Genomic DNA, 71,080 nt, shown 5'->3' on the forward strand with positions numbered 1-71,080 from the left:
CATCGTTTAAAAACATGTCTTTGGATGGGAACATGGGGGGCTAGTACAGTTTTGGGGCCCAGGTCCAGCATACCGGGCGCAGAACTGGACCTGGGCCATTTCTATTTTTTTTACGTCCGACCTGCGGCTTACTTTTACATTTTTGGTATTCACAATAAGGCAGAAATGGAATCGACAACTACAAAACTCATTTTATGACTCTAAATAAACAAACCTGTTAATTAAAACAGTTTAAACTACTGATTAATTAGCCTAAAGCCTTTATACGTATTTGAAACATGCTTTGCACAGAAATGAACTGAAATAACAGAATGTTACCATTACATTATTGGTTCTTGTAGAATAACATGCAAGGCGTTCTATATATTATTACTGCTCGATACTCAATTGTACATAGCAAAGCTACTACATGCTTCTAACAAATGAAACTAATTATCCTTTTACACAACTTAAAATTTCAGAATATATGAAACCAAATGTTACAATTTCAGTTCTTCATCTCATATTCATGCTTCAAATTTTCAGACCTACATCAGCCATGATAAAGTTGTGTACCTGGTAGAAGAACAAAGATATAGTAGAAAAGAAGTCAGCAGTGATAGCAACAGTGCAGCAGCAACACAAGCAGCACTCAGTAACCAAACAAACTCAGCAGGCAGATTCAAGAACCAAAAAGCAAGCCCCAGCAAGAAAATCCAACTGCCTTCAACAATTTTGCACGACATAGGGAACCCATATGAATTATCTGTTCGATGATATTAATCAAATCAAATATGCATCTTATCACACGTATTCAAACATAAACAGAAGAACAATCGACCAAATAAAAAGTCTTACGAAGACGGAGAACAAATTGGAAGAAAATATCAGAAATACCAAACAAACTAATTAAACATGCTGACAAACCCAAACAACATTTAAACAAAAACAGAAAAGAGAAAGGGAACTCACTCTGGAAGCTCAAACACAGACGACCCAGGCCTGAACTGGATTTGCCCATTTGAGGTCGAACAGACTTTAATCGAGGTGTTCTCAACCGAGAACACTTCGATTAAGGTCTATTAGACCCCAATCCTCCATTTAATCTGGCCGGATTCCAGGGTTCTTGTGTTCTAGGGTTCGAACCAGTCTGATTTGGGGCTTGAGGATTTGTGGGAAGATTCGGACCAAACCAAGCTTAGTTTGGTCACGAGTGAGGCCAGGGTGGTGACTGGTGTGAAATTGGGGTGGGTTGGTGTAGGTCAGGGTTGGGCTCGAATCTTCAAATTAAGATTCGAGATGATGGGGGATGATTCGAGGCAAGGGGCTAACAGATCCGTGTTCAGGGTGGTTAGGTGCATCAGGGGTGTTACTTTGGTGGTCACCGGCATCGTTGCCGCTGGGTTCACGGTGAGAGTATATGGGGGCGGCTAGGGTTTGGAACGGGGGTTTGGGTTTGTGTTTGGGACGATGGAAGGGGGTGTTCGGATAGGGGCGTGGGGTAAATGTTTAGGCTTATATACGTAGTGGGCGGTTAGATCCTGGCAGTTGGATGAAGTGAGATCGATGGCCAGGATCTTTCATTTAATGGGGAACGACACCGTTTGGCATTGGTTGGGGGTTGGTTTGAACCGGTTACTGGGTCGGGTTTGGAAACGGGTTGCTGAAAGGGATCTTGGACCGTTGGATTGGACTTGATGGATGGCTCAGATCAAACGTCCTATGCGGCGTCGTTTGGGGGCGTGCCTGGAAGGCCTAGTTTTGGACTGGGTCATTGTGTTGGTTTGGGCCTAATTTCAGTTGAATTTTTGGGCCCAAATCCGATATCTTCTTTCTTACAATTAAACAAAATTCCTAAAACCCAAAATTAAACTACACGAATATTAATTAACACTTAACAACGGTTATCACACGAATTAAAATATTTAATAAAAACGCCATGACAACAAAATAGAATAAAATGTATATTTTTGTGATTTTCGCTTTTGAAAACCAAATAATGGTTAATTAATTCCTAAATGTACCATTTTTCCTAAATGCATGCAACATGTATTTTTGTATTTTTAAACTATAGCAAGGCGAACATTTACGGTCAAAACAATTATCAAAATGTCACACAAACCCTCAAAATTGTACCCGAAGGTAACTTGCTTTATTTCTTTTCCGATTTCTTTTGGAGTAGTTTCCGTTAAGCAAAAATCACGTGCTCACACAAGGTTCCTATCTATAAGTTTTCTGAAGCTTGATCTTGAGTCTTGAATGGTTCTTCATGCAAACTTTAGATTTGAACCTTGACGCTTGTTAGCTGCAGGTGTTAGCTCGTTCTTCTACAGCTTTTGGATCAAGACCAGATATGTAGTGCTTGTGACTTCCACCATGTCTTAAGCAGTTCAAATCTTTCATCAACTTATGCATTTGGATTCACTTCTTGCCTTTTCTTTCTTTATTGTGACTAACTTCTATTGATCACCTCGGATTGTCGACTCGCATTCTTGCCGCGAGATTGTTTGGTTACTGATTTGAATTGCAATCTGAGATGCTTTTCCTTTTCTTTAGGTGGACGCCTGACTGTTAAACTCGAACCATCTTCTCTTGTTACTTGACACTGTTTTCCCTTGGACCTTGAACCATTTTCCCCTGAAACTTGAACTATCTTCCTTCGAAACTACTTTCCCTAGAAACTTGAGTTGTCTCCCCTTGTTCTCCAGGTGGGCGCCTGATTACAACAAAATAGACAAAACAAAGAAATTTTTCTGCCCCAGTTTGCACTAGGAAGATTTGTGAGTTGTTAGCAAAATTGTAAACCACTTGTACTATTGATGCAATGATGAAATTAAACTGAAGAATAGACTAGGAAAACTATAAACTAAGCTTGACTAAAGTAAAAACTGACCCTATTCTCTAGGCAGGCCCCTTGACTGCTAACTCAAAATGTATTCCCTGCTCTCCAGGCGGGCTCCTGACTGCTGAACTTGAAATGTATTCCCTGCTCTCCAGGTGGGCTCCTGACTGCTAAACTTGAATGTATTCCCTGCTCTCTAGGCGGGCTCCTAACTGCTAACTTGAAATGTATTCCCTGCTCTCCAGGCGGGCTCCTGACTGCTAACTTGAAATGTATTCCCTGCTCTCCACGCGGGCTCCTGACAAATATCAATAAGAACTTGAAAGCTAAAACTTGAATTGTACTTCCTTGTTCTCCAGGTGGCTCCTGATTGCTGACTTGAAATGTATTCCCTGCTCTTCAGGAGGGCTTGAAATGTATTCCCTGCTCTTCAGGCGGGCTCCTGACTGGAAATGTATTCCCTGCTCTCCAGGCGGGCTCCTGACGGTTGACTGGAAATGTATTCCCTTGTTCTCCTGGCGGGCTCCTGATTGCTACAAAATAGACAAAAACAAAGAAAATTTTCTGCTCCAGTTTGGTGGTTGGGCTCATATGTGAGTGTTAAACTGAGCAATGTTACAAAATATTCGTAAGAATTTGAAAGTTAAACCCCGTTATCCAGGTGGGTCCTGACAACTCTAAATTAAATGACCATTATAAATCTAAGTTATATCTTCTAAAGGTGTGACTTTCGCTAAATCTTGTTATCTAAGAGGGTCTTAAAGCTACATCCCATTATCCAGGAGGGTCCTGAAAATCAAAAGTCAAGTTTTATCTTAAGAGTGATAATTTCACGGTTGAATTATACTACCCTACAGCAGAATTTACGCTAAATGTTGTTATCTAATCGAAATCTTAAAGCTAAGTCCCATTATTGAGGAGGGGCCTGAAAACTCCTAATTTAATCCTATCTTAAACATACAAACTTTGAAGCCAACTTATATTCCTTTGGGGTACGCTTATGCTGGATTATGCTACTCATGATTGTTTTGAATTTTAAACTAGGTCCCATTTTCCAGGAGGGTCCTGAAAATTTATGGTCAAGCCTGTCTGGCACTTGCCTTTCCTTGCAGAGGGTTTCTCCGACACAAACAAAATTTTCTGCCCCTGTTTCAATCAAAGAAAAATCTTGTCAGTTTAAAATGTGGTGGTTGGTTTGTGGCCTTGACTTTGAGGGCGATTGCTCCTTCACTTCCCATGATAATTGATTTCCACTCGACGACCTTGCTTGTTTATTGATTAACCACTTTCTCTGTCATCCTTATCACAGAAAATACCTCTTCTCCATTCAGACTCAATACCCTCTATCTGTTGCATTGCTCATGAACTGACATTTACCATCCTTTGTGTTTCATCGAAATTACCTTTGATCTGTCCACCTAACACCCTCTATTTGTTGCATCGTGCTCTTGTGTTGACATGAATTCCAAAACACATTAATTGCCATCCACTTAGTGCGCATGTTGTTCCTTCCTGACTTAAATCACTGGACTTGGCCTTGAACTCTATTGTTCCCTCACTCGTCACGATAACTTTGATTTCTGCTTGGAATATCTTGCTTATCACTGGTTAAATGCTTTCTTTGTTGATCTCATCACAGAGAATACCTTTGACCCGTTCACCCAACATCCTCCATCTGTTGCACTGTTCATGAATTGAAATATACCAAACCTTTGTATTTCTCATGGACTCCAAAGCATGTTGATTACTACCAACTCAGTGCACTTGTTGTTCTTTCCTAACTTGTGCCACTTTGATGTGCTGTCCAGATCCCGTTTTATGCAATTGGAAAGCTGGAGGCAAATTTGGAAGTATTTCTCACTTATTCTGACCAAACGGACTCAGGAAGAAGAAGTAAACAAGACAAAAGGAACAGAGTAAAGGACAAAGGAAAGAGATGATTCCTAACAAGAAAACTACAAAGTAGAAACCTATCAGATGTGGATACCAACTCTAATGACCATGACATGCATATGTTGATTAAGTGGCCTAATCTATCAAACAAATCTGATGTTAACCTCTTGTTATACCCCTGAACCGTGAAACTGGACTTCAATGCTCCGATCATCCAATTTGATTCACACCCAAAGAGTTTTCACCATCAAGCCTCTCTCATTCTGTTCTTTCTCTTAACTTACCGTCGCCTTACGGTGTCCGCGAGGGTTTTCACCAATAAGACTCTCTCATTTTTGGATTTCTCTCAGCTCCCGTCGCCCTATGGTGCCCGTGAGGGTTTTCACCAATAAGATTCTCTCATTTTCATTATTTTTTCTGCTTGCCAGAGTGTTGCCCCTGATATGAATTACCTCTCCTTGCTTGACTTGGTATCTCTCGAAGACTGATCGGAAGGTCTTTCTTTGGACCGTAACGTGGGCTTTTGGATAGGGTTAAAAAGAAAGGATATCAAAGGCTCAAAACAATTCACATGGGTTCAAAGTTACAACTTTCGGAATCAGATTTCTTACAACAACCACAACTTCTGCCCTAGTTTCTTGCTTGGGGACTTTTGAATTTTTATTTTGATGAGACCGAACTGTAAGGCTGCCTACGTATCCTTAAAAGGAATCAGGTCGAACGTAGTTCATGTCATAGGAATTACTTTATTTGTTGTGATTTTTCTTTTCTTTTTCTTTCTCTTTCTCTTTTTGCTTTCTTTTTCTCTTTTTGTTGTTTTTCTTCTTCTCTCTTTTTTCTTTTCATTCTTTTCTTTCTCTTTTCATTCTTTTCTTTCTCTTTTTCTCTTTTGTTTCTCTTTTTTTTTTCTTCCTTTACTTATCTTTTGCGCATGCGTTTCTGAACTTCGCTACTGATTCCAAAAGAGGGGTATGAAAGAAAATAAATGAGGCTCAAAGGGATAACGAAGGATAAAGTATTTAGATAGTAGAACAAAATGTCTTCGTCATTCCAATCTTCAAAACATGCCAAGTACAAACAACACAATTAAATAAACCAAGGAAAACATTCGTAATATCTTTTGATTGTACCAGACTTGATAACTATATCCACACATTCGCCTTCTACATCTGTTAAATACAAAGCACCATTGGACAACACTCTTACTCTCATTACCATGAACGACCCCTGTCAATTTGGGCAAACTTGCCTTTAGTTTCAAACTGATGCGGCATGATGCATTTCAACAGGGTTTCTTTATGTTCTATTTGCCCCAGTTTCACACAATTCGGGTTTGAAGTGATCTCAAAATGCCTTTACTTATTTCTCTCAAATGTCCATATCATCTTCAAAATTGTTTCGTTGCTTCGTGACTAAATTGATTTTTAAAACCAGGTCGAGAATTACGCATACATGTCATGTCACTAGAGTTAATCAGGAAAAGAACTATAAAAAGAAAAGAGAAGTAAATGAAAATGACTAGAAATTACAAAAAACTGAAAATTCCATTAGACAGATGGTGAAAGGGTTTGAACAACAAAACAAACAAACTAAACTGGGGACACAAACCTAGAACAAACCTAGACAAAATTAGACGGGCTACTATGACAAAACAAACTAGGCAAAATAAAAGGATAGAAGAGTTTGAGCCACAAGACAATGTCTGGGTTACAACCCTGAAATAACCTTGACAACAGAAATTGACAACAAAATAAACCACCAAAACTCCTCCCTGGCTAACCAAGACAGGAGTGTCTTTCCAATTGCCAAGCTCGGCATCTTAGCCACTGAAGTCCGCATCAACATTACTAGGACCATCACAAACTTCCATCACATTGTTCTTAACAAATTGCTTTTGGGTTCCCTTTGCCGGCTCGTTCTTAAGATCAACCCCTGATAGCGCCGAAAGCTTAGTAGTACATGGACCTCCGAGGCTCCCAGAAGAATTCTCACATTCCTTTTCCGAAAAAACCATACCCACCATATGCGTCTCGTTATGCACATGCGATGGACTTTGGCTAGTGTCTGCTACATCTGGATTTTGCACGACAATGTCGCCTGCATCAATAAGCTTCTGAATCGCATTCTTCAGATTCCAACACTTCTCTATGTCATGCCCCGGGGCATCTGAGTAATAGGCACACCTTTGAGAAAAATCAAACTTCTTTGGAAGAGGGTTTGACATTTTTATCTGGGTCGGATTCAACATGTCCAATTGCTTCAACTTTTGGAACAGACTGGCATATGACACTCCTAATGGAGTGAAAGCCTTTTCTTTTTTCAGCAACCTCTCATTCTTAAATGCTTGATTGGGCCGGAAACCTGATCCAGGAGGTTTTCGGTAGGCTCGTGGGGGTGGATAGGCATTTTGTGGAGCTAGGTACTAGGAAAATGATGTACGATTTTGGGAGTTCCGTGGAGAGAAGTGGCATTGGGGAGGATCATCTGGCGCACAAGGATATCCACGGGGACGATGTCGAAGCTGGAAGTGTTGATCGGGAAAACCCATCGGATCATCTTTTCTGTTTCTCTTTCTTCCACCCAAGCTTAATGGGGTGTTCTGAATGTCTTTCGAATAACTCATGATTTTGCCTGACTTGATTCCCTCTTCCACTAGCTCCTCTATTTTTAACACATCTTTGAAAGGCATTCCCAAGGCCGGGATCAAATGACTGAACTAGGTAGGCCCCTGGTCTTGTAGGAAAAGCTCAACCATTTATTCTTCACCAATCGGGGTATTGACTCGAGCAGCTTGCTTCATCCATCTGAGCCCAAACTCCCTAAATCTTTCCTCCGACTTCTTTTCCATTTTAGATAGGGAGGAGCAGTCTGGGGTAACACCTGATCTGTATTGAAAGTATCGAACAAAATCTTGAGCCATGTCACCCAATGTAAGCCACTTACTAACATCTTGACAATTATGCCATTCCCAGGATGCCCCAGTCAGGCTCTCACTGAAGTACGCCATCAACAAATCATCTTTCTTGCCAACACTTCTCATTTTGTTGCAATAATCCCTCAAATGGGCTACCAGATCCCCACACCCATCATACAAGTTAAACTTTGGCACTTTAAACCTCGCAGGCAGATGAACGTCGGGGGACATAGATAATTCTTTGTAAGACATGCTACCCTGGTCTCCCGTTCCTTGCTTGTTCTTTGAAGACTTTTTTATGCCTTTGAGCCTCCTGGGTATCCCATCTCGCCCTTTTCTTCCTGTGAACTCTTCATTTACAACATGAGATCCATCCCGCAGACCCTGCTTGTATGAGTTAGGAACCTTGTGGGCAACCTCTGAGGGGTAATATTGGGCATCATGAGCTTTGAATGAGTATTCATTGTCGGGGATAGTAGATGTGACAGGAGGGCAATTTTGGGGAGAGGTAATTGAAGGATGAGTGATGGAGCTACTAAGACGGTTGGGAAAGCTATGATAAGCGGGTAGATCTGGAGAGTATGGACGATCATCTGGCACTGTGTTCGGAGCTTGGGTAAGGACGGCATCCAAGAGGATAGGTGGTGGCGGGGGTGGTACCTTCCCAGTCATTCAAGCCTGATACATGTCAGTCATGTGTTGTTTTAACATCTTTACCTCTTCAACCAACCCATTGTCCTGTTCAACCAACTGCTTTCGAGCGTTGGTATCAACCAACTCAGTTCTGTTGTTGTCTGCCATTGCCTTTTAACTTTATGTTGTAGAGAAGAGTTACCACTTTAAAACCGCAAACCAACCACCTTTCTGCTATGAATGTAACAAAATGAAGCCATCACATTAGCGTTAGGGTATTTAACATAAGATAATCTCACTTTATGTGTGATGCACCTAACCACAGTTATCGGTTCTAAAATGACTTCGAGGGTACAAAGGTCAGTTGACATCATCCCAATTTGTTCATTTCAACCTCTCTTTTCTTTGTTTTTCTAGCACTTCCTGGCTTGCCCATTTTCCTTTATTTCACTTTTCTTTTCTCTTTTTTTCTTTTTCTTTTTAATCAACACTCTTTCTTTCTCTCATATCTCACATCCCACAATTTCATCTCTTTTTTCTCTCTTTTTTTTCTTCCTTTTTTCCCTTTTTTTCTTTTAACGGTAAAAAAATGATTCGATCGAACCCTATGTAGGTTGCCTACGTATCATGACTCCGCATGAATCAGATCTTTGCGTAGTTCTGGAAGATTAGAAATAAAGGAAACAAACTGACGTTCTCTGTTTCTTTTTCTTTTTCTTTTCTTTTTACCTTAATGACTACTCTGCTGAGAAAAGAGAAATAAATGAAGCAAATCCTCTCTTTTGTTTTTTGAATTTTCTAAACTTAATGCTCTATAACCTATTTTAAAGTCAAACTTAACGGATTTTTTTTCTTTTCTTTGAAACAAATACTCTATTAAGGAAAAATTTTAGAAGAGAAAGATATTTTTTGATTCCCTTTTTTTAGGAAGAAAATCTAAAGAGTGAACCACAAAAAAATATTTAGAATTTTCATTTGATATTCTGATGCAAAGTTTCGAAACAAGCAATGAAAAAGATAAAACAAAATGTTTTTATATTTTGATTGCCTAAAGAAGAATTTCTAATGATAAACAAATGATAAAGTATGTTTTTTCTATGTACAATATCCTAAAATTCTAATGAAAATAATTTTTTTTTTTCATTTTTCACTAATTTCCCCCAGAAACACCTCAAAAGAAAATCTTTTTGGATTTTGGAATTAATACCTTAAAGAAGGATTTTAAAGAAGTACTAAAAAAAATCTCCCTTTTTTTGAATTTTGGTCCTAATATAGTAGAGGAAACATAAAAACAATTCATTTTAAGTCCTAGATATTAATTGCCTAAAGGAAAAACAATCTCAAAAGAGATTTTTTTTTATTTCTTATAACAATAACGCAAAATTTCTTTTTTTTTTTGGATTTTCGACTTGTAACACATTTCCACATACAAAATAAGAAATACAATAACAAAAGGCTCGACAAACTTAACCTGACTATTACAAACTCTAACATCACCTAAAAGACTAAATACTACTATACAGGATTAGAAAATAAAACAAAAACAATTGACTCAAAAACATGAAATGGCTCCTCGAGCAGCTCCTGAATGCAGTGATCCTGATTGGATGGTCACGGGGAATCTGTCATGCTCAAACTCCGGTAAATAAATCCGCATCTGTATGAGAAAACTGAAACCATCACTATGTGAGACAATAACATTTCCTACTAGACACATGCAAGACATGGTTGTGGCTATTTTCTAAAATTAACCTATGTGGCTAAAAATGGCTAAAAATGCAAAATTTGGCTAAGACCCCGCGAAGCCAAGAACCTAAGATTTACTAGGAAGACCGGACCATATGTGGGTTGCCTACCTATCACGCCCCGAAAGACGAGAATCAGGTATGCGTAGTTCAGGCCGATTGGATATGGGCAAGAATTTAAAAAAAAACGACTAATTTTAAAGAAAATATTTTTTAAAAAAAAATGATGAAACATGTAAACTCTTTTTGAATTTCCTTTTTCCATTTTTTGTATTTTTGAAAAAATGATGAAAAAGTGCAAAATCTTTTTTTTTGAATTTTCAAGCTCTTTTTTTTAATTCTTAACAAAAATGTGACAGAAAATATAATTGGGTCCTACTAGCTTTATTTTCACACTTCACCCTCTTTTTCTTCTTTTTTCATTTGCCCTAAAATATCATTAGTCCGCCAAATGACCTTTTTACCCTTGAAGAAATGCAACATGTAGCACATAGGATGCATCAAGATGGTCTGTTATTTTGGGTACACCTGTCCTAGACGGACCCAACCCCTGTGTTGAGTCCCCTAAGTCAAATGCACGCGATGCAAACAAGCGTTCCTACTAGGGATCCGGCATGAAGTTATATTTTTCTAGGTTTAAATCCTGGGGTTTTGGTCTAGACTTGGGTACCCGAGCGGACAACTGGGGCCGAAGAGGGGGCGACGTACCAGGAGCACTGAAGTCTACCCGGCCTTGTCGCTTGCGCAACCTCGTTATATTTGGTATAATTTCTACAGAAAAAGTGGGCCACGCGAACGTGTGCACAATTTTCAGAAGACTCAAAGAGGTGGCGTAAGAAAACATTTATATACAATTCAAACAATAATAAAGCAGTAAACAAATAACATTTAGCACAAAAGATTCACAGAATACAGTAATATTAACAATAAATGAAGCCAAGTAAAAATCATTAACAAGCTCGAATTCTTGAACCCTGAACCAGAGATTCTGGGTTCGGTCCCCAGCAGAGTCGCCAGAGGTTTCACACCTTCTTTTTACTACACCCAGCAAAGGGTATAAATATAAGGGAGTTTTTCCAATTAAAGGACAGTCGAAACGGGATTTGTTTGTTTAAAAATTCAGAGTCGCCACTTGGGATAATTTATGGTGTCCCAAGTCACCAGTTCGAATCTCGAATCGAGGAAAAGATTGACTCTGTACTACAGTCTGCGAACACAGAAATCTAGGTAAGGAATTCTGTTAACCCGGGAGAAGGTGTTAGGAACTCCCGAGTTCCATGGTTCTAGCACGGTCGCTTTGATCATACTTGGCTTATTAAAATTGTTTAATTACTCATTTTAGAACCTATGTGCTTTTAACTCTTTTAATTAAGAAAACATCTTGAAACAAGTCACGTGTACGTGTACCCGTTTGTTTGACGTGTCAAAAATCATGTCACGCGAACGTGTCCATAATTAATAACGCTTTGTTATTATTAAGAATATTTAGTCGAAGTTGCGCGAACGCATACTCTGGTTTTGTTTTTAGAAAATCGTAACCATGTCACGCGAACGTGTCCACAACCATGATAGTATATTAAACGTGCCAAAAGCAAACTACGAACCATTGTCATTTTTATATCTAGGTTATGAAATTAATACGAGGGCCATGTTTTATTAAATTGTGAATGACTCACCTCAGACTAAAGATGTTGCTAACGGTTAATAAGAAAAGTAGAAATAAAACAAAAAAAATAAATAAAATAAAAGTTCAATTCATGGTCATTTCAACTCAAATTCTTTAAAAATATTAAGTCCAAGTTCCATGGCCCAGAAACGTGTTGCTAGCTAGTAAAACAATAATACAGAAGCAATAAAACCTTTAAAGTCTAATTTCTCTTTCGCGTTTAAACTCAAACCAATTTCTGATTAACCCGCATGTTTCTAAGGCAATTCACTGTTCTTTCCAAAATTATCTTTCCTTTAAAAGCCAAATCCATTTTAGACAATGTGGATCTAAATAATCACTAACCAAACAAATTTATCAATTTCGCATTAAACTCCGCACTGAAATAGCTATAATGCAATTCAAATGGCAATGTTGTTAACACTGATCCAATGACAAAAATAGAGAATGTCACTCAGTCTAAAATAGAAAGCAGGAGGGAGGAATATGTATCAGCTGCAAATGCAGACTCAATAAAGAAAAGTATCGAAACAGCTACACCAATTACACTATGTTCAAATGACCAAAGGAATAAAATTTTGGTCACTTATGCAGCAGCTGTAGCAGAACACACACAGTCTCCAAACAGAGGAAATACTCTGCTTCGAAACAGAGAAAAGGTCAAAAACACACATGAGAAAAAAGGTTCGGCTGTAGATTGCAGTGAAGCCAGGAAGCAATTAGTAATAACAAATTCAGGCGACTCAATGCAATTGGGCAAATATGATGGGAACAGGCATCCAACTACTTGAAATCGAAGCTCTGCCAACAGCAGCCAACAAATTCGGCAATCAACAACGAACAACTCAAAGAACATCTATCGGACCTTTTAACTAAACAGAACCAGTGAATGGACATCGACAAGGAACCAAGGGAAACGGTCGTCGAAACTCAGTCATCGAAGCTCAACCAGAAACTCGAGACTTGCTGGAAAAGGGTGTTAAATGAGTTTTGCGACTCCTCACTGTTTTAGCACCTTTGTTCGTTAGTTCTAGAGCTCGAAGGTTGTCATCGGACTCCCGGCCAGCTCTAGTGATGAAGAAGCTGGTTTGGTCGCTTGGGGAAGGGGTCGCGTCTGGAACTCGTTAGTCCGACGAGTTGGTGGAGCTCATTTTTCTGGCAAGTTTCAGGCAGAGATGGGGTCATTTGACGATTAGCGTTCAGGGGTCGGAGCGATGGCTTTGGCTTGGTTGCTGAAGAAAAAGCAAGAAGGAAGTTGTATGTGTGTGTTTCGGCGAGTTCGCCGCTGGTGGGCGAGAGGAGTTGAAGAAGCTGCAACTGCTCTGTTTTTCTTTGTCCCTCCGGTCGTTAGGTTGGTGAAAGGATTTGGAGAAAAAGAATTCCAGACCGATGGAGGGGGGGTCGTGTTCGAAGGATGAAGACTGGGAGAGGGGCGGGGTGGTTTCGTGAAGAAGACGATCCAAAGGGGAGTGGGATCGTTTCTTTTGGTGTTGATTTCTCCAGAAGAAAATGAAAGGGATCGTCCCTTTTTCAAAAGGTTGAGTAACTTTTTTTCCTCTCCCTTTTTCTTTTCATTGTTCTTCTTCTTTTTATATTGTAGATTGTAGGGTTTTTAGGTTAAGGGGTATGAGCCTAGGAATTATGGGCTTGGAAATTATGGGCTAGGTCCAAAATTAGGCCTAAAAATGGGTTGCTCGAGCCCAAGTTCTATTCTTTCCCTGCAAACGAGATTAAAAATACGGTCCAATTTATTAATTAATCCTACTATTCAAAAAATTATTAAAATAAAACTAACCATTAAAACAAATCTATTTTTGGTATTTTCAAATATCATATTAAAATAAAAATACGATACTATTTTTGTATTTTTTTTTAAGATTAAAAATGGCTACAAAATATTAATGAACCTATTTTTGTAGTTTTTGTTTTCTTGTAATAAAATAAAGTAAAAGAGTCAAAATTACTTAAATATCTATATTGTGCCTAAATTAAATATTTACGAGCTAAAATGTGAAAATTTTTGGGGAGTGTCAAAAATCACATGTCTACAGAACCTTCACTATGTCTTCAACTGATTCACAAAAAGCGGCAATACGAGCACCTTTCTTTACCAACTTGTACGGACCTCTGAATTACATTTGCCATATTATTGCATTTTCCACATATGTGCATCTGTGAGGGCTCACTAAGTGTGAAAAGCCGTTCATGCAAATTCGCTACAGCACCATGATCTATAAGACAGTCACCCTCTATTTCACCAAAATTTAATTCCACCAAAGCGTTTTCTGTTACACACAGGTTGACAAAGTTTAGTACTATAATTTTTTTAGCAACTCCCGTCTTCTTTCATAAAAAAAAATAAGAAAATGTTGGCAAAGACATGCTTACTGGTGTGCAGCTGAAAATTCGTGGGAAGCAAAGATAATGAAGGAGAAGTCCAAAAAACTTCATATGTGACGGAGAGTGGCCACATCAAATACTCGAGCCCCAGGACAATTTTACTAAAAGTTAGATTTATCAACTAGTAAAAAGAGAAAATTGTCCAGAAGCTCGAGTGTTTGATCTGGCCACTCTCCTTCACATATGAAGTATTTAGACTTTTCCTTCATTATCTTTGCTTCCCATGAACTCCCTGCTACACCCAATAAGCATGTCTCTGCCAACATTTCTTGTTTTTCTTTGAATATAAATTTAAAGAAATATGATAGAAGTCTATGGATGACAATGAAAATTTTCAAGTGAAGAGATCATTAATATAGCCAATTAAAGAGTGCACCTAATCAATTTAATATCTATAAATGCTGAAGATATTGTTAACTGTTTTTTGTTCAGAGAAATTGAATGTAACAAGATAAGTAGGTGGCAAAACAAGTAAGAGGTAAATGCTAGTAGTTGGTAAATGCAATAAAAAAAATAGTAAAAAATAAGGCCACAAAAAGTAGGTGATATAGGTGATAAATGACAAAAAGTAGCTAGAAAATGCAAAAAATATAGCCCAATGTGCTGAAGATTTTTAGTGTATTTCTAAAAACTTCAGCCCTTGATAAAGCTGAAGTTTTTGTATTGGATTCAATAGTTTTTGTCATACAGCTTTTTCAAAACACTTCAGCATATTCTACTGAAGTTATTTAGTGTATTTCTAAAAACTTCAGCTCTTGATAAGCTGAAGTTTTTTTGTTGGATTCAATATTTTTTTGTACAGCTTTTTCAAAAAAACTTCAGCTCAATGTGATGAGGTTTTTTAGTGTATTTCTAAAAACATCAACATTTAAAAAGCAGAAGTCATTTACTTCATGCTTAAGTTTTTTCAACAAAAATGTACTTAAAATTCATAATAAAAGACAGAAACATATTTGTATGAACAAAAGTGAAATAAAAAAATACTTAATGTATATTCACAAATTACAAATCATGTGCAACCAATCCTCTAATCAAAATATTCATATACAGTCTCTTCAAAATCTCCATAATCATGTCCTTGTTGTTCTTCTGGAGTTTCATAGCCGCTATCTTTTTTCCACTTTCCATGAGCCCAATGATTGGCAGCCAATTCTCTTCTGAAGGTCAATGACTGACTTTGATATAGCTGCATAAGCTCACCAAATTCTTTTTGAGCTGCCTCGAGTCTTTCTGAAAAATCATTCAAAAACACAACAAAGAAAATAAAATATGTAAAGTTTCAAACTGTAAAAAATATACTTCGATCAAATGTAATAAATTCATGATCTATAGAATACCTTGACGTTTGTCTTCGCTGTGGTTTCCCCATGCTGCATGCCTTTCTCGATATCAGCAATTCCAGCTTCATTCAATTGTGCACCAACGTCGAGGAGCATTGGAGTATTATCTAGAAGGTTTTTCTCAACTCTACCTTCATTTAATTCAGCATCATCAGAGACTTTTTGAGTTGTGTCAACTGAAGCACAACTAGTTTCAACTTCCACTGCATGTTCATAAAGAGGGGGAGTAGATCAACTAATTTTTGTATATATATAACATAGTAAAAATTTATACTTGTAGTGAATATTTCACTACAGGACATTATCAAAAAGATCAGTTAAAACTTCAATTTCTAAGAAGGCTGAAGTTCGACAGTTACAAAAACAAAAACTTCAGCTCTAGAGCTGAAGTTCGACAGCTACAAAAAAAAATCTTGCTGAAGTTTTGTTTCATGTTTTGTGTTTTTTTGTTATATATTTTTATGAACTATTTTAAACTTCACACTTTATACCTGTAGTAACAATTTCCTGCGTATCACCACCTAAAATTTCCTTGCAAATAGTTAGTGCTCCATCAAACAAATTGCCCTGTCCAATATCGCTTTGCAAAGAACAACTCGATGCATGTTTTTCTGTACCAACAACTTGATCATCTGCACCTTGTTGTTGAACATGTTCATCACATTCACCAGCCGCTTCCTTACGTGTAGCATTATCATCTGCGACTTTACGCGATGGATCATGAGCAACATGTTCTTTAACTTGATTATTTGCACATTGCTTGCTTCCAACATTCTCAGTTGCTAACTATTCTTCATCATTTACATCTCTGCTCAATATATCAGCACTGGAACGTTCCTCTTCAACTTGTTTCTGAACATGTTGATCGCCTTCAAAAGACGCTTCCTCACGTGTAACATTTACATTTGCGACCTTATCTGATGCATTAATATCTGATGGAGGTTCGTAACAGTCAATCACCCTATCATATTCTCGATGGTTACTCAAATCAATTGCCATCGTCCATTTCATTTGATTTGTTGACAATCTTAACAACTGTTCAAACTTCTCATCGAAATATTCCTAGAAAAACAATTACTAACAATGATTAATCTGAATAACATCAGCAGAAATAAAAAGACTTCTCTATAAATTAGCTTACCATCACTTTTACAAAAATCGCATCAACAATAGCAGATCGCTCATCCTTTTTAAACTTATCGAAAACTTTGTTCACGATCGTGCTTCTTTCTTTTTCTGCATGCCTTTAAACCTCCGTCGTTAACCTCTAGAATAGATAAACAACAAAAATTCAGATATAGAAGAAAACTTCAGCTCAAAAACATGTTGTACTTTTACAAAAACAAAACCAAAAAACTTCAGATCAAAACTTACAGAACATATTGTCTCAAGTAATTCATTGTCATCAAAGTCAGATGTAGAACGAGTAGAATGACTCTGGGTACGAGATGATTCGCCAATAAAAAGAATTCGATTTGGTTCTTTTGATCGACTCCGACTACGTGGTGATTCACCAATGACAAGAATTCGATTCGCTTCTTTTGATCGACTCAGAGTACGCGGTGATTCACCAGTTGACGGAACTGCATTAACTACCTTTGAACGAATTAAAGGCATTAAATTCAATTCCTCTTCTGTAGGAATTATATCCAATACCCTAAAGTCGTGATATCTCTGTTTAATACAAAAAAGTATATTATGAGGAGAAATAAACTAATACATCAACATATTAACACAAAGACAAAAAAAGTAACTTACTTCATGAGTACTGAACATATAATAAAGTTCAGCAAATTTAGGCTCTCCCACACATACATAACGTAATATCCTGGGAATCTGAGGGGTATCAAGGTACTCATCCTCTCTTATATACCTCTCCCGAACATCTGGGAAGCGCTCATAGAACCAAGCACATAACGGATATGGAAATCCACCAAGTTTATACTCAGTTGTATGTAATTTGTTCTGCTTGTCCAATGCATATTTCAATGAATAAATGAGCTTCTCATAAGCCACATTACCCCAAGAATATTCAGCACAAACCTTATCATCTTCAACAATAGATGCATACTCCTCCATCACACATGACTCAGTATTTTTCCCAAACAAAATAGACTCTACAACAAGAATTTCTATAAGCTTAACAACATCATCATCATCACTCTCGCATACATGTACGTGATTCACAACATTCTTTGGAATTTCATTGCGAGTTATAAAACTTCGAATATCCTTCAAAGTCACACCCTTGGACTTACCAAAATACCGCTTCAGAATATTGCTCTCTCGATTAATTGGTTTTTCAATATTATGTGTTGTGATCCGCAAACCACACATAATGTGAAAGTCTTCAAGAGTGAAGGAAACATCATGACCAAAATCTTGAAACTAATAGAGTCTCGATCATTGGTGAATATTCAAGAAAGACACAAACAATGAACCAACTTCATGCTGCATTGGAAACTCTCCATAGCCATAATGTATTGAAATGTACCATTAGTAAGCTTATCCCGTTGTGTAGGAGTCAAGAAAGTTGCAATTAATTTCTTCAAATCATGGTTCCTCTTCCAGTAACCCTTACAGTTAAACCAATCTCCAAACTCAAAATATCTTTGCCTTGGTCTTGTAGGTGGAGGAGCAGAGACATAAGGACCTGGGGGTATTATAGATTGTCTATGTGCTTTAGGTGTTTTGCCTACTTTAGCTGCATTAGGATCTTTAGGTGCTTTGGGAGCCATCTGTTCAAAAAAAGTAAAAGTTACAAAAAATAACATCAGGACATTATCAAAAAGATCAGTTAAAACTTCAATACCTAAAAAGGCTGAAGTTCGACAGTTATAAAACAAAAACTTCAGCTCTAGAGCTGATGTTCGACAGTTATAAAACAAAAACTCCAGTAACAAACACAAAAACTTCAGCTCCTTAAGCTGGATTTCACCAGTTACAAACACAAAACATTCAGCAAAAAAACATGTTGTAGTTTTGACAAAAAACAAAACACAAATTCTGTTTATCTAAGGTATCATTGAACTATTATAAAACAAATAATACTTCAGCTCTTAAATAGTATCATATATTTAACTCTCAAAATTTTTAAATACTCGTTCAAAAAGCATAAATATAGAATTTTCATCAACAACATAAACACTCATTCAAAAAACCTAAAAACACAATCGTAAAAGTAAAACTAATGCATGACTATCAAAACCAAAACCAGAAATTAAATCGTAAAATAAAACCTAGAAAGTTAATGCAATGTACCTGTGATTAAATCGTAATGTGGGAACAACGACGACTAGCAGTTGAAAAATCAAAACAACAACGAAAACCGTTTGATTTCAGAGAAGAACAAATCAAAAAATGCGGATAACAGGAGTGAGAGACAGAGACAGTAGAGGACTAGTGTATACTTGGAGAGAAAGTAGTCTTTTAATAAAGAAGGGCAAAATAGTCTTTTCAAATGACTTTTAACAAAAAAAACGGGTACGGGTGCAAATAGAAAGACAAAGCGGCTACAGGTTAAAACGGGGCGTCCAAACTCCAAATAGGACGCCCCGTGCAATTTTTACAGGCAGATTGGAATAGGCTCAACTACAATTCAGTCCACAAGCAGCATAGTAAAGAGCTTATTAATACATAAAAGTTAGAGTGAAGCGGCACACAATTTCTGGTAAATTCACTTACAACTTCTCAACTGATTTTTCTCTCTCTTGCTAACTCTCTTTCTCACCTCTAACCTCCTTCTCTTCTTCTTCTTTCAGGTTACTCATGGAGTAATGTCGCTTTCATTGTAGAATTAACATTGTTGTAATCCCAATTCTATTACGATTAATAAATAAATCCCGTTTTTTCTCATTATCTTCTTCTTAATCTCGATTACAAATTCTAGTATATTACATTCACTATGTGAATATATGCGTACATATTACCCTCCCCAGACCCCACTTGTGAGATTATACTGGGTCGTCGTTGTTGTTGTATGTGAATATATGCATGCATGGACTGGTTAATTAAGTAGAATTCCCACCCTATCTTTGTATAAAGGGAATCAATCGTGGATTGTTGTGTATTCTGTTTCCTATATTCTGGGGATATATAGGTCATTTATTATTTGTGGGAACTCAGGAACTCACTCCCATATCAACAGAATTTCCTGAATTAGTAGAACTTAACTCAAGAAATTCTGTTGATACCATAAAAGTTGTACAAAATCCTCCCCTGCGGAGAATCTTAAGAATCTGAAACGCTATATGTTAATAACGAATTACAGGGGTCATTTTACTTTCACCCTACCCGCGAATATTGTGCTGATTTTATCCGTTTGATCGAATAAGGTATTTGGGGAAGAATAGCGTGTATAATTGGTAGGTTAGGATTTTTACTACTTGCCTCCAATGTGTAAATTTTTTAGTTAAGATAAAATACATCGAAAGCGTAGATAATTATAATCGTAATTATTTGCATGAAGCAACTATTTTTAGGGAAAAATAATGCGGCAGGGATAAGGTATAAATATTTTAAATTTAGTATCCAACTCCGAGTATGAGCAGGTTAATTATATATTGATGTTTCATTAATTAAAGCGGCAGAGTTTGGATAATATATGAAACTTTAATCCTTATAACGATAAAATAGAAAGGCAAAAGGGTCATGATACAATCCCAAATAGAGTTTTAAAAGGAAACAAACTCTGTTATATAAGGGGAGAGGGTCATCACGCTCTAGACACTTTCAACAGTCCCCAGTCTCTACGTATACATTACAATTACAACTCAAATAATCCTCTAAGAAGGAAATATATATCCAGAAAATTGAGACAGAGAAAAAGAAAACAAAGAAAATTAAGAGAAGATGACTGGAGAGGAGAAGAAAAAGAGAGGATCAGGATCTGAGGGAAGCAGTAATAAGGATCTGAACGATTGGCTACCAATCACATCATCAAGGAATGCAAAGTGGTATTATTCGGCGTTTCACAATGTCACTGCCATGGTTGGTGCTGGTGTTCTTGGCCTCCCTTATGCCATGTCTCAGTTGGGTTGGTATGTTTCTCTACTACCTCTTCACTATACCAAAATTATATATCTAGAGGCGGATCTAGGACAAATTATATGAATATGAATAATTTAACGAACTATACATGTAGATTATGATCTATTTTCTTCAAAATATATGCATATAATAATATTATAGTACTCATCCTAAACTCACTTGCTCTAGATCTTAAATTTGTGTTATATTTTGATTATTGCTTATGATATTAATTGAAACGTTACCCCAATTCCCAGGCTTAAAGTTTAGTCTAGTCATAGACAAACACGTACGAGTATATTTCTTCTTTCTTATGATGGGTGGGGAAAACAAGCATGCAGTTACTAATCTATACATTAAAAATAAATCTTACAAGGCTACAAGCATAGAACTTATATTATGAGAGTTTAACTTGTTCCTTTTCCATGCAAGGGTTACTATTATCAGTGTAGTTTAACATGCGTGATGCTATCAATTACGCCACCCCGTTTTAATTTGTTTGAATCTTTTCGAAGTACAAGGGTTAAATTGACTAATTTTCTATATGAATTCGGACATAGATTCCCTTAGTTTGTTTCAAGTAAAACTTACATATTTAGAAATTGCATAGAAGGTACTATAAGTCACAATATTTAACAATTCACAGTATTAAAAAACTATTTGCAAAAAATATAATTAAAAAAATCATGTTTGACTCCACAAATATTAGTAAAAGGTTCATTCTTTTTAAAATCGAGGGATGTTTATAGAGACGGACCTATGCTATACCAAGAGGGTCACCGGCACCCAAAAAGTTTGGCAATAATTCCATATATATATATGTATATATTTTTAGAAAATTGTGATATATTAGCAGTGACACCTATATACAAAGCTAATTTCGGTTGAATCCAAAATTGCACCCGCGATCTTCCAATGCTTCTCAATGTTTATCGTAAAAGTTTAGTTATAATTAACTTAATACATAAAAAGAATGCGCCATTACTAGATGCTTCGTAATTGCTAAATATTTTGTTAGTGGAGTATTAATTTCATATTATATAATATTTTGACAGGGGTGCTGGAGCAACAGTAATGGTATTATCATGGGTGATAACACTATACACCTTATGGCAAATGGTAGAGATGCATGAGATGGTTCCAGGTAAAAGATTTGACAGATACCATGAGCTGGGGCAACATGCATTTGGTGAAAAACTTGGTCTTTGGATTGTGGTTCCTCAGCAGCTAATGGTTGAAGTTGGTGTGAACATAGTGTATATGGTCACTGGTGGCAAATCCATCAAAAAGATATATGATACAGCTTGTCCTAGTTGTAGACCATTGAAAACCACCTATTTTATCATGATGTTTAGTTCTATTCACTTCTTCCTCTCCCATTGTCCCAATTTCAACTCCATCACTCTTGTCTCCTTCCTTGCTGCCATCATGTCTCTCAGGTTTTTCTTCTACTTAATTACTTGCTTTTTCTTTTCGGTTTATTTTTTTATATATGCTGATTAATTGTCCTTCCCCGGATCCCGCGCATAGCGGGAGCTTAGTGCACCGACTAACTATCCAGACCTCACTTGTGGAAAATCACTAGGTTTGTTGTTGTTATATGCTGAAGATACAAAATAACCTAGTTCTTTACACTATTAGGTTGGATAACTAATGTATTTGTTCATAAAAAGTGAGATCATTACTTGTTTAACTTTCAATATACAGAAAGTGTAGATTTTTTAAAAAATAGCTTAACGTTTATTCACTGACAATAGAGGAAAGGAATAATAATAATTGATTCCTATAAGTTTTTCCTACAGAAAATCTAGTACCAAAAGATGTTTACCCAACCAGATTGTTGTAAAGAATATTACATGTAAGTGTCCATAATAATGAATGAGTTAGTGATTAACCTGAAATATAAGATAGAGTACTTGTTATAATATAATAGTATCACTTTTGTTTAGAACAATTAATTTAAATAGCCGCACATCCAACCATTTAAACTAAAAATAGCTGGGCAGATGTACAATACTATATTTATAATTCATGTATAGTATATGTATAACCATGTCCAATCATTGTATAATTATGCATAGGAAAAGTAAACAGTGGATCCGACCAGCTATTTGTGGAAAGGTCCCTTTTGTTTACATTCAGTTTATAGTATAAGTTGTCTTTTTTTTTTTCAAAGAACTTTTCTCTATTGACTTACAGTTCTTTTTTCTGGTTATGTATAAATTGTGCAGTTATTCAACCATAGGTTGGGGAGCATCAGTACATAAAGGAATATCACCAGAGGTTGATTACAGTCCAAGGGCATCAACAACTACAGGAAGAGTATTTGGTTTCTTGAGTGCTTTAGGAGATGTTGCTTTTGCATTTGCTGGTCATAATGTTGTCTTGGAAATTCAGGCAACTATGCCTTCTTCTCCTGAAAAACCAGCCAAGAAACCTATGTGGAAAGGAGTCATTTTTGCCTACATTGTTGTGGCTTTGTGTTACTTTCCTGTGGCTTTTGCTGGCTATGCAGTTTTTGGGAAAAGTGTTGAGGATAATGTCTTGATCTCCCTTGAGAAACCTGCTTGGCTTATTATCATTGCTAACGCCTTCGTTGTTGTCCATGTTATTGGAAGCTATCAGGTCAATAATCTACTTCGTTACCCTTAATTTTTTTTAATATTTCGATACTCGAAACTCACTGGTCCGACTAATTCGTATTCGCACAACATAGAGCCCATTAAAAGAAAAAATGGTTCTTATTACCAGAAGTTTTTTCATTCGTAACTCGTAAGGCTCGAATTCCATACTTCTGGTTGAGGGTGACGGCTCAGGGCACAGTTTGAATTTTTTTGGTGAATAATGAGCTCGGCCCTCTATAATTCTTCTACACTTATATTTGGTCCAGTATAGTTTTTAAACTCGTGACGTCTAATCCACTTTAAAAGTTTAGCATAATATAATGGTATCTCATGCTTAAACTATACTAATTGTTATTTTACTTGCTTGATGTTGTAGGTGTTTGCAATGGGTGTGTTTGACATGGTGGAATCTTACTTGGTGAAGCAAAGGAAATTCACTCCAACTAAAACGCTACGGTTTATTGTTCGGACTAGTTATGTTGGTATGTCACAGCATTCAACAATTTAAATGTTGATTAATTTGCTCAGTAAATTAAAGCTTGGACATAACTTATTGTTTTCTTATTTTGTGTTGTGCAGCCCTAACAATGTTTCTTGGTATAACATTCCCATTCTTTGGTGGGCTACTGGGTTTCTTTGGAGGATTTGCATTTGCTCCGACCACTTACTTCGTAAGTCAATTCTCTATCTAACTTCGTCTCAATTTTTACTGGATCTCATATAAAAAATGTCATATAACTAAAATAACATTTGCGATGGATCGATAAAATCAAATCTCTCAGACATTGACATGCCTTTACACTGTTGTTGCAGCTTCCTTGTATCATGTGGCTTGCAATCTACAAACCTAAAAAGTTTGGCTTGTCTTGGTTCACTAATTGGGTATGTTACAAAACTTGCATATTTAATTCTATATTGAGAATTGATAGGCTTTGATTGTATTGCTAATTGTACTTTGTTTAATGCAGATATGCATCATACTTGGTGTTCTTCTGATGATTTTAGCTCCCATTGGTGCCTTGAGGCAAATCATATTGCAAGCCAAGGACTACAAGTTCTATTCTTGATTATAGAAAACTAGATAAATTTCCTCGTGACAAAAGATTTTTAGTATTTGTCAGACGATGTTTTAAATTAAATAATATTTAGTTATTTTAGTTTCATAGCTGTATTACTACTATATTTAATATCTTATATACTGTTAGACAGTCCTGCTTAAGGAAGTTGGGTTGAGATTTAGGCTCTTATTATTTGTCAAATCTTTTAAGCTACATTGGTGACCTATAACCTCATCAAAGGATTGTTATTATTGCACAATCTCTTAAAGTTAATTAATCAATTTGTCAGAGAATGAGTCCGTGCTTTAGTTTATTTTATATCTATGTATTCACCACATTCTCTGTCTGCATTAGCTTCTCTAATTATCTGAGGAACAAAAATTGCTGTAGTACTCCACAAGTTAACAATAGAAAAGCTACGTAATCTTTGTTTCTATTTGATTTTAGTATGAATACCATGTAATCTCGAAGAGTAACATGAAAGATTTGACCTTTATATATCGTTGAGGCAACAAAGGAATGTAAGGGTTCAAGTTATACTAAAAGTATTGTGTCGGAATTATAAATATTATATGCGTTTTTGGTAGATGTTTGGTTTATTGAATTAAAAATGGAATATACGGGGATAAAATATAGAGTATGTGTTTGATTTTACACCTCATACTTCATCGCCGCCTGGTCCTTTCGAACCTTAATCTTAAGAAATTCCTGAACGAGAAAGCGGTATGTATGGTTGGCGTATGCCTGGAAACTAGTCCAGAATGATATCATCAACTGATGGATGATACCTATAATCAGACCCAACCGTTGCAGTACTTGAGAAGAAAGAAAAAAAAAATCTCAGAGTACATGAACCTTTACATGTTGTACATGTTTGTATTTTAAATTTTAACCTTGATCTTCTTAAATGACTTGGGAAGAAGAGTTTTTAAGTTGTCTTTGTTGGGATTCGAAGTTGGTGAACGAGAAATAGATGGAAGAAATGTGAAGGGAAGTTGAGTTATTCCCTTATGCTTTGATAGTGGAAAGAAAATGGAATATGCTTATATTAAAAAAGCACTTCTCTTGGTGTTAATTGGGTTGGAAATAAGGTAAGCCTCATGCCGTCGTCGCTTGACTCGGCTTCGGTCAATAATTAATTGATTAATTTCCAACACCTCGGGTATTTGAGGGGAATAACTTTCTTAAGAACAAACTGTGCATTCAGTGAGCTCGATTTCATTCCAAAATTTAATTCAGATTCTATTTTGAGATTTTGCTTTACTTCTGATTTTCTGTTTTTGTTTTCTGTTACAAAAATTTTACTGTTTCATAATATTCTAGTTAGCAATCTTATGATTGTTTTATATTAGGATTAGCTCATTTTCCCACGTGGGGTGCGATATTAAGAATAATATTAAAATAATGCTATAAATAATCTCGGGATTACTATACTTGAAAAGAAATTTTTAACCAAACACATGATAAAAATGATAATGCACATTTGCAATGTATAGAGAACCAATTGGATCTCTTGTAACCAATTTTCAACGGGGTATTTGTATTTATACCCGCTTTTTGGGTCAAGTTTTAACTTGTGTTCACTTTGCAAAAAATAATTGCAAGCGTATCCACTTTTTCGCGTAACTTCAGCATACGGGGCTGAAGTAGCAAAGACAATCATGCAAAACTTCAGCATTCTAGTAGACGGGCCTGAAGCAGCAAAAATTGCTGAACCAAGTGTGCTGAAGTTTTTGTTTGTAATTGCTAAACTTAAGCATATTAGCTGAAGTTTTGTTCTCTATTTGCTGAAGTTTTTGTTTGTAATTGCTAAACTTAAGCATAGTAGCTGAAGTTTTGTTCTCTATTTGCTGAAGGTTTTTTCTCCTGGATTCATTAGTTTACAAAAACTTCAGCAGAAGATGCTGAAGTTATTTAGTTCATTTATAAAAACTTCACCACTAAATAAGTTAAAGTTTTTTTGTCCTGGATTTATTAGTTTTCAAAAACTTCAGTAGAAGATACTGAAGTTATTTAGTTCATTTATAAAAATTTCAGCACTAAATAAGCTGAAGTTTTTTTGTCCTGGATTCATTAGTTTTGTCATAAAGCTTTTTCAAAAACTTGAGCAGAAGATGCCGAAGTTATTTAGTTTATTTGTAAAAACTTCAGCACTATATAAGCTGAAGTTTTTGAAAAAGCTTTCTAACATACTAGATAAATAATCAGATTGTCAACAGTATCTAAATCATAAATTTGGAAACAATAAACGTGAAAAGAATAGAATTATCATGAAAAAAATCACTAAGTGTGACCTTAAACTTCCCGTACGTGAAAATATTCACAAATTATTATCTATTAACTTACGTAATTATTTATAATTTGTTTTTAAATAAGCTGATAAATATACTTATGACAATCATCCCATGAACTTAAGTTTCATAGCAGTACCAATAGCAACAAAAGAAAGAAGAAGAAAACGAAGGAAGAGGAGAAAGGAGACTGAAATTTTTTAAAAAGTGGGTATAAATTAATAACTTTTAAAAAAAAATAGGTATAGATTAAATGAGGGCGACCAAATAGGGCAGCCCGCGCAATTTTTACATTTTCAATAGATATCTCGTAACAGTATCCAATAATCACCCCTTTCTTTTTTCTATCTTAAAATAAGAATTAAATAAGCAGTTTTTCAAACTTAAAAATGTGAAAACGTGACAAGGTAGTCTTAAATCAATTAATCTCCATTATTTTCAACAAAATTATGGTATTCATAATTGATGCATGCCAGTAATTAAGTCTTGAAGGAGCAAAGATATGGTAATAAAGAAAATAAAAAGAAATTGAACAAACCAACTTTATCTATACAAAAACGAAGCAATCTAGGGGAGAGGGAGGCATTCCAATCTGAAAATGCAAATTCTTCAAACCTCTTCTTTGTTCTTCACATTCCCATCTTCTAAAACCCTCCTTAAACCCCAATCTTCAAAATTCAATTCTTTTTCTTTCTTCCCCTGTTCTTTATCCAAGCCTTCCCGACCTCTTACACTTAACTGTTTCAGTTCAGATGAATTCCCAGTAGGTGATGACGACGCATTCCTTGAAGCATTTGGGCCCAAAGAGAAAGAATCAGAAGAAGAAGCTCGTCGCAAAAACTGGGTCGACCGTGGTTGGGCTCCATGGGAAGAAATCCTCTCACCTGAAGCTAATTTCGCCCGAAAATCACTTAACGAAGGTGAAGAAGTCGCCCTTCAATCTCCTGAAGCTATTGAAGCTTTTAAAATGCTTAGCCCAAACTACCGAAAAAAGAAAATTTCAGAAATGGGTATAACGGAAGATGAGTATTACGCTAAGCAATTTGAGATTAAAGGCGAAATTCCTGAGCCTTTGAGTACTATGTGGGCTGGGCCTTTAGTGGTTCGTCATGTACCGCCTAGGGATTGGCCGCCGAGGGGCTGGGAGGTTGATAAGAAGGAATTGGAGTTTGTTAGGGAAGCCCATAAGTTGCAGTCAGTGAGAGTGGACTATGATAAAGTGGAGGAGATGGTGAAAATGGAAACTGATGATATGGGGTTGGACCGGTATAAGATGTTCTTGAAGCAGTACAATGAGTGGGTTGCTGCTAATAAGGATAGATTGGAACAAGAATCTTATAAGGTAATACAGGGTTATTTGTATCCGTTAATGAGGTTTTATGTTAATGTTAGGCTATTAGTATGACAACTTAAATTTAATGCATTGCCGAAGTCTTTAATTCTTGTTGTGCTATCTCAAATAATGTATTTAGAGGTAGCATGTATTAGTGTTCAAGTCTGCTACTTGCTTTTATCTTTAACATTGAGTTGATTATTTTGATGTAAAGTTTTTTCTTTTTTACGCGCTTCACTTTTGTCTGAAAAAATGCTTAAAAAGAATGTATATTTGTTCATCTTTAATATTGTACTACTTATGCGCAATTTGTGATGTCTGTGCAGTATGACCAGGATTATTATCCTGGGAGGAGAAAAAGGGGAAAGGATTACCAAGATGGAATGGTATGATAGTGTTGCATTTCCTGTTGCTGTTGAATATTTTTGCTCTTTATTTAGGGTTAGTGATGGATGTTTTTGTCATAACTTTTCCCCTATTCATTTGGTTGCAGTATGAACTCCCGTTTTACTACCCAGGACAAGTAAGTTGCTTTCTTTTCCCTTTCTCTGATGATAATATCGTGAATCTTACTTTTGACTATTAGGAACTCTGTTTTCATACATCTTGATGGATGAATATGAAAAGTTGTGCAGTTATTGAAGAGATTACGAAGTGCTTTAGCCATATTTTACTTTTAAAAGTCTGAGCGGGATAATCCTGATAAAAAAATTGTCTGAGCAGGATAATTTGATTCTTGTATATTTTTATTCAACCGAACGAGCTTAATGTTATTGTAGTCTGTAGTTCCACCTTTTTTCTCTTTTGTCTTTTGGTTCTTTTATGTTTCTCCCTGTAGTTTCTATCACTATATCTTTGAGTAGTTTCTCCTACAGTTTGGCGGTAGAAATAAACATGTATGCACTTTTGAAGAGAAATGATAGAACCTTATATTCTAATTTTACTTTAGCCACATTTTTTTTGCCGGTATCCCATGCTAACCCTTTTTGTCAAAGTTTGATACGATCTTTTGTTATCTAGAGGTGCACATTCATTTTCTCTCTAGTTTTAATTACTAGAGCAATTTGACATGCATGTTCAATGTCTTTGTAATATGTAAACTGTAAATTTATGTCTCACACCAAATCTAGGAAACTGTAAAATTAACACAAAACTAAAACCTCATCGAGGTTTAGTGTTATCCATTTCAGATTGAAAGGACATAAAGCTACTTTTTGTAATATGTCTTGCATTGCTCAATTCAATTGGAAATTATATCAATTTATTAATCATTGCGACACATGAGTTTTAACGAAAGGCAAGCTTATAGGAAGTCTTTTTTCAGATTTGTGCAGGTAAGGTGACAGCTATACATCTTTATCAAGGAGCATTTGTTGACATTGGAGGTGTTCATGATGGGTAAGCTTGTTCATATGACCCGTATAACCAAATTCCGGACGTATAGATGAGAACTTCAGATTATTGTGTTTGATGATTTCTTCGTCAATGCATTTCAGGTGGGTGCCAATAAAGCGAAATGACTGGTATTGGATCCGCCATCACATAAAAGTTGGTATGCACGTCATAGTTGAAATTCTGGTGAGTGATGCTTAATATAATCGGAATTTCTGTACATCAAGAACAACATCCGAGTTTCTAGTCAATATCATATCATTTGACTAGCAAGTCACTTGGGCTACGGAGTATATTGCACTATTCTGCTGAGAATCATGCTCCATTATGCACTTATCATCAGTTATCTTGTTAGTTTTTGGCTTCTCACTGAACTTGGAATTAAGTGTATTAGTTAAACACCAGATTGCAGATTTAGCCTATCTTCATATGTATTCAGAGGTTATAGGAATCGATACATTGATTGCCATGCATTATTGAGAAAATCTGCTAGATGTTGGGGCCAGTAGGAGCCTTATTTCTGGGATGTCATTCAATATACACAATTATATTAGGCATGTGTATGAGTTTAGGTTACAAAACATATAGCTGCTCTTAATTTGGCTGTCTCGGAAAAAAGCAGGTAGCCCAATCAGTTTTTTGGTTCATTTGCGCTTATTCTTACCTTCTTTCTTTTAACCATCTTTGTGAAATTGAGATAATTTTCTGGATTCTGTTATAAAGTACAAAGGCAGGACATCTGATCTTGTATGCTCATGTATAAACTTACTTATGTATATCTTGTAGTTTCACTTCTCCTTTCTGGTTCACAACTATTTTCATATTTAAGATGCTTGAGACAATCTCAATTACGGTGGATTGATGCCTTAATATTTTTTTTGTTCCTTTTCAGGCTAAACGTGATCCTTACAGGTTTCGGTTCCCTATTGAGATGCGCTTTATTGATCCTAACATAGATCACCTAATGTATGTAGATTTGCAAATCTTAATTTTCTGGGTTTTAAGTGCATTTATGATCTTTCTAAGACATTCATTTCCCAAATTTAGTCATTGTTCATAATATGCTTCCAGAAACACATAGATGCTGTTTTGGGTCATATATTCTGACACTAACAGAGAGAGTTATGATTGCAGCTTTAATAGATTTGATTTTGCGCCTATATTTCACCGCGATGAGGATACAAATCTAGATGAATTGCGCGTAAGGACCATTTTATTTTTGGCCGGCTTTTGTATTTCCTATTAATGGTCCTATTATATGATGCATGATTTGGTTCATATTTCGTAGGATGTTGGATTCACTTTATCTTCTATTTTATGATTTTTCTGTCTGTCTCATTTCACTTCATAGCGTGACTGTGGAAGACAACCTCTTCCTAGAAAAGACCCTGGAGTCCAAGTCGAAGAAGAACCAATATTATCAAATCACCCCTACGTGGACAAGGTATGCCTCTTTGTTGAAGCATTTATACAGCTTTGAAAGCTGGAGCTTAGTTCTGCATGAGCTCTTCAAACTAGTTACGTTGAAGTAGCCATTGCAATATGTCTATATAACTATAATAGCCATAAAATTCTGCTTAAGCTTCTTTTGACAACTTTAACTATGTTGTTGATTAAAATCTCCTTTGAAGTTGCTATGTGTTGTATGAATGTGCTTAAAAATGGATCAAACTGATCAATGTTAACCCCCTTTACTGAAGTAATTGATCCATGTCTTCATATTTTTAAACTGCTGACCCCAAAATTTATCTCTTAGCAACATGCGTATTGGAGCACCTTAGACCATCTCAGCTAACAAGTCCTGATTAACATTTATATCTTATTCTGCAGTTATGGCAGATCCATATTGCTGAACAAATGATTCTGGATGACATGGAGGCAAATCCTGCTAAATATAAAGGCAAAAACTTGACAGAGTTAACTGATGATGAAGATTTTGATGAAGAAAATTGCATTGAATACTCCAAAGCTTATTATAAGAAAGCGTTGCTTCCTAAAATGATTACGGTGAGCAGCTTATCAAGTCATTTTTCTGTTGTGTCATGCATCTATCTGACAAGATTGTAACTTCTGCAGAAAGTCAGTGTAAAAGAGCTTGACTTGGAAGCTGCATTTGCTGAGCGTCAGGTTTGAGATAATATTAATTACTTTGTTGTGACTAGTGATACCACTGTTATTACGTGTAGGGATGAATTAGTCGATTTGAGATTGAAATCAGGTGCTTATGAATCTAGCCTTTGACAATAAAATTAGAGACTTAGAAGTTACATGATACACTTGTTTAAAGAAAGAAAAAGAGAGAAACTACATAATACATGCTACAATTTTGAACCTTTTGAGAACATGTTAAAGAAAATTTAAAGAATCTCAATCTAATGTCTGACCTTGGGAAGAGAACTTTTGTGGAGAGTAGGAATATTCGTTACTGGTATATTACATGTCATATTTAAAGTAAACATCTGCGGTGTACAAGCAGGGTAGACTGAATTGTCTAATTCATTACAATGAATAATCAGCTTTTAGTAATGTAGAGTTCAACAATGGTTTATATATCTTGGGGATAAGTATAGACAAAAAATGATAATCTGATCATATTAAGGATACACGATGACTTGGTCCTGCTAAAAGTTTCAATTTAAAAAGAGCCTGCATTTGTTGTTAAGTTATTAAAGAAAATTTTCTTTACAGAGATGAGGTGGAGCAACAGATATACATGAGAAAAATTCTGCTTATCGTTTCCTTTGTTCATATAAAAGGTTTTTTGTATCTAAAAAATTTCTTCTTAAAGGCATCTAATGACAAGATATGTCCTCTTTGTGTGGCTTTTGTTATTGTAATGCAGCACCATAATAAACTAAGAATGGAAGCACAAGAACGAGGAGAGGTGTACAAAATTCCCAAGCTGAGACGAAACATTGAAATGGATGAATATGACTTTATCCATTGGCGTCGGTCCCTTGAAGAAAGAGAGGCTCTGTTAAGAGATATAAGCTGGTATTCCCACTGGCCTTTCTCCCCTAACTTAACAGTGCCAGGAAAACCTTTCCCCACAACCCTAACCCCCAGGAATGAAGAGAATAATTTGTTTTTGTTAAGTGTCTCGCGTTGGTTGAGGGATGGGCTGTTTGTGGCAATCCTCAGCTCATGAGCTAGAATTTGGGATTGAGTTAGGCCCAAGGTCCATTTTCTTCACACAGTATTGGAGCCAAGACCCATCCCAACTCTTGGTTTACCCAATTGTGGACCCCCATGTTACATTGTCTATGCCCCAAATGTCCAGTCTTGGCGTGCAAGGGGGTGATAAGTGTCCCACATTGGTTGAGGGATGGATTGTTCTCTCCTTATATAATCTTGGGCAATCCTCACCTCATGATCTAGCTGTTGAGGTTGAGTTAGGCCCAAGCTCCATTTTCTTCACAGTTTTATTATGCAATTGACATTCATATATAATACTCCCTCCGTTTCACTTTAAATGATGTAGTTTGACTTGGCACAAAGTTTAAGAAGAAAAAAAAGACTTTTGAAATATGTGGTCCTAAAAGCTTAAGGGGTAAAGGCTTTGTGGGGCCATGACATTTGTGGCCATAAAAGCTTCTCATTAAGGGTAAAGTGAGTAAAATGAAAAGTTTAAAGTTAAATTGTTTCTAAATATAGAAATGTATCATTCTTTTTGGAACGGACTAATAAGGAAAGTGTGTCATTTAAATTGAAATGGAGGGAGTACTAATTTCTCTACTGAAAGATTTGTTTACCTTCTCGGTTGGTTTTTGTTCAAACCTGAATTGCCTCATCATGTCTAACTTGTGGGGTTTTATCTGTATCGCGTTAATTTACAGAGCTTAGCAGCATCACTAAAGGTGCAGCGGTTGGATCTGGATATAAGATTGGAGACTGAGTGATAATTGATGCTTTAGTTATCTCAAGAATTCTTCAGATTCGTTTATGAATATCCAATACTCCAGTAGTTAGTTACTAAAAGTTTTGCTCCCTTTAGTTTGTCTTAAAAGACAAACAAGATATTTTGGTCCGTACAACTGACCTCAACTAGTTTGTGATTGCGGTGTAGTTGGTCAGTGAGTTAACATGTCATGGTGTATGCAGTGCACGAGTCACATTATACTGTCATGTTTTACCTACCTTTTAAAAGGCTGCTAACGAAGTATGGACACGGTGGTCAGCCTATACACAAAAGAATGACTGTCAACACATAAAAGTCAGAATGGTCTTATAAGGACATGTGACTCATTAACGGAGTCTGCAATAACCAGGGATTGGATGACTAAAGTTCTATCTTTTTTCCTTTGTTCACTGGATTGTTATCACAAGACGTTGTACAATTTTCTAAAATGCAATTGCTTATAGTCTGTTTTTGATGTTATCGTGGTAAGAGTATTTGAAGGGATAATAATAAGCTACCAGCAAAGTCCCAGACATAACCTACCTAGAGAAAATAGAAGACAGAATAGAAGTAATTTACAAGAATGACGTGTATATTAAAAATAAAATTGATGTCTAGTCAAAGAGTTGAAAGCATTTAGTGTTAACTTGACGTTCTCTTTAAATGAGAATATTTGACTACCTGATCTACTGCCATTGATGTCAATGTTACCTATTATGTCTTACAGCTCTTTTGCTGTTTCTTATTTTACTAGTATCTCATCTGCACCCAAGTGGCACAGATAAATTTCATGTTAATTGAGTCATAGAATGGTTCGCCTTTTCTGTTTGATCAGTGATTGGGTAGATAGCTTTGTAGCCATTTATGTCCTTGATGTATTAAATGTTTACACATGAGGGCCGTAGCATTATAGATTATATGGACTCTGACCGACATGTCTCTTTTGTCTTCTCATCTGCTTTAAAACAATGGTTGTGTTTCTCCGAGCTGTTTTTTTTTTCTCATCTATGTTAGTAACATTTAAAGAGATCCAACTTTGTCTCTCTGATGTGAAAATTCAATCTCTAAACTTAGTTTTTGATTGTGTACTTGCTTGATGCTCTTGCAGTCGGCGAGCACTGGGGCTTCCACTGGAAGAGCCCGGTAGGTATGTGGATCCAAGTGCTTTTGGAAAGGATCAGTATGATCCTGACAGTCCCTTGTATAGATATGACTACTGGGGTGAGCCAAAGAACTCAGAGAAGAGCAAGCAGGAGCGAATGACGGATGCTCACAATAAATCTATTGTTGGTAAAGGTACTGTTTGGTATGAAATGGCATATGAAGATGCTGTCAAGGAGCGGATGCAGATGGAGGCCCAAGGAATAGTGCGGGAATTGTATGATGAGGATTCTGACAGCGATGAAGTTGGTACTGATGATGACGATGATGATGAAGAAGACTTTGATTACAGCATCCTTGGCGACCCAAGTGCGAATGTATCCAACCAACCTTACGTCAATGGGACTGAATCTCGGCTATCAGATGAAGGAATGTTTGAAGATAAGTCATAGATAAGAGACTAATAGCAGCAACACTGTATTGGTAGCTTGTACAGAGCTAGGGACATTATCAAGACGAAGGCAATAAGTGGGCTTACTCATTCTTACTGAAAAACGGGGCTGTGAAATTTGTTGTAATCTTCAAGAATGTACTTGTTGCCATCAATAGAAAAGCAAACAATATTGTGTTCAGTTACAGCCTTGTTGGGTCTTGCTGAGAGTTATTTTTCTAGTTCCTGAAAGTTATCTTGCAAGCTATCATGTAGCTGTGTGGTAATTTTCACAGGTTTGAGCTACAGTTGAAGCCAGTAACATGTGTTGATATTATAGCTAAAATAACTAATGCTTACCTGCAGTTTCCGTTTGTGTGGAATAAGGAGAAGAATTGATGTGTAAGCATGGCTTCTGTGAGTTGATTCTATTATCTATTGCATTACCCAAAGTACTAATAAGAAATAAGGATTTTTTTTTTTTTTTAACATTTGGAAGATGATTGGGCAAAATACAATATTGGCCGGTCGGCTGAAATTAATTTCATTCGCTAGCCAATAAATATATATATATATATATAAAAAAAAAAAATTATCACAAGCTTAAGCAGTAAGAGGTCGTTTGGTAGCTGGTTAGGAGAAAAGTTATCCATGTATTGGGGGCAATATAACTTATACAATGTTTGGTAGCCATTAGTTATTTTGTACAAAATTCAGCATAATTAATACAATGTTTGATTGTCATTTTATAATTCTACATAAATAATACATGTATAAGTTATGAGTCAATCTGTGTATTATTTTTTGCGGGATATATATGAATAAAATATTGAAATAACAAATTTACCCCTATCATTTTACGCATAAAAAGCTTCCTTCTATAGATTGATTTGTATCAAACTCTTTGGAGAACAAGCATGGAGATAATGATGCCTCGCTGGCCGCTGCTACTAGGCTCTTCCTCTTTTCAATCTGTTAGAGACAAAATCAGTAAATAAGTATTTTACTTTAAAATTTATGTAGCGTATATCAATTTCTAATATAACAAACTAAAAAAAATAATCCCTCTAACCGGCAACCAAACGACCCCTAAAAATATAAATTTGTAAGTCATTTTGGATCTAGTAAATTCAGAGATGGTGTCAAATGGATTTCTTTTTTTGGTTTCCCACCCGGTGTCCGATATCTGCATTGGAGCCCGACTATATTCGGATCGCCGCATAGGGCCCCATTCGGGGAGAAACGCTTCCTACCAAGGATTTTTCTATACTCAGGGCTTGAACCTGAGACCTTTGGTTAAGGGAAGAACAGTCACATCCACTGCACCACATCTTCGGTGGTGTCAAATGGAAATTAAGTCTTTTTAGTTCCTTTGAATGTACCAAAAAAGTAAACCAAAGTAAATCACTCTTTATCTTTTTAGATCAACAAGTATTTATTCTTCATTTACTGTCTTTTATGGCGAATGTCATTGGAAAATTGAAAGCATTCAAGAGTTGAAGCTAACACCAATAAAACTAAGACACCCTTGAATTTAAGGAGATAAATAATCGAATATCCTCCTCTAAATATATTTTTTTGATTTCACATTCGGTGTTCAGTACCTGCATTGGAACCCGACTATATCTGAATTCGTGTCGCGTAGGGTCCCATTCGGGGGGAAACACTCCCTACCAAAGATTTTTTCATACCCAGAGCTCGAACTCGAAACCTTTGGTTAAGAGAGAGAACAGTCCTATCCATTCACCACATCTTTGGTGGTGGTTCCTCTAAATATTTGACTAGCAATAGTAGAGTGCATTTTCAATTTTTCACTAATGACACACCTAATTTGCTGGAACTGCAAGCATTAACAATCAACCAATACTAATTAAGTACGTCTCAATTCCATATTAGCTGGGTGTGGGTCACATATATCCTCTGTTTTTATTATTCTGTATTCAGGTTTAACATCACACCCCGATTTAGACATAATGCATATTTAACTTAATTATTTAGAAGATCCAATTATAACAAAATCCCAAAATTAGCATAGTTGGAAACAGAGGCTCTTCCCTTAATTCTGCCTCGATTTCATCGGAGCATTGCAATTAAAGGAAATCCATTGATCTCATCTCCCTTTCATTCCTACCTGGTGACTTTTCTCCGTTCGATGGCTTCTCTCGCCTTCAATTCCGTCGCCACCACCACCGCCAAATTCCCTCCGTCCGCCGCTGCATGCTCCTCCGTCCGCCGCCAACTCTCGCATATCCGCCTTTCCCCTTCCCTATCCGCTCCCTTGCAATACCGATGGTCCTCTTCCTCTTCTCCCGCTTTTTTAGGTACATCACTTCACATATTTCTGCCTCATTTTACGTGTTTTAATGTGTGTTGATGGATAATGCGATCGTGATATTATAATCAGGTGTAAGAGCTGAAATGGCGGCTACCGAGCAAGCTGGAGTTGATGGTGCCGCAAAACTGGAAGCTCCCGTCGTTGTTGTTACCGGAGCTTCTAGAGGAATCGGGAAGGCCGTTGCTTTGGCTTTGGGAAAGGCTGGTTGCAAGGTCATTTTTTGTTCATTCGTCCATCATGTTCCATTACTACTGCAATATTATTTTTCACATAGTTTTGGATTTATCTAGTTAATCGCCTTATGAGGTTTTGGCTTACTGTCTTATTGTTATTGTTAGATAATTCTTGACCCTTTGGCCTTCAAATTGGGAGTAATTTGGGAAAAGTCTCTTGCGCACTCTTTCAACCCACTTGATATTTTGTTTTCAGGTCCTAGTGAATTATGCGAGATCTTCAAAGGAGGCAGAACAAGTTTCCAAAGAGGTCTGTGTTCCTTTTTCCAGTAAAAATTAGGTGTCATTTGTTGCTTTACTGCAAATTTGGTATGATGATATGAGTTGAGCTTAAATCACGAAGTGATGATTCATATAGCTGACCCATCACCCCAACTTGTTTGGGACTAAGGCATAGTTGTTGTACTAAATCCCTCCAATGCCATGTGATATATCTGTTTTTGTGGTTAAAAGTTGAGACAATAATGTATGTCTGACTTCAGAATGATGTTTGGAAGAGTATTTCTACGCTTCTTTCACCATTCTGAGTGCTCAATGGTCCATATTGGGGTGGTCACTTCTTTTTCATTTTTTTGTTTCTTTTGGGGAAAATATGAGTTGAAAGACCACAGTATGCAACTTTCATCCGCTACACTAACACAAAATTCAAGTTTATAAGGGGAGCTCTTTCTTTAAGATCTGATACCTCTTCTCCTAGTTGTTGTCCTTCTTGTTTGTCTTCTCCATTCGTAGACCTGAAGTGAAATATGAATCTCCAAGTCGTTGGAGGAATTTCTGCATGTTGGTCAGCATCAAATCTTGAAAAGCTGGACTCTATCACCTGACCTATTCTCTGAGGCAGGAAAGAGAATACTCTAACAACACCATAAAGTTGGAATGCATGACTCAAAATACCATAAAGTTGGAATGCATGTGGGATCTAGTTTTCAAAGCATTTCTGGCTAATGACGTAGAAATAGTACTAACATTAGCTGTGCATGACAAAATAGAAAATGCGGTGTATCTTTTCAGAAAGCTTACAGTTATTTTTTGTTCTTCTATTTTTGATAACTAAAATATCATTTCAAGTAATTCGCTTTAGATGGTAATAAAAAATATTTACATCCGTTTGTGTGACAAGAGAGTGCCAACGATACTCAAAGGTAAGTTCTATAAAGCGGTGGTTAGACCAGCGATGATGTATGGGGCTGAGTGTTGGCCTGTTAAGAACTCACATATCCAAAAGATGAAAGTAGCAGAAATGAGTATGTTGAGGTGGATGTTCGGGCACACTAGGATGGACAAGATTAGAAATGATGATATTCGGGAGAAGGTGCATATGCAGGAAGCGAGACTCAGATGGTTCGGACATGTACAGAGGAGAAGCCCAAATGCTCCAGTAAGGAGGTGTGAGCGACTGGTTGTGGAGGGCACGAGAAGAGGTAGAGGGCGGCCTAAGAAGTATTGGGGAGAAGTGATCAGGCAGGATATGGCGAGGCTTCAGATTTTTGAGGACATGACACTTGATAGGAAGTTATGGAGGTCGAGTATTACGGTTGTAGGCTAGGAGGTAGCTGAGTCTTGCGTTACCTTGTACTGTTGTGAGCCTAGTCTGGTAGGGTTTTTGTCTGAAATAGCTAGGGGCGTTGCAGTGTCTTACTATTTTCTCTTTTCGGTGCAGGACCTATTTACTAGCCATCATTTTTGTTTTGCATTTTTCCTTCTGCATTTTATGCTCCTATTTTTCCTATAATCTTTGTGGTGAAACTAATATTCTCTCCTTTTTGTTTTTCTTATTATCTTGAGCCGAGGGTCTTCCGGAAACAGCCTCTCTACTCCTTTGGGGTAGGGGAAAGGTCTGCGTACATACTACCCTCCCCAGACCCCACTTGTGGGATTTTACTGGGTCGTTGTTGTTGTTGTTGTATATATGCTGCCCTTGGTCTCCTACCAACTCTTAAGCTCCTCTTCCTACCTTGAAGCATCCTCTTGGTCTTTCCTTTCCATTCCTTCAAAGAAGGTGACTAGCTTTCCATGCTACTTTCATCTTGATCCCAAGGTTCCTTACTTCTAGCTTACTATACTCTCTAGCATTCTCTTTGAAAATACCTAATAGGTGTCAAATGAGGATACCACTGCCCAAAGCTGTGAAGTTGCTCTGCAATATAATGCCATTGCTCTTCATATTTCCCTCTCATCTTTGATTCTCTGAAAATGGAGTTCTGCTTAATAGTGGTCTTCAATTCTCCATCTTAGAGTACAACTTCTGGTAGTAGTGGGTTACTGTCTTCTCTGATAGTCTAATCCACTTTGCTCTGGAAGTTCTTGGTCATCCATTGATTCTTTTTTATGTATTATCTCCTGTAAATATTAGCCGGTATTATATCCTTTCTTAGCCAGGTGCTTGTATTTTGTCTCTGAATCCCTTCTTGTGCCACGAGTAACCTTCCCAACTGACCTTTCAATTATTCTCTTTGAATTTCATCGGCTTTCGATATAGTTTCATTGATATCTTTTTTTTGAGAATGGTAGCATATTACTCCCTCCGTTTAAAAAAAATTGTCTTAGTTTGACTTGACACAAGCTTTAATAAAGAAGTGAAGACTTTTGAGATACATATGTGGTCTTAAATAAACCATAGGCTTTGTGTGGCTATAAATGCTTCCTATTAAGGAAATATTAAAAGATGCCAATTTTTTTTTGAAATAGACTAATAAGGAAATAGTGACAATCTTTTGAAACAGAGGGAGTAAATAATTTTAGCACAAAGGCTGTGCTAAGGCCATATATACAGATATCAAAAAGAGCAAAAACCAGGGCTATCTTCTATCTCCTATAGGGGTGGCAAACGGGCGGGTTGGGTCGAATATGGGACGGGTCAAAAACGGATAAATTATCCCATCCGACCAATATTTGATACGGATAAAAAACGAGTTAACCGGCGGATAATATGGATATCCATATTATCCTTGACTTCTTGAATATGATCGCTTTTGGGAGAATTCCTAGTCTCTCAAACTTGAGGAACCCCCAATTTTGATGTTTTACAAATGTAAAAATTAAACATATTAGTTATCCATTTTCTAAGTGGATAACATGGTTCTTATCCATATTTGACCCGTTTTTAAAATATTCATTATCCAACCCATTTTTTGATGGATAATATGGGTGGATAACTGCTTTCTTTTATCGATTTTGCCACCACTAATCTCCTACTACATTGATCCTGTCATATCTATCATTGAATCTACATCCTGTACAAAATCTTCCTTACACCAGAAGTGAAACAAAAAAAAAAAAAAGTTCATCTTGATCTTCTATAAGTAGTTGCTGTTTCCTTCAAAACATCTACTGTTTCTTTCCATCCAAATGGTCCACCATAAACACCCAGGGATAGTCTTCCACCATTTGTTTTGTTTGCTCAGGTCTCCAGAGAAATTCCAGCAAGCAAGTAACTCCCCTGTACTCCTGGGCATGGCCCATGGCAGTCCTTTCATACTGAAAAATAGGTGCCATAGAACTCTAGCAAACTGACAGTTAGGAATAAATGGCTACTGCTTTCAGCGTCATTTCCACATAGATAGCACCTTGAACACAATGGCATACCTCTTCTCATCAGATTGTCTTGTGTTGGACAAACATCCTTGGCTGCTAACCATACAAAACAGGCTACTTTAGTTGGTATTCTGGCTTGCCATATTGTTTTCCAACTCCACAGCTGAGTTTGCTGACCCTGTTGGTTGAGCAGTTTGTATGCTGAGTTCACTACAAAAGATCCATTACTATGCTTGTCCATTTAACCCTATCCTCCCTCCACTGTAGTCCCCTTGAACTGATCAAGAGCATTCAGAAATTCAGTGAATCTTGGCAGTTCCCAGTCATTTAGTTCTCTTCTAATGTTGGAAATCCATCCCTGCTGGTCCCAAATGTCTCCCACTGTGACTTCAGGATTCAGACTCAAAACCTTCATGTCACTGAAAAGGTCTTTCAGAGGTCCATGTCCTAGCCAATTATCATTCCAGAAGGATGGTTTCCTCCCATTCCCTAATACAATAGCAATATTCTGAGCAAAAAGAGGCCAAATAGCCCTGATGGACCTCCAGACACCAACCCCATATGTTGTTGTCACTGCTCTAGGAAGCCATTGTCCCTCTAGCCCATATTTTTTCTGTGATGACCTGTTGCCATAGAGTTTGATCTTCCCTGCCGAACCTCCAAAGCCATTTCATGAGTAGACTTTTGTGGTGTAGTCTCAAGTTTCTTATGCCTAAGCCCGATTTCTTGCTTTGTGTCAAAACCCTCCCGTTAACGAAGTGATAGCTTCCCTTCTCTTTATTTCCATTCCAGATAAAATTCTTTCCTGAAGGGTATTTCATTGATATCTTTTTTTCCCCTTCATCTCCAATTAGAAGAGCAAATAAATACTATTGATGTTTCCCCTAGCATTTATTTAGTGTTCTGTGGTGTCCTGCATTCTATGATACTTAAAGCCAAACATATTTCTTAAACTTCTGCCGTGTCTTTCACGGTTTGATCATTGCTGCACACATTATGTTTGAGTAAAAGCATCAGAATAAGAAATTAGGAGCATTCATGTAAAGGTAACAGTTCCATTTGAATTATTTTCTGTTGTGGCAACTTTTATGCTGTTTTCCGGCCAACAACTGAAAATGATGCCATATGTCACTTAGAAGTACTGGAGATTTTTAGGTTTAAAATGATTGAGCTCCACTCAGATTTGGGTCCTTACAACATGCTGTATCAAGCTGTTGCTCCTTGTATTTCACCTCCACAATTATTATATATAATCATGATAGCTAGTATACTAAGTAAACATCAGTTTGCTAGAAATCAGAAAACCAGAGTAGTAATACTTCTGAAATTGCAGAAATTTAAGTAGGAAATTCTTGTTTGGACTTTAATAGGACCTGCGGCAAATACATCATATGTACTTGGATGCCTTAAGGGATACTCTCAGTTCTACATCTTCTGAAGTGGAGAGCAAGGTCTCGTATAACTTCAGACACTGGTAAGCCATGGACAAAGTGGTTCTGCTCTCTGTATTTTAGATAAAATTCAGAATTGCTCTGATGAGAAAATAGCTAGCAACGAATCTGATGAGTTCATATACTGAAACCCAATAGTGCTGCTAGAATACCTTTTTGGAGCACTTGTATTGATTACTCTCTTTTTTATGAAAGGCTGAGTAATCTTGACAACCAAAGTCATTTGGAGATATCTCGTGCCAGTTAAGTCATGATACTTGCTTTGTTTAATTTGTGCTACCAGAAGGTTGGCTTGTTCTTCTATTTAGTAGCTGATGCTATCAAATATCGCAGGACTAAGTTTTTATTTTGCGCATAATGGTAGTAATTGTTAAATACTTGTTTGACGAATGATTTCCAATTCTTTTGTTAAGTGCTATGTATAATGTTAAACACTACCTGAAGGAGTACTTGTTTCAACCAGCAATCTGATAACAGCGGTAAAGTTCATCTGAGGCCGTTTGACATCTTCCCCAAAATTAATTTTAATTTCCTTTCTTGTTGGCAGATTGAATCATGTGGTGGCCAAGCGATGACTTTTGGTGGTGATGTTTCAAAAGAAGAAGATGTAGAATCGATGATGAAAACCGTAAACAAACTCCTTTTCTGGTGAAACTAGTTTTATATGTATTTACTGCAGTTGTTTCTGGATAAATTCACCTTGTAAGGATCATGCATGCAGGTGGTTGATCGATGGGGAACAGTCGATATCTTAATAAATAATGCAGGTTCAGAAAAGTTATACTGTCTTGTGTTAGTTTATTAGAATGACCTCTCAGTAATTGTCTTGTTCTTCTTTTCAGGTATAACACGTGATACTTTGTTGATGAGAATGAAGAAATCTCAGTGGCAGGAGGTTATCGACTTGAATCTTACTGGAGTGTTCCTCTGCACACAGGTCTATACAGTTGCCCTGTTTTAATTCGACTTGAACTTGAGTCTTTTTCAAAGAAGACATTTTTTATGAGATCTTTTTCCTTGTTACAGGCTGCCGCTAAAATTATGATGAAGAAGAAAAGGGTAAATTATTTGCGCCTTCCCTATTGCAATTCATCGAAAATGATATAGTCTGGCAAGGTTAAAGTTTTAGCTAACTGCTGCATAAATTACCGCCCACAGTTTGATTTTTGCCTTTTCAGTCAATTTGAAGCTGTACTTATTCATACAAATCATAATGCATTCTTTTATATTGTTCCATATACTCCAGAATTTTACCTAGAAACCTTCTCTAAATATTTGTAGGGGAGAATAGTCAACATATCCTCTGTTGTTGGTTTAGTTGGCAATGCTGGGCAAGCCAACTATAGTGCAGCAAAAGCAGGAGTGATTGGATTAACCAAAAGTGTCGCAAAAGAATATGCCAGCAGGAATATAACTGTAAGTGCTCCTTAATCCGACTGATTATTCACTCCGGTGAGTATCTTCTCTTAATATAAGCAACTTTGGGACATTGGAATGTCAACTAGAAAGGAATTAGTTCTTTTCAACAAGGACAAGCTACTGACTATTTACCCACAATCTTCGTTTTTCATCAGGTTAATGCTGTGGCCCCTGGATTCATTGCATCAGATATGACTTCTAAGCTAAGTGATGACATTGAGAAGAAAATTTTGGCTAGTGTTCCCTTAGGTAAGGGGTAATCTCCTTAGACTACGATTGACAACTATTTCTCATATGCGACATTGTCCTGCACATCAAATATGGAAACATATAGAAATTGACTTCTTAGACAACTGATTAGGTGGCGGTTGTGCGAGTGTTTGGAGGTTCTTTGAAATGTTTGCGAAAATATTCAAACATATTTTTTTTAATAAGCTCTTGAAAAACTCAACAAAGGGTGTTTTCAACTTGCAAGAATTTCTGGGTTGACAGTTATTTTCCTCACAACAATCACTTTCAGGAAAAATTCCAAACTCTCACAGTTGCCACCTAAGACTCCCAAGTTGAACGGGACTATAATACAATTCACAATATATTTATGTGCATTTACTGCAAGATCCCAAACCAACAAATATCTTGACCCATCAAATCTGACGTAATTTAGACATACGCAATATTAAATTGGAGCTGCAAAACTATCAGGAATTGGTCCAGAGCTTGATACATTCAAATGAACAGATAATGTTCTGAGTAGAAAGATTGTGTTGTGATGCATAAATATACTCGTTTGTGTGAGGTTTTGCAGTGTCCTACGAGTATTTTTTCTGTATACATTATGAAAGTTGATGATATTTCACTTCTGATTGACTATGATCAGTAAGATCAGTAATTTGTTTTTTAAATCTACTGACAAATTTTGTTGCGATGACAGGAAGATATGGTCAACCAGAAGAAGTTGCTGGATTGGTGGAATTCCTCGCACTAAGTCCTGCAGCCAGCTATATTACTGGACAGGTATTGAAATCATCTTACTCTACCGTATAAAGGGGCCATTGCATTACTAAATGTTTTTTTTCTTCGTTGACACAATATAAAGGGGTATTGCATTTATTGTCTTTGCAGGTTCTTACTATTGATGGTGGAATGGTTATGTAGAATTTTTCAGCTTCCCCATTATGTCTCCTTGTCGCGGGTGTGATGATTAAAAGGTTACGCCATGCTGTAGGAATAGGTTACTCTGCCCTATCATAGGAGCAGATGGCTTCCTTTTTTTCCATCTTATGTTTTGAGATTACTTTTCTGCTTAGCTTTTCCCCAACTGGGGTATAAAATTTTGTAAAGAATTGGTAGGCAAAATTGGGTCTTGGATTGGACGACATACATGTTCCGCACCATTAGTTATTGAACGTGAATTATTTTATGGTCATACTCAACAAATGGAAGATTCGGGCAGGAATGATATTTGTGGACGAAAAACCGATGCACCTTTTAACAACATTTTTCTTTTACTTAAATTAAATATAGCTGAAATCTAGTACTAAACTATGTAATCATGCAACAAAACTGTATCTGCCTAGCACTAGCCACTCCCTAGTACTTTCACTGGAGACCCAAAGTCTCTAAAAGCTCATGCTTCTCATTTGTGGACTCCCAACCCTATTTCTTCCAGTCTGCCCTGGCAGCACAAAACGAAATTTATATCAAAGCACCACGCGCAAGGATTCAAAAGAAAGGGACATTAATCAATCTCTCCTTCCTCCGGATCATTCGATACGGCAGGAACGCTATGTGGTTCAGTTTCTTCTTCCTCCTCGTCATCCTTTATATATAACCCTAGTTGCTCCAACGGATTACTACTTGCCTTAAATTTGAAACTGCCAAGAACATTCTCAGAATGACCAGGACTCGTTTCCTCAATGAAGCTCTCTAACTGTTCATCTGGAGCAGCTTTAAACAACTCCAGATCCTCCAAAAATCGACTGTTCTCATTGATTTCAACAGTCTTCTCCATCTGCGAACATGTGATTTATGAGTTATACAGTGACAGTAAAAGATGATCCCAATAAATCCACCCCATCTGTCTTTACCTTCTGGAGTGCCTGACGGGCAGCTTCTCTTTCAAGTTCTCGTTTCCTTTTGGCTTCTGCAGCAGCTTCTGCATCGGCTCTCCTACGAGCCTCTTCGGCAGCCTTAGCTTCCGCTTGTAAGCGAGCTTTCTCTGAATAAGCAGATAAAAAAATAAAGAGGTGGTTTCAGAGATGTCATCGTGGAATTTCATGCATGCTAACAACAAAAACAAACCTTCTCGCCTTCGCCTTTCAAACTCCTCTTTCTCGAGCTTTAGCCTTTCAGGGTCCCGCACTTCACCCTAAAATTGTAAAAACATTCTTTAGCTAAACAATAGGACACCCTGGATGAATGGAACTAAAGAATCTAACTTAACACAGGCAACAGCAGGTAAAGTTTGACAGACCTTTTCAAGGCTCTTCTCCTGAGCTTTTAGTATGATATCCGCAAACCGACCTCTTAACAAAGCTGCGCGGTAAAGCTTCTCAGGAGAGACTTGCCTCTCAGGTTCAGCACTCTCCTCTAAAAGGTTACAGCACAGGATGTGTGAGATGATGCTGCAAAACTAGTACCAGACATTTTCTTCATCTATTACCATTGCTTACCCTCTCGATGATCATCGGGCTCAGCAGAAATGGACTTTTTCTCGGAATTCAGCAGGTCAGCCAGGGAATCTGTATGACACAAACACTATCAGCACACATACTGACCAAAATAGCTATCAAAATCTTCCCACTACCCACAGATTTAAAGGGAAAAAGCAGCTATGACAATCATGATATTTGATTCCACAGGCTGACAACCTTTAGTCTCTGGAAGATCAAGCTCATCTTCCTGCTCGGTTCTCCCCCCTGAAGCCGCTGTTGCCTGCGGAAGAACAACATGAATTTAGAAGGAAATTGAAGGCATCAGTTATTATAATAAGGCTAAATACATATGTGGCCCCTTAACTCGTCCATTTTTTCCATTTAAACACCGAAACAAAGGGTTGTTCCTATTGAACACCTGAACTCAAAGCAATGTGTCCTATTGAACATCTAACTGCAAATCTCTCCCAAAACAAAATGCGTGATTGTCACATGCCGCTGACATGGCAAATCTGACGAAGCAATATGCTACATCTGGAAAAAATTAAAAAAAAAAAAAAACTCTTTGCAATTTTGTTCCCAGAATCTCCCCATCTTTTCTGTTCTTGGTTGTTAACGACCTCCCTTGCTGCTCGTCGCCCCCCATGTCTTCTTCCCCATATTTCGGGTTTTCTTTGAATTTATGGCTTTCTCCTGATAAGGAATGATTCTCAGGTTTTTATGCGATTTAGTCGTCTAAATTCTTTCTCCTTCATGTTATCTTTGCCATCGTCAAACCTCCATGAAAGGTGGGGGTGCTGCAATTTCTGTGTATTGCTTTAATTGAGAGCTTCTCTGCAAGTTTTGCTTACAAAGGATGCAAATAGAAGGCTATCTCTTTCTCTCTCTATATATATATAAGGAAGAGAGATTTCTAGAAAAAATCTCTAGCAATCCGTTAAACACCTAATTCCGGAAACGGCAAGCCAAAGATCAAAGATCAAACATATAATCATTAGGTGGGTTTTTGATCGCTAGAATCCATAAGGACAACTACTTTCCACAATCAGATCTATACTTAGTTGAGAATTCCACCATATGATTATTGTTTCTCAAGTTTCCCAGACGTCCGACGAGATGAAGCATCCTGAAGCTCATTCTTTTTTTCCTTTTTGTTTAGAATTAAGTAAATATATTTTGGGTGCTTTTTTTTCCTGTTAAATCCATGTAAGCTGAATTTTAACATCTTCACGCGCCCAAAGTAAATGAATCTCACTGTTTGTGCCATGTCAACTCTTTATGTCTAATAGGTATACATTGGTTTGAGTTTAGGTGTTCAATAGGAACAACTCTTAGTTCAGGTGTCTAAATGAAGAATTGGACAAGTTTAAGGGGCTGCATATGTATTCAGCCTTATAATAACTACATCAGATAAGAGAACCACATAAATAATAAAATTAGGCTACAATATTCACACCTTCTGAACAGTTTTAGGAACTGAATCTTTACCAGCATCTGATTCATCACCAGATGAGCTTCCGGAATCTGTACCAGAGAAAGACAAGTGGTAACAGCTTTAGAAAGTAACCATACATAGCGCCTTACGTTCACAGTAAATATGGCAGTCAAGACAATACTAACGTTCCAACAGTCCAGACTTCCTACATATAAAAGCAAAACCATTCAACCTTCTAACATGCACTTTGAAAGGCATCTATGGCTATTCGACCTAATTCTCTCCATTAATACGGAGTGTAAAAAATCTAACTCATTACTGGACAAAGTAACTCTTTTTTCTTCTTTTTTTTTTGTGTGTGTGTGGGGGGGGGGGGGGAGAGATTAATCGAATCTTAGACAAGTACACATCTGGATTTTTTAATACTTTGGCTATATCCTCCCAAATAAGAGAAAAATGAGAAAAAACAAGCAAATGACGGGCATCACAATCTCTATTCAAATATATTCTGAAATCTATTTGGCAGAAGGACATTAACCAATAGGATTAGAATATGATAAGAGGTATGGTCCAGGCACATACACATTTGAGCATGTAACAAAATTTGTTACCATAGGAAGTTCACACAACAATTCAGAATAGAAGATCTAGAAACAAAGTTTAGAATCTAAAGGCCATAGCAAATAAAGCATGATTTCGTTTTGAAAGACAAATACACTTCAATTTCAAGCTCTTCAGCCAAAAAATCATACTCACTAATATCTCTTTATACATCTACATCTGCCAACTTGTGCAACAATAAATTTTGATGACAGAAGGCACCGCATTCAAACTTCTAACTAACACTTTATATTCATAGTAATTGAAAGTTCAAATAGTTACCGCAGATAACTACGTAATATTGCTAATGTGATTCAAAGACCATCAAGCCTCATTGTCATTCATATAGAAGAGCTCTAACTTACTTAAATGTCAAACTTATAGTTATATCTGGTTCAGCCAATTTTATGCAACATGGAGACACCACACCACTCTCACGCCCAAGCTCAAAAAAGGGGAGATGAAACCCAAGAGAACATAGTAAATCAAGTTAAGAATTTCTCATTACCTACATTACCTATCTAGCCTGCAGGAAAAATTCACAAGGAGTTTCTCTTACCTAGCCGGAAGAAATACTACATTTTCGCTGGCCTACTGACTTATCATGACAGCAGCAAGGTGCTTCAGTGTCAAAATGTCAAAGTACTAATGCCAAGTTTTATTTCTTTTTCACAAAAGGTTCAGCAGCATGAAAGAGCAAGGGGGAGCAGAAAGCTTCTAAGCTTCACATGGGAATGACTCAAGTGGTAGAGGTTCAAAGCAAGATGTTTCTTTAATTCTTTGTAGAACTTGAAAGAAGTTGATTTCTCAAATAGAAAGAGCAATCCAGTTATTTCTCTCAATGTTTATGTTTTATCTTCTTTCTTATTTGTATTACACTTTGACACCTTTCTTAAATTATAATTCAGAATAGTGAAACATTCTACCATAGATATGTCCTTTCTACAAGATGCTGCTACTATAAGCAAAAAGTGATACCTTTTGAGTAAAGCCAATATAAACATGCATTTGATGAGTAGTATTTAACAAAAAATTAACACCCTATTCCGTAGGTCATTCATTTATGCACCAAAAGTTTTTGTCATTGCATCAGTCCATTCTTAAATTCCTCTGATTTCCTTCTGACATTTTATGCCTCCTATTCCCACAATTAGTTTGATATCATAAATTATCACCATATTTACATTAACCTTAAAAAACACCTCCATCTTGGATATAAGAATATCCCAGCCAAATCAACCTTCTGATACCCTATTTACTTCAGACACACTATATATATATATATATATATATATATATATATATATATATATATATATATATATAGGGTAAAAAATAACTGAAAGTGATAGGGAGGGAATCCATAATGCATGTAGCCTTTTCCTTGTGAAGACAACTGGGGGATGTAACTTCTAAGAGCTTACCAGTTGTAAAGTCAATCCTACATAGCAGATACAGAGAAATACATATTTGATACATACAATACAGTGGGGAAACATGATCAATAAATGATAGGAAGGGCATCCACGATCTCAGTACCCTTTTCCTCATGACAAAGAGAAGCGCAAATTTTAAATGGTATGCACTAGAAACTCATGGTGGCAAAGACAAGAAGTCTGGAAAAAGTTCGAAAGCCGCCAATGTCATATTTTACTGAAAACGAAAAACAAGCAGGATGCAGTAGACCTCTCCTCGTGCTTAAACTGGAGCATGGTAGCCTCTAATAGTTTGGTTCTTGTGACAAGATTTCTAGAAATAGTTCCGAAACGTGTGTAGAAATGTCAAAGAGAGGGAGAACGGTAGCAGTGTACATATGGAGGCAATGGTAGGTTTGATGATGGAGGAAGAACAGGACAGGATCTTTTTTTTTTGGCTGCTCGCACTACCCTCCCCAGACCCCTCTTGTGGTATTACAGTAGGTTGGTTGTTGTTGTTAGCACAATTCTATGCACAAACACTTCAGGCTCTAGGCATCGAGAAATTACTCAAGATATTAGCATTTACAAATTAAGGTGGGAGGCATTTGTAAGAAATAAAGTGGTTGTAGATTCTATCATCAAACCAATTAGAAAAACAGGGGTATACATGTCACAGAAAGAATGAGCAACAATATAAACAAACATCCTCTCTTATTTTTTCCTTTTGATAACCAAGAAATCCCCAAATTTCAGAACTCAGTGGATAACGGGCCTTCCCCTCTACCCTTCTCCACCCCATCCTCTGGTTAACATACAGAAACCAGCTAAAAACATCTAAATATCAAACCCCTAGACCGACCCACGGATGAAGCTCTAGTGGAATAAATGAATAAATTAGTGGATATCAAGTATGTAACACATGCAGACTTTTCCAGAAAATGCAAAAACAAGTAAAAATAAGCAAGGTCATAGCTGAAGTACTTCTCTTCTCAGGTGTCCATTATGGGACGAGACAGTGAGCATGCATGGATAAAAGGAACAAATTCTTATTATTCACAATGAACAAAATTAGTAATAAACATGCAAAAAGGTCACAAGTTAAAACGTTCTTAATAGCACGAACCACAAGATGAAGAGTCAGAATCACTACTCGAACTGCTTGAACTACTGCATTTATTGCTCCTGCGAGCTCTATCCTTCTCAATCTCCACAGGCGGGAAGCTTGAAGCAGGTGGATCATTCCCACCAATATCCACTTCCTCATCTGCCGGATCATTTCCTGTATAAAGAACGAAAACACAAAAAAAGGGAAAATGGAAGAGAAAAGGAAAGACCAAAGGAATCAGAAACCAGAAACTAGGCAATCATACTTATCAACTCAAAAGCTCAAATTCTTCACATCTACGGACTAAACTCACCTTTGCATGGTTGCATGGATGAATTGCTGAATCCAGACTCATCGTGAAGCTGCAGAACAACAAAAAATATGACATTATAATTTGCACACAAGAAGGATTTACTAATGTAATGTAGCATATGAAGCAACACATTAGGCATCCACATAACTGTATTTACCTCCATCTCACAGGGTTCACCTTTTGCCTGCTTTTTCTGTTTTTCCAGCAGATACTCATCCAAAAGCTTCCGTAGTTCGTACAAGATATCATCATTAAGAGCATCGAGATCAATCTCGATCTCGTCTTCACTAACTTGACTTCCATTGAAGCTTTTTTCTCTCAAGAAATCAATTATATTTTCAGGTAATTCAGCCAGTAAAGCTTCAATCTCCGCAGTGAGTTTATGCTTGTCGGCATCACTCATGACTCGCTTTACGGGCTCTGGTTTAACCTTGCTCTCCAGCGGAGCAACTTTCTTCTTCTTTGAAGGCGGCATTGCTAGAGGAGTATCAGTTTCAGTTTCTAAGATAACACTCGATTTAGAAGGTAAAGGTTCCTCTTCTATTATAGGAATCTTCTTTTCTAAGGGCTTCCATCTAACCTCGAAAAATTTACTAAGTGTTTGAGCCATGAAATGAACATCATTTCCTGGCGGATTATATGTCATTGCATTTCTAAAAGTGAGCCTCACATCTGCAGCAAACTGCAAAGGGCTCAAATATTCTCCGGAATGTAACTTTGATTTGACTGTCCCTAGGTCCATTGGTTGCTTAATAACAGTGAAATAGTCGGGGATTTTTAACTTTACAACATCAACTGGAGTATTAAAGACCCAACCATGCTGATGTGACATCAGTCGGTTTAGCAGTGTCTCACATTGTTTCATCAACATGACAGTGCTGGTATCTGAAGGGACGGCCTGTTTCATTGGCTTAGGCCGCTTAGCTCCTGATCCTTTAGTAAGAGGTCCATTTCTTCCCAGCACAGCCTTTTTCTTCCCAGGAGGCACCACTGCTTCAGTCAGACACCTCTGAGATATCTCTGATCCTGACCTCCTCTGCCCATCGGTGCAATTATGAATATTGCTAGCAGGTGAATGAACCGAAATATTAGAGTCGACAGAAGTAATTTTCTTCTGCAGTGCCCTGATTTGTTCAAGTTCATTCCTCAACCTAATTCCCAAACCTCTTCTCTCAGAACGTGACATCTTGGACAACGACATTACTTGAATAGGTACACCAAATCGATCATAACCATCAGCATTCAAACAAAAGGATTTCCTTTTAGGTGCACAAGAGTCTTCCGAAGCAGTCCTTTCAGTATCAACCCGTCCTGAGCTCCCAAAACCCTCTGATTCTGCCATTGTCTCAACAGCATTGCAAAAATCTGGCACAATCCCAGACGCGTAACCTTTAAAAACCTTGCGAGATTTTCCCATCATATCACCTGAATCCTTTTTAAACAACTTCTTGGATTCTCTCTGCCCAACGTAATCTATTGGAACAGTAGGTGCCATGTGGATAACCCCCCAAGTCCGCACATATCAACTATTTCTTCTCAACATTTTGATCCCCTCAAATTACACACGAACATGCCAAGTCGACAATTATGTAAGATATCAATAGCATTGGTATACGACAACTTTCACCATTTCGCGCAACGCTGAGTTCAATTAATTCGTCGCTTTCCCCTTTGTTCAAGATCCAGGTTTAAGACTTGCCTTGTGATAGCTCAGAATATATTCACATTCATTTCCTGTATAGTAACTCAATAACAGAATTCTGATTTATTCTGGGTTATGAATTTAAAGAATTGGGAATAAATAAAAGAATAACAGATTTAGAAACCCTAACCTCAAATCAAATTCCCTTCATTCAGAGACAAACCCAAAAGAAAAAGATCCCAACTTTTAATTAAAGCCCTAATTTTTTTAAAACTAAAAGGATAAATTACGACAACCCAAGAAGAATCCAATTGAAAACCTGGATCTCCCTAGATAAAGGCCTGAGATCTTATCGGTTCGGGTCAGACCCACCAACCCTAATCAAGGACCAAACCCTAGAAGGTAAAACCCTTCTATGCTTACGCTTGTGAGTTGCGAAATAAATATATAAAGGCACAAGAAGAGATTTGGAAAAGAGGAAAAGCTAAAGCTAGAGAGAGAAATAGAGAGATGAAATGAAATATATATAAAGAGAGAGAGAGAGGGAGAAAGAGAGTACTTACGTGATTGTCTTGTTGGGTCTCTTGATGCCACCCCTCTACTTAAAGGTAATTTGCAGCCCAGCCCGCCGCTCATTAACTAATCTAAACCGTCAGTTTTTACTCTTTATTTGATCGGACGGTTTTCCTTAATTTTCTATGCAGACCGTCAGATTCAGACTCGCGGCTATGACTCTTTTCAGATCTGTCAAATTGTTTTTCCAGTTGGGTTAATTTATCAATCTTACGCGGCAATCATTAATTAAGAAGTATATGCACGCGCTCCGAGAGAAAATGTGTTACACTGTAATAGGCGTACACTCCGACTTTAAATAACAACAACTTACTATAAAAACCAAACTTTTCCAAACCCAATTTTTAAGTTATGTTATAATAATAGCACTTCGTTATAACATTCAAAAATATTTGAAACAAACGAGATTATTATAGAGAGGTTTGACTGTAATAGCATTTGTGTGGTTATTGGGGATGAATATAATTTACACCTTGTTTAAGATGGTTGTTACCTGTTATATTGTATCCTACTTTAAATATAATATTTGTTTTGATTGGTACTTAAATTTTATTGTATCGTATTGTTAAGGGAAATTACATAAGTTGTCACCCGACCTATGGTCCAAATCCCGCTTACACACTTTTTGTGGACCATAATAACCTTACACACGCAACCTTTCTAAAGTCTGCCTATTACACACCTCCTTTGACCAGGTCTAAGCATGTGTAATACAAACTGGACCAAGCGCGTGGACAGTATTTCAAGACAATTTCTGTCTTTAATAAACGGTCAAAAACACATTCCAACGACCCTTTTTAAAAGATTAAAAGGGTCTTAACCCATTTCTATCTATACTAGGACCCGATTTTCATCATCTTCTTCCTCCTTGAAAGCTCTAAATTGAAGAAAATTTTATCTTCTTGAAGCTCAAAGCCAGTATTGCAATCTTCTTCTATTTCTTCATTCTCTTTTTTGTCATTAGGGTTAAATTTCTAGGGCTCAATTTTAAGATTTGGGAAAATGCATAATTTGAGAAAATTTTGTTATTGTGATGAAGAAGTTGTGGTGATACAGTCATGGAGTGTTGATAATCCGGGTCATCGATTTTACGGATGTCCATTTTATGATGTAAATATCAATTGTACTTTTCTAATCGATTTTATATTCCGTAATAATTTTTTCTCTTCAATTTTTTAGAGGGACAGTCGATCGGCATGTAATTTCTTTATGTGGTTTGACTCCCCAACTCCAGAGCACTTGAAAATGGTGATTTTGGGGCTGCTGAAGAAGAAGAAGAGGGCATTTGATGCATTGTTGAAGGAAATAGAAATCAAAGAAATTGGAGGAGATTATGTGTGCTGATTTTAATTGCAATTGTGTTGAAGTTGATTGTGTTAGGTAGTTCTAAAGATTGTTATATAATGTAAGAAAATGAATGAAGCTTTTTGGTAGATTATGTATCCCTTTGTTAGAAATGAATGAAATCTTTTGGCAATTGTTAATGTTGTTTTGTTTGAGTTTGTTGTTGTGTGAGTTGAATGATTTTTTTTGGCAATTATTAATGTTGTTTCTTTGACTTTGTTGCTGTGTGAGCTGATAGTGCAGTTAAAACACACCTCAAATTGTGACTGATAAAACACTGAAACATAGTCAAATAGTGGCTGATATACAGCTCAAATACTGAAATTTTTCAGAAATAACATCATACAAAAATGACAGCACAAATGCTTAACAACATACCAAAATAACAACATTCATACAACACTAAAGACACATCTGCCCAGAAATTATCAAACAACACTAAAAAGATATTTCATCATAGAGTAAAGGTGTTCATTACAGTCACCTAATAGCAGCAGTCTACCTTAACAAAAATATACGTTGCCCAGTTTTACAGCATACCAAAATAATAGCAGGCTGCCTTAACAAAATAACAACACTAACAACAAACTTAAATAGCAGTTCCAAATTAACCTAACAACAGTTCCAAAATAAATTACAGTTCCAAAGGGAAATTACAACAGTTCCAAAATAAATTAACAGTGACAATAACAAAATTCAGTGGTTGTTCTTGGATGTCTGGGATGATGAACTTGCTTGACTTAAATTGGATTGAGATGCGACAGTTCTGGAACGAGTTGCAGCAGTTCTTTCAAGTTGTCTTCTAGTAATGACTGATCTACCATTTTATTTTACACCATTTCTTGGCTTGTATGTACACTCCAGAATATCTGTCGAGGACCTCTTTTCACCACCATGAGAGACCACTCTTGGCTTACCTCCACCACACTGCCAAAAAGAGAAAATATTCAGTAAAGTTGTTAAAGCAAACAAGATATAAAATTAACTTTGAACTACTAACAGAAAAACTTGTGAACCCGCCGCTTGATTGAAATAGTCCAAACCCAGAGATTCCCCTACCACTACCAGTTCCTCTTCCTCTACTAGCAGCAGTTCCTCTTCCTCTACCAGCAGGGCAGAAGTAGTTGGAGTTGAAGCTCTGCCAACAGTTCCTATTCCTCTTGCTCTGCCTCTTCCTCCACATCTTTGTATATATGAAGCATTTGCTGGAGTAGAATCTGCAGGCCTTACTTTCTTAGGGCAGCTCCTCTTGTTGTGTCCATATCCACCACATTTTGAATATGCCATCTCTGTACCCCTTCTTGAAAGCTTTCCAGAAGTAGAATGTTCAGTTTCTTCTCTTCTTCTCTTCTTCTTTGGTCTGCTAGGCATCATTTTAATTGGTGGGGATTCAATTGGTGGATTGGTAGATGTTGGCCACATCTGCATGTTTGGCATAGGTTGGATGAATATTGAATATGCCTTCAGATAGGTGGATTTGTGGTACTAATGAGATATGTAGTTAATTGGGTCAATATTCTTGAAATGCATAGCAACAATTGCATGAGCACAAGGGATACCCTTCAGCATCCATGACCTGCATGTACAAGTTTGAGCTTGCATATTCACACAATACTTCAGCACCACTCTTAATGAGGTATCCTCAACCTCATTGCCATATTCACCATTCCACTTGATTGTACACCTCATAGATTGGGCCATGTTATCCTGATACACCTTCATAGCAATTGGGGATATATCACATATCCATGTATCTGCAAACTCCCTCAATTTTCCTATTCTCTCCATCATCTTCACTCTAATTTCCTCCAACATTGTGATAATTGTCTTGTACCGAACAGCAAGTATCCAAGCCTTAAATGTCTCACACATATTGTTGTCAATTATATCACATTTCCTGTCACGGTTGAAGTATGCTCTGCACCAGGTTTCATTGTTATACCTCAAGAGGCTCTCACATATCCCATTCCCAAGCATATTCAAACTGTCCAGGTGAAAATTCAGTTCTACCACACATGATGCTCTAGCACACCCCCAGAAGTTGTATCTCCTCTCTAATCCTCTCCAATCTTTGGACCAGTTTGCTAATATATGTCTGGCACACCACCTATGTTCACTTTCAGGCAACACTTCTGATACAACTTTAAGCAATCCCTTAAACATAAAAAGAATTAAATTAGTTTCCAACAGAAACAGAAACAGAAATTAGAAAAAATATTGACAGAAAACAGAAACAGAAGAATATATTCACCTTTTGCATATCAGACATGATAGTAAGATCTCTTCCATCTTAAAGCTCTAAGTCATGAGTCACACACTTCATAAACCATGTCCAAGTGAAACTGTTTTCAACCTCTACAATGGCCCAAGCTATAGGAAACATCTGATTATTTCCATCCTTTGATACTGCTACAAGAAGTTGACCCTTATAAATGCCTTTCAGAAAACAACCATCAAGGACAATTATCCTTTTGCAACCTTCAGACCATCCTTTTTTCATAGCATAGAAGCAAACATAAAATGAATTGAAGACAAGCTTGCCTTCACCTTGGTCTTCTACCTTCACAACACAAGTTGTACCTGGATTTGTCTGTAATAGAATATCTCTATAATCATAGAGTCTCTTGAACTCAGCATGCACATCACCTATTATCTCCTTTAGAATTTTTGCTCTAGCTCTATGTACAGTAGACCTACCAACATACATGTCCAGTTCATCCTTAATGAGTTTCTTTAGCTCCCAAATTTTCATATTTGGTTGACACACAATCTTATCCTTGTAATGCTTTGCTAGGTATCTGGAGTTGCAAAGCTTGTTTTTATTTGTTTTGTAACACTTGTGGACAAGACAATACCTTTTTACCTTAAAATTGTTGGATCTGCCATCTTTGCTTGCAGCCAAGATCCATGGACATTTTGGTTGCATGCATCTTACCCTCATCCTACCAGGTTCATTAATATACTTTTTAATTTGAACTCCTTTCTGAATTGCATACTTACTAATAGCAAACCTAAATTGTTCAACACTCTAAAAAATCAGCCCCAACTCCCAAGTTATTTTCTTAACAGTTGGATCAAATATCAGGGCTTTCTTCCTCCTTTTGGCAGCCATTTTCTCCTTATGTCCTTCATCAAATTCATCTTCAGCATCTGAAGACCCAAAGTAAGGCTCATCTGTCCCTACTAAGCCTGTGTACCTATCTTGCTTGCTACCAGTTCTTAATTCATCAAAACCAATATCAACTCTTGCATCACCTATGTTAATATCACCTCTATCTTTTGGCCTTTCACTCCTTTTCCTCCTATACTTCCTCAGTTCATCCCTACACTCTACAAATTCTTCATGAACATCATATCCATAATCCTTATCATCAGGAACATGTAAATCTACTCCATCACTCTCATCACTATCACTATTGTCAAAGTCTGAATCATTCTCATTGTCATCCTCACCTTCGCTATTATCAAAGTCTGATTCACTATCTACTCCACTCTCTTATTCTCTTGAAGGTACAAGGGCAGGAGCTGGTTCAGGAGACAGAGAAGGGGAAGGGGAAGGGGAAGGGGTAGGTTCATGAGCAGGGGCAGATTCAGATTCACTATCTTCCTCTTCTTCTAAGACAGTTGTGCTCTTAAAAGCTCCACTATTAGACCCACCAACCCCTTTACTAGCCTCATTTATGTCAACAACACATAAAGGGGCAGTATGAGTCACATAAATATCTAGGGTATCCCCATCTTCCAATTCATTACAAATGTCTAAAATATCCTTGTCTGTGAGAATATTTACCAATTTATTTGTCCTATCCATTAGACAAATATACAACTCATCCAGATTTTGAAAGTCATAGATCCTACTGTAGTTCATCGGTTCAATAAGAGACAGTAAATCCACATCTACATCTAAAGTCAATGTTTGACTATCACCCACATAACGAGCAAAGTTACCAAGAACTAATACCCCATCATGGTACCACCTGAGGGCAATGACTTTAAAAGACATTATCTGCAAACAAATAAGGGACAAATAAATGGACTTTCCACATGCAACAATTGAAAATAAAGAACTACAAATGAAATATAAAAGTGGAGACAAAGACAAGAGCATATCACATTGTTCAAAGCAATGCTATTACAATAATCAGTTAAACCCTAACATTACACACGGTTTGCAAACACAAGATAAATCTTTTTTATAAAAAAATTATCTGTAAAGGCAACAAGACGACAACTTCACAGTGATATCGACAATGACAAAAGATTCCCCTTTTAAAAAGTCTGATAACCCTAAGCAAAATAGAAGAAATTTCAAAAAAACTCTAGGTTCAACCCACCCACTACTAAAATAAACGGGTAATGCAAGGAGAAGAAAATTACTAACCTATTAACTGCATAAATCCACCGGAAATCCACGATGAAAGCGTAGCTTGAGATGGTCGCCGGAATCGCCTTTATAGTAGCTCCTTCTAGATATATCGGATTTTGAGTACTGGCTTGGGTAAGTTTGGTTTTAACGCTTTTACCTTATGGGTCTGGTAGAGTCAGTTAGGGTCGGGTAGGGTAGGGTTATTTATTATAAGGTAATGGGTTAAAATTAAGTAAAGTCAAACGCGTGACATACACGGATGTCTTATTAACAGGATCTGGTCAAAGGAGGTGGGTACTAGATACACTTTAGAAAGGTTTCTTGTGTAAGGTTATTATCGTCCACAGAAAGTGTGTAAGGGGGATTTGGGCCAAAGGTTGGGTGGTAAACTATGTATTAAACCTATTGTTAAATATATGTCGTTATGTAATGATAAAAAAATGCCACTTAATGGAACGATTGATTTGGTGTAGTTGCATCGCTATCTATTTTTTTTCCTCATCTTTGTCTTTTTATTAAATAATCATATTATATCCTTTGCCCTACCTTTTATATAATAATTTTATCTCGTACCTTACTTATTTTTATAATATTACAAGTTTATTCTTCATAGTGTTAGTGCATGATATCATGAAACGGCGGCAACCAATACAATCTATCCAACTATTGTATACATCAAAACGATACAATAAAATATTACACGGTGCATTATAAACGATACATAACAATCATCAAAACAAGCTATTGGGCAAAACCAGAAATATTTATTTAAATTTTGTACATTTTGGTTTTCGAATTTTAGATTTTCGAATATCCATCCGAGATTTGTATAACTTATATTTAGTCCTACCCATTAGATACTAGCCCATACTTTGTATTAAGTCCAAGACCCTACTAATTTTTAGATTTTCTTTACGTCCATAATACTTTTTATGTGCACATATTTTTACTATGTTTGGACTTGTTTATTCTCAAGCCCTTATCTATTGCTAGGAATTTATCTTAATCGTTTCATTGTTTGCATGAATACCTATTTGAATTATTGTAGTGAAGTGTGGAATTATTTAGGAAATTGTATAGGATAAAATATGTTTATATTAAATACTCGCATAATAAAGCGACACGTGTAGCCGAAGGCAGAAGGCAGCCAGGTCCGAAGACGACAATATCGCTTGTCCCCGAAAGGAATTATGCTCTTAAAAGCGAGATAAATGCCTGCCACCCGGTGATATTTAATGGAGAATATTCTATAGCATTAAGTATGTAGTCCGTTATAGAGAATATGGCATGTACTACATATTGTTACACATTCTTCAATGCCCTCCATAATTATCATTTAAGAGGGGCTCGATCCTAGGATCTTGCTCCCTAGGTACCACTATAAATAGGTATTCCAACAACCATTTTAAGGGAGAGAATTTTCTGAGAAGCTTATAATATATATTGTTCAAAGCTCAGTAATATTTTATCTTCTTGCTTATTAATATTGTTACTGTTGCCTCCGGAAGCTCTACTCCCTGAACCAAGATTTCTATTGTCTTATCTCGATTTTCATGCTAAGTCTTACATTCTTGTTTAATTTATTTATCATTTTGGGATAAAATCGATTCACTTGTCTATAAACCACGTACAAATTCAACTATACCGTTTTACGAGTAAATAGTTTAGTGCTCACCGTGGGGCTAGACAATTGTATAATTGAGTTGATCCTTTTACTAACCTGTTTGATTCTTTGTTCTTAGCAAAAATCATAGAAAATGGTAGGTAACTATGTCAACATCGCACACAACATTGAGTCCCATGAAAATCAGCCTCAGCATGAAGATACAATCAGTGATACCCGCAATGAGGGGGATGAGGACACACCAGTCGACAATGAACAATTTATGCGACATGTTCGAGAGGCAACTCCTAATGATGTTGAAGACGAGCACGTCGTTGAAACAGTAAGGATCATGATGGAGCAACAAAAAGCCATTATGGGTCACCTTTCACGACGGGACCAGGTCATGACGGAGTTGAACCAGGCGTTGTTGGGTGCTTCCAATAATGCGAATGGACGAGGTCCAGTTCCTCCTGGTGCTCCTGTAAATCAAATAATGCAGAGGGTCGACAACAATACCCCGAAGGGGGAAGTCGGATTCGATAGGGACGAGGGGAATGGTAGCGGATCTAGTAACAACAATGAGAATGATCCCTTTAAAACCAAAATCATGCGGTTTATGACGGAAATAAATGCCTAAATGGATCAAATTTCGGGCGCACCACCAGTGTTGAAAGGACCGGATTCAAGGAAATATACCCAACTGCCGTTCAAACTAAGCATGGCACCAGAATTGATCCTAAAAGGGTTCAAAATACTAGACGTGTCGAAGTATGATAGAAGTTCGAATACTCAAGAGCACATCACCACCTATACAATGGCGGTAAAAGGGAACAATTTAGCTCCCCACGAGATTGAATCGGTCTTACTGAAGAAATTCAGGGAGACCTTCACGAAGGGAGCCCTAACATGGTATTCGCTTTTGCCCAAGCACTCAATATATTACTTCGAGATACTCGCGGATTCTTTTATCAAGGCCCATGTCGGGGCCAGAAGGGTATAGGCCCGAAAGGCCGACATATTTAGGATTGCATAAGAAGAGTCCGAATTGTTGCGGGAGTTCGTGGTCAGATTTTAGAAGGAAAGGATTGTTCTACCGGTCGTATCGGACGAATGGGCAGCTGAAGCATTCACTAACAGTCTGAACCGAGAAGTCTTGACACTTCCCGAAAATTAAAAGAAAGCTTGCTCGAGTTCCAGGCAACAACATGGGCATATATTTACAACCGGTACGAGTCAAAGATAAGAATTGAGGATGATCAGCTTGATTTTCCGGCATCAACCAAAGGTCGAGACCGGGAGAAGAATAAGGAGAAGTCAAAGGATGATTTCAATGCCGATCGACGGTCTTCAAGAGGTAGGTTTTTGCCCTATGAAAGGGCCGAAGGACACATTTCGGTTGGCGGATAGATTTGCAACTGATAGGAGAGCTGATCGCGACCGGAATAACAGATCACTACAAGAAAAGGAGAAATCGGGTTCCCGAGACTCCTCCTACCCTAGGCTTTCCAAATACAACTTCAATGTCAGCGTAGTGGAGCTAGTATCGACTGTGAGGAATATTAAGGAAGCACGATTTCCAAAGCCAATGAGATCTGATCCCATTCAAATGAATGCTAATTTGTGGTGCGAACACCATAGGACCAACAACTACTAGATTGGGGAATGCCAACATCAATACGAGGAGGTGACAACATTGATGAATAACGCTCATCTCAGAGAACTCTTGAGTGATCGGCTAAAAATAATAACGTCTGCAATTGTGATAACGCGAAACTTTCGAAAGTAGGAGAAGATCCTCCATGTTTGACGATCAACATGATTTTTTGGAGGAAAAAGATTAATGGTGTGACATTTACTACGTCAAAAATGACGAAAGTGTTATTGACCAATAGTAAGAGACTTCGGAAAGTCATTGTGGATTACATCAATTTCATGGAGGAAGACACAAATGGACTACTGATGCCACATAATGATGCATTGGTAATCTCTTTAAATGTCTTAGATTTTAAAATTAAACATATTTTAGTGGACCTAGGAAGTTCGGCCAATATTATCCAGTGGAGGTGCTGGAGTAAGCCAAGCTCATTGGGAGTATCATTTCAGCCACAAAACTCCTCGCCGGGTCCAACCTAGCAAGCGTGACAAACCGAGGAGAGATCTTGCTACCCACGAATTCTGAAGGGTGATGAAGACGACCCTTTTCGAGGTAGTGGATGGCGCTATGGGCTATAATATTATCTTGGGGAGACTGTGGTTGCACGAGATGAAGGTTGTGCCATCAACATATCATCAATTGTTGAAATTCCCAACTCCCGAGGGAATTAAACAAAATAAGAGGTGACTAACCTGCAACAAGGGAGATGAATGCAATCTCAGTTTCCAGTAGCAAAGGGAAGGAGCTTGCAGCAAAGCAATTACAAGAACTGACACCTGCTCCCATGCTGAACAAAGTCAACCAGGGGGAGGTCAGAATCCTATTAGGTACCAAGGTATTTCCAAGTACCAGAAGAATGGACGCAACAAAGTCCACAGCGGAAAAACTTGAGCAAGTCGCATTGTTCAAAAAATTCTTGGAGAGGAAGTTCCACTTGGGGACGAGACTAAACCCCCAGCTCATGTCAGAATTTATAGAATTTCTAAAATTTAACGTTGACTGTTTTGTATGGTTGCATGCGGATATGAGAGGTATCCCGACGAAAGTGGCTATGCACAAACTCAGCCTAGATCCTAACATCCCTCTAGTAAGGTAGAGAAAACGTCCTATTGTTGAGGTTAGAAACAAATTCGTCAAAGAAGAGGTAACTCATTTGCTCGATATTAGTTCAATCCGAGAGGTAAAGTAACCTGACTAGCTAGCTAACATAGTAGTAGTTCCAAAGAAGAATAACACATTTCGCATGTGCGTAGACTATAAGGATCTAAATAAGGCGTGCCTAAAAGACTTGTTCACATTGCCAAACACTGATCAAATAATTGATACGACGGCCGAGCACGAGTTAACGAGTTACCTTGATGCTTACTCCGGGTAAAACCAAATCAGGATGAACCTGGAGGATAGGAAAAAATTTCGTTCATAACGAACTTTGGCATATATTGCTATAATGTGATGCCTTTCGGGCTAAAAAATATCGGAGCCACTTATCAGCGGCTAGTAAACAAAATTCTTGAAAAGCGAAGAGGGAAAACCATGGAAGTTTACATAGATGATATGCTGGTTAAGTCTTTGAACACAGGTGATCATCTTAAACACTTGCAAGAAAATTTTGACACCCTAAGAAAGCACAACATGAAGCTTAACCCTGAGAAGTGTGCATTCGGAGTTAGCTCTGGTAAGTTCTTGGGATTCCTGGTGTTGCAAAGGGGTATCGAAGTCAACCTCGATAAAATTAAAGCCATTGAAGACATCGTTGACTAGCTATCAAGCGTGAAAGAGGTTTAAAGGCTGACAGAAAGACTGGCTGCTTTAAGTAGATTCATTTCCCGATCTTCCAAAAAATGCAATCACTTCTTTTCGCTCCTAAAAAGGAAGAACAACTTTGAGTGGAATCCAGAATGTCAGCAGTCCTTAAAGGATTTGGAAAGGTATTTGTCGAGTCCTCCGCTACTCTCAAAACTAGAGGAAGGCGAACGACTATTGTCTGCTTAGCTGTCTCGGAGGTAGTGGTAAGTGCCATTTTAGTCCGTGAGGATGAAGGTACACAGTCTCCTATCTATTATGTCAGTAAAATTTTAGTGGGAACAAAAACTCGCTACCGACATTTGGAAAAATATGCCTTGGCTCTCGTAGTTGCCGCTCGAAAGTTTAAGCCTTATTTCCTACGTCATCCAATAGCCATGGTGGCCACTTTTTCACTGCGGAATATTCTTCATAAACCTGAACTTTCAGGTAGGCTGGCCAAAGTGGGCAGTTAAAACGAGTGAATTTAACATAGAGTATAAACCTAGGACTGTGATTAAGTCACAAGTTTTGGCCGACTTTGTAACGGCCCGCTCGGTCGTTTTGCCTTTTAGAACCTCGTTCCCATAAAAAAAACTTCCCATGCTTGCTTTTGCTAATTTTTGACCTGCGGGGACGGTTGGTTCGAGATTTGGAAGAGTTTGGAGTGAAATATGCCCATTTGATTCCTTAGAATTTTCTTAAAAGACTAAGTTTGACTTTGGTCAACATTTTGAGCAAACGGGTACGGATTCGTAATTTGACAGTCCCGTAGTGTCCGTGGGAAAATATGGGACCTGGGCGTATACCCGGAATCGAATTCCGAGGTCCCTAACCTGAGTAATGAATTTTTATTTGAAATTTTTAATATGTAGTTTTAAGGATTTAAAGAAACTAATTAATGATTGATTTCATAGGTATCAGGCTCGTATGTTGGTTCTGAAGCCTGGTACAGGTCCGAAATATCATTTAAGACTTGCCTGTAAAATTTGGAGTCATCCGAGTAGTTTAAGGGCGTTTTGGCCCGTTAGAGGAAAATTAAGAACTTGAAGTTCATAAGTTTGATTCATTTGGTTTTAAGGGGTGATTTCTAGATTTAGTATTGTTTCAGGTGTTCCGAAGGTTTGAGTAGGTCCTTCTCGTGATTTCAGACTTGTCGGTATGTTCGGGCGGGGGCCGGGAACCCCGAGCGTCAATCGGACGAGGCTCGAGTGAAGTGAATTTTTTTAGAAGAGTTGAAGCTGCTACTTCTGTCATAACCGCACCTGCGGTTGGTGGACCGCAGGTGCGAGACCGCAGAAGCGGTCCTTTCATCGTAGATATGGCCCAGGGCAGGCCAGGCCAGGAACCGCAGAAGCGGCTCCGAAGCCGCAGATGCAGCCTCAAGACCGTAGAAGCGGTCCCATCCATTTTAGCCCCTTTCGCAGATGCGGTCCTCTTCTCGCAGATGCGGGACCGCACCAAACCGCAGATGCAAAAATCGCTGAGGCAGTGAGGTTCATTTAATATGGGTTCTAAGTCATTTTTATCACTTTTTCACTCTTCCATTGGCGATTTTAGAGCTTTTGAGAGAAGATCTTCACCTAGCATCTTGAGGTAAGTGTGTTCTACCTATTTCTAGTTTAGTGATTTTGTCTTGGGTAGATTAAACACTAGTATTAAAGTGAAATCATGGGGTTAGAGCAAAAACCTAGGATTTTTAGTAAAAGTTAGATTTAACCACGAAATTTGCTATAGAATAAATTAGAACTCATATATTATCGATCCTTAGGTTATAGAGAACAACTTCCTTTGAAAAATTTCAAAATCCGGGCACGTGGGCCCAAGGTTGGATTTTAGGAAACTTGTGTTAAAGGTTGGGAAATTGCTTAAATAGCTAGAATTCGATCTTGTGAACCTATATTGACTAGTTCTTACCTCATTTAACTAGTTTGGGATCGTTCGGCTCCGAATTGAGGGCTTGGACTCGCTCTTGGTATTGGAAGTGCACTTTGGAGCGAGGTGAGTCTCTTTTCTAACCTTGTAAGAGAGAATTCTCCCCATAAGTGTAATAATGGAATTAATTGGTATTATATGTGGGGGATACGTACGCACTAGGTGACGAGAGTCCGTGCGTAGCTACTACTATGTTAAATCCGGGTAGTCTTGGAACCAAAAGCATGCTCTACGTGATATTCTTGTAACTTGATGGTAAATTCGGATTCGTATAAATTATTTTGATTAAGGTAAATGAGACTAGTGGATGAACCTTATCCTGTATGGCCTTTTAAAAGAGAATTTGGATATTCCTGTGAATATATATATATATATATATATATATATATATATATATATATATATATATATATATATATATATATATATATATATATATATATATATATATATATATATATATATATATATATATATATATATATATATATATATATATATATATATTGATGAGCTTATTTATATTTGACCACGTCGCACATGTGATTCGCGAGCGGGGTAATAGATGCATCTATGGTTCGAGTTGTTCGACCCTCGGCAGTGCACACCTTACTTTTATGTTGGATCGGGTCGTACGTCCCTCGGTGTTATTTGCGCATGCTTTACTTAGAGGTGGAGGGAAGGCTGGTAGGGGTCGTCCTAGAGGTGGATGCCAGGCAGGGAGAGGTTAGCCAACTATTGCTCAATCAGGTGGAGGCCAGCCAACCGACGCTCCAGCCAGATTCTATGCCCTTTCAGCCAGGCCAGATGCATTGGCCTCAGATGCCGTCATCACAGTTATTATCTCCACCAGCGGTAGAAATGCTTTGGTATTATTTAACCTAAGGTCTACTTATTCATATGTATCATCTTTGTTTTCTCATTTTTGGTTATTTCTCCTGAGCCTTTAGGCACTCCTGTTCATGTGTCCACTTATGTGGGTGATTCTGTGGTTGTTGATCAGATCTACCGGTCCTGTGTGGTCACATTCTGCGGTTTCAAGACTAGAGCAGATCTCTTGTTGCTTGATATGATCGATTTTGAGGTCATCCTGGTCATGGATTGGTTATCTCCATATCACGCCATCCTAGATTGCCATGCCAAGACTATTTCACTAGTGATGCCAGGGTTGCCGAGGTTGGAGTGGAAGGGGTCCATAGTTGATACACCTAGTCGGGTTATTTCCTTCCTGAAGGCTCGGCATATGGTCGAGAAGGGGTGTTTGACTTATCTAGCTTATGTTCGGGACTCCACCGTAGAGTCTCCGATGATTGATTCAGTTCCAGTAGTTCGGGAGTTCGCCGATGTGTTTCCTTCTGATCTTCCGGGCATGCCACCGGATCGTGATATTGATTTCTGTATTGATTTGGCTCCAGGCACCCAACCTATATTTATTCCACCGTACTGTATGGCCCTTAAAGAGTTGAAAGAGTTGAAGGAGCAGCTTAAGGAGTTGTTAGCGAAGGGGTTTGTTGGGCCTAGTGTATCACCTTGGGGTGCACCGATGTTATTTGTAAAGAAGAAGGATGGGACTATGCAAATATGCATTGATTACCGCCAGTTGAACAAAGTCACCATCAAGAACAAGTATCCGTTGCCTCGTATCGATGATTTATTCGACCAGTTGTAGGGTGCTAGGGTGTTCTCTAAGATAGACTTGAGGTCAGGGTACCATCAGCTGAAGATTCGGGACTCGGATGTTCCGAAGACTGCATTCCGGACTAGATATGGCCATTATGAGTTTTTGGTAATGTCCTTTGGCTTGACTAATGCCCCAACATCATATATGGACTTGATGAACAGGGTGTTCAGGCCTTATATTGATTCATTTGTCATCATTTTCATTGACGACATCTTGATATACTCCCGTAGCTTAGGGGAGCATGAGCAACATTTGAGAGTAGTTCTTTAGACCTTGCGAGAGTAGAAGCTATATGCTAAGTTCTCCAAGTGTAAGTTTTGGCTAGAATCGGTGGTATTCTTGGGGCATGTTATGTCAGGAGAGGGTATTAAGGTGGATCCCAAGAAGATCGAGGCAGTTTAAAGTTGGTCACGCCCTACCGTAGTGACCGAGATCAAGAGTTTCCTGGGGTTAGCAGGTTACTACAGACGATTCGTACAGGGCTTTTCATCTATTGCATCACCTTTGACTAGATTGACCCAGAAGGGTGCTCCTTTCCGTTAGTCTGATGATTGTGAGGAGAGCTTCTAGAAGCTCAAGACAGCTTTGACTACAGCGCCGGTTCTTGTATTACCTTTCAGCTCGGGGATGTATACGGTATATTGCGATGCTTTACGCGTTGGCTTGGGATGTGTATTGATGCAGGAGGGGCGAGTTATTGCATACGCTTCGCGACAGCTGAAGGTTTATGAGAAGAATTATCCTGTGCACAATCTAGAGTTGGCCGCGATTGTTCATGCCCTTAAGATATGGAGACATTATCTATATGGGGTATCATGTGAGGTCTATTCTAATCATCGCAGTTTGCAGCATATATTCAAGCAGAGGGGTCTTAATTTGAGGCAGTGCAGGTGGCTTGAGTTACTGAAGGATTATGACATCACCATTCTTTATCATCCGGGCAAGGCAAATGTGGTCGCGGATGCCTTGAGCAGAAATGCGAAGAGTATGGGTAGCTTGGCATTCATTCCAGCAGCGGGGAGGTCACTAGCTTTGGACATTCAGTCCTTGGCTAACAGACTTGTGAGGTTGGACATTTCAGAGCCTAGCCGAGTTCTTACTTGTGTGGTTGCTCAGTCTTCATTATTGGGGCAGATCAATGCCCGATAGTTCGATGATCCACATTTGGCAGTTCCCGAGAGATGGTACTTTAAGGAGGTGCCAAGGAGGTTTCTATTGGCGAGGATGGTGTTTTACGAATCCAGGGTCGTTTATGTGTTCCTAATATTGATGGCCTGAGGGAGAGGATTCTATAGGAGGCGCACAGTTCACGGTATTCCATTCATCCGGGTGCTACGAAGATGTACCGTGACTTGAGGCAGCATTATTGGTGGCGGAGGATGAAGAAAGACATAGTGGAGTACGTAGCCAGGTATTTGAATTTCTAGCAGGTCAAGTATGAACACCAGAGGCCGGGTGGCCTACTTCAGCAGATGTCTATACCAGAGTGGAAGTGGGAGCACATCACCATGGATTTCGTAGTTGGGTTGCCGTGGACCTTGCGGAAGTTTGATTCAGTATGGGTCATTGTTGAGGTTGACCAAATCATCCCACTTCATCCCAGTGGCGACTACTTACACAGCAGAGAAGTATGATCAGATTTATATTCAGGAGATAATCCGGTTGCACGGTGTGCATGTTTCCATCATGTTAGATAAAGGCCCTCAGTTCACTTCCCATTTTTGGAGGGCAGTTCAGAGTGAGTTGGGGACCCGTGTAGAGCTCAGCACAACATTCCATTCTCAGACCGACGGGTAGTCGGAACGGACATTTCAGATTTTGGAGGACATGCTCAGTGCATGTGTGATTGACTTTGGAGGGCAGTGGGATCAGTTCTTTCCCTTAGCGTAATTTGCATACAACAACAACTATCAGTCTAGCATAGAGATGGCTCCATACGAGGCTTTATATGGTCAATGTTGTTGTTCTCCTATCGGGTGGTTTGAGCCTGGTGAGGCTAAGTTGTACGGTACAGATTTGGTATATGATGCCTTGGACAAGGTGAAGTTGATCCAGGAGAGGCTTCGCATAGCTCAGTCCAGACAGGAGAGTTACGCGGATCAAAAGGCGCGTGATGTATCATTCATGGCTGGCGAGAAGGTTCTCTTTAAAGTCTCACCAATGAAAGGCATTATGAGGTTCGGGAAGAAGGGCAAGTTGAGCCCAAGGTTTATTGGTCCCTTTGAGGTGTTGAGGCAAGTTGGGGAGGTTGCCTATGAGCTTGCTTTACCCCCAGCCTATCGGGGGTATACCCAGTTTTACATGTATCGATGCTTCGGAAGTATCATGCCGACTTGTCCTTTGTGTTAGACTTCAGTACTATTCAGCTGGATGAGAGTTTGGGTTATGAGGAGGAGCCAGTTGCCATTGTTGATAGACAGGATCGCCAATTGAGGTCCAAGTGGATTTCTGCAGTGAGGGTCCAGTGGAGGGGCCAACCAGTCGAGGAGGCAACCTGGGAGTCCGAGGAGGACATGCGGAGCAGATATCCACATTTATTCAGCAGTTTAGGTACTTTTCTATGTTCGTTCGAGGATGAACGTTTGTTTAAGAGGTGGAGAATGTAATGACCTGCCCGGTCGTTTTGCCTTTTAGAAACCTGTTCCATTAAATAAACTTCCCATGCTTGCTTTAGCTAATTTTTGACCTGCGGGGACGGTTGGTTCAGGATTTGGAAGAGTTTGGAGTGAAATATGCCCATTTGATTCCTTAGAATTTTCTTAAAAGACTAAGTTTGACTTTGGTCAATATTTTGAGCAAACGTGCCCGGATTTGTGATTTGACGGTCCTGGAGGGTCCGTGCGAAAATATGGGACCTGGGCATATGCATGGAATCGAATTCCGAGGTCCCTAGCCCGAGTAATGAATTTTTATTTGAAATTGTTAATCTGAAGTTTTAAGGATTTATAATTAATGATTGATTTCATAGGTATCGGGCTCGTATGTTGGTCCAAAGCTCGGTATAGGTCCGAAATATTATTTAAGACTTTCCTGTAAAATTTGGAGTCAATCCGAGTAGTTTAAGGGCGTTTTGGCCCGTTAGAGGAAAATTAAGAACTTGAAGTTCATAAGTTTGATTCATTTGGTTTAGGGGGTGATTTCTAGATTTAGCATTGTTTTTGGTGTTCCGAAGGTTCGAGTAGGTCCATCTCGTGTTTTCAGACTTGTCGGTATGTTCGGGCGAGCCCCGGAAGCCCCGAGCGTCAATCGGACGAGGCTCGAGTGAAGTGGAAATTTTTGAGAAGAGCTGAAGCTACTGCTTCTGTCATAACCGCACATGCAGTTGGTGGACCGCATGTGCGAGACTGCAGAAGCAGTCCTTTCATCGCAGATACAGCCCAGGGCAGGCCAGGCCAGGAACCGCAGAAGCGGCTCCCAAGCCGCAAATGCGGCC

General features: G+C 37.8%; 5 protein-coding genes across 8 annotated transcripts; 3 read left to right on the top strand and 2 right to left on the bottom strand.

Moving 5' to 3' along the window:
- Positions 1–20,129: 20,129 nt before the first annotated feature.
- LOC107787147 (lysine histidine transporter 2-like) lies at positions 20,130–24,383 on the top strand. Its single transcript, XM_016608670.2, has 7 exons — positions 20,130–20,451; positions 21,496–21,879; positions 22,672–23,065; positions 23,441–23,546; positions 23,644–23,735; positions 23,878–23,946; positions 24,033–24,383. The coding sequence occupies exons 1-7, from the start codon at positions 20,264–20,266 to the stop codon at positions 24,129–24,131; spliced, it is 1,332 nt and encodes a 443-aa protein (XP_016464156.1). The 5' UTR covers positions 20,130–20,263; the 3' UTR covers positions 24,132–24,383.
- A 2,529-nt stretch (positions 24,384–26,912) lies between these two features.
- On the top strand, positions 26,913–34,769 carry LOC107787150 (protein PLASTID TRANSCRIPTIONALLY ACTIVE 10-like). The gene is made up of 12 exons (XM_016608675.2): positions 26,913–27,755; positions 28,073–28,132; positions 28,240–28,269; positions 29,071–29,144; positions 29,243–29,324; positions 30,031–30,104; positions 30,273–30,339; positions 30,490–30,582; positions 30,969–31,145; positions 31,215–31,265; positions 31,981–32,132; positions 34,145–34,769. Exons 1-12 carry the CDS (start codon positions 27,012–27,014, stop codon positions 34,587–34,589), a joined length of 2,049 nt encoding a protein of 682 aa, XP_016464161.2. The 5' UTR covers positions 26,913–27,011; the 3' UTR covers positions 34,590–34,769.
- Positions 34,770–36,471: 1,702 nt separating this feature from the next.
- Positions 36,472–45,015, top strand: LOC107787149 (3-oxoacyl-[acyl-carrier-protein] reductase 4). The gene is made up of 11 exons (XM_016608674.2): positions 36,472–36,888; positions 36,972–37,114; positions 37,332–37,385; positions 42,668–42,748; positions 42,842–42,887; positions 42,963–43,057; positions 43,147–43,179; positions 43,402–43,536; positions 43,695–43,788; positions 44,471–44,553; positions 44,662–45,015. Exons 1-11 carry the CDS (start codon positions 36,720–36,722, stop codon positions 44,692–44,694), a joined length of 966 nt encoding a protein of 321 aa, XP_016464160.2. The 5' UTR covers positions 36,472–36,719; the 3' UTR covers positions 44,695–45,015.
- A 10-nt stretch (positions 45,016–45,025) lies between these two features.
- LOC107787148 (transcription factor GTE10-like) lies at positions 45,026–53,283 on the bottom strand. Of its 4 annotated transcripts, none has more exons than XM_016608672.2 (10): positions 51,222–53,283; positions 51,065–51,113; positions 50,770–50,925; positions 47,650–47,717; positions 46,410–46,473; positions 46,212–46,280; positions 46,013–46,128; positions 45,841–45,907; positions 45,627–45,757; positions 45,026–45,550 (listed from the first exon to the last, which is right to left on the bottom strand). In XM_016608672.2, exons 1-10 carry the CDS (start codon positions 52,557–52,559, stop codon positions 45,278–45,280), a joined length of 2,331 nt encoding a protein of 776 aa, XP_016464158.1. In that variant the 5' UTR covers positions 52,560–53,283; the 3' UTR covers positions 45,026–45,277. The 4 variants fall into 4 exon arrangements, with proteins under 4 accessions (XP_016464158.1, XP_075111904.1, XP_016464159.1 ...); XM_075255803.1 differs by having other exon boundaries at positions 50,797–50,925; positions 51,222–53,280; XM_016608673.2 differs by having other exon boundaries at positions 50,797–50,925; positions 51,213–53,280.
- A 2,825-nt stretch (positions 53,284–56,108) lies between these two features.
- On the bottom strand, positions 56,109–56,892 carry LOC107787146 (uncharacterized). Its single transcript, XM_075256159.1, has 2 exons — positions 56,875–56,892; positions 56,109–56,777 (listed from the first exon to the last, which is right to left on the bottom strand). Exons 1-2 carry the CDS (start codon positions 56,890–56,892, stop codon positions 56,109–56,111), a joined length of 687 nt encoding a protein of 228 aa, XP_075112260.1.
- Between the last annotated feature and the right edge of the window lie 14,188 nt (positions 56,893–71,080).

Source organism: Nicotiana tabacum, chromosome 6, assembly GCF_000715075.1.
Source record: "Nicotiana tabacum cultivar K326 chromosome 6, ASM71507v2, whole genome shotgun sequence".
In the NCBI taxonomy this organism is placed as follows: domain Eukaryota; kingdom Viridiplantae; phylum Streptophyta; class Magnoliopsida; order Solanales; family Solanaceae; genus Nicotiana; species Nicotiana tabacum.

What these genes read in the sequence shown, in the direction of transcription:
- LOC107787150 (XM_016608675.2), top strand. Translation starts at nt 27,012, where the DNA reads ATGCAAATTCTTCAAACCTCTTCTTTGTTCTTCACATTCCCATCTTCT. An exon ending in CGTTTTACTACCCAGGACAA is followed by an intron (nt 28,270 to 29,070) that starts GTAAGTTGCTTT and finishes GTCTTTTTTCAG; the next exon opens with ATTTGTGCAGGTAAGGTGAC. An exon ending in TGCTTCCTAAAATGATTACG is followed by an intron (nt 31,146 to 31,214) that starts GTGAGCAGCTTA and finishes TAACTTCTGCAG; the next exon opens with AAAGTCAGTGTAAAAGAGCT.
- LOC107787149 (XM_016608674.2), top strand. Translation starts at nt 36,720, where the DNA reads ATGGCTTCTCTCGCCTTCAATTCCGTCGCCACCACCACCGCCAAATTC. An exon ending in TAGAATCGATGATGAAAACC is followed by an intron (nt 42,749 to 42,841) that starts GTAAACAAACTC and finishes TCATGCATGCAG; the next exon opens with GTGGTTGATCGATGGGGAAC. An exon ending in TTATGATGAAGAAGAAAAGG is followed by an intron (nt 43,180 to 43,401) that starts GTAAATTATTTG and finishes AAATATTTGTAG; the next exon opens with GGGAGAATAGTCAACATATC.
- LOC107787148 (XM_016608671.2), bottom strand. Translation starts at nt 52,559, where the DNA reads ATGGCACCTACTGTTCCAATAGATTACGTTGGGCAGAGAGAATCCAAG. An exon ending in ATCCATGCAACCATGCAAAG is followed by an intron (nt 50,926 to 51,064) that starts GTGAGTTTAGTC and finishes TTCTTTATACAG; the next exon opens with GAAATGATCCGGCAGATGAG. An exon ending in TGAAAGGCGAAGGCGAGAAG is followed by an intron (nt 45,758 to 45,840) that starts GTTTGTTTTTGT and finishes CTGCTTATTCAG; the next exon opens with AGAAAGCTCGCTTACAAGCG.
- LOC107787147 (XM_016608670.2), top strand. Translation starts at nt 20,264, where the DNA reads ATGACTGGAGAGGAGAAGAAAAAGAGAGGATCAGGATCTGAGGGAAGC. An exon ending in GCCATGTCTCAGTTGGGTTG is followed by an intron (nt 20,452 to 21,495) that starts GTATGTTTCTCT and finishes ATATTTTGACAG; the next exon opens with GGGTGCTGGAGCAACAGTAA. An exon ending in ATGTTATTGGAAGCTATCAG is followed by an intron (nt 23,066 to 23,440) that starts GTCAATAATCTA and finishes TTGATGTTGTAG; the next exon opens with GTGTTTGCAATGGGTGTGTT.